Source organism: Brachyistius frenatus, unplaced genomic scaffold (genome assembly GCF_029030835.1).
Source record: "Brachyistius frenatus isolate BFR_SWC_R1_liver_20210118 unplaced genomic scaffold, ASM2903083v1 Contig_141, whole genome shotgun sequence".
In the NCBI taxonomy this organism is placed as follows: domain Eukaryota; kingdom Metazoa; phylum Chordata; class Actinopteri; family Embiotocidae; genus Brachyistius; species Brachyistius frenatus.
Genome location: NW_027210740.1, coordinates 106,219 through 175,540, shown reverse-complemented (window position 1 = coordinate 175,540; position 69,322 = coordinate 106,219). Strand labels below are relative to the sequence as shown.

Genomic DNA, 69,322 nt, shown 5'->3' with positions numbered 1-69,322 from the left:
GAAGTCTTGTTTTATCCAAAGGATTACTGTGGTTCACAGGGGAAGTCAAAATTAATATTTATAGCATTTAATAATGTTGTTGTTTTTTTCATTTACACACAAAACAATTCAGCAACTGCAGCATCCACAGTATAATTTAAAACGGAAGAATACCGTATTACCTCATTTAAAACATTTTAGTACCCCTAATTTAGATTTTTAGTATTATGTGACCAAATAATAAAGTGTAACTAATGTAACTGTATGTCAATCAAAACTCAGATAGCTGGACGCTCGTGTATAAACAGAAGACACAATAAAAACAGCTCACATTAAATATGTTTTAAGAGAAAAACATCTACATTATTAAACACTTATTAAACATATAACATATCATTAACTGTGGATTCAACTACTTTATAGAGCTCTAAAAACTTGAGAAGCTTTAACGACTGGAAAACATTTCTAGGCATTCTTCAGTAGCTCATTGTGTGAACTGGTTTTAATGAGCAGCACTGAAATTCCCAAACACCTGTTTATGTTGTTTACTGAACCACCACAACAACTTTTATCCCACAAAAGCAGCAGCCAATAAGGCGGCAGAGTGAGGAGACGATACGTTTCAGTCAGAAAGTCAAATATCCAGTGGTGGAATTAATATTCTCATTTCTTGAATATGTAAAAGTAGAAAAACTGTAGTTTCCCACATCACTCAACACGTCAATATTCACCTCCTTTTTTTTTTTTTTTTTTTTTTTTTTTTTTTACCGAAACAGGCTATTGACAGATCTAAAATGGGGGAGAAAAAAAAAAAAAGTGTCTCAACAAAAATGATAATAATAAATAAATAAAAACACTTATCTGTTCGTCTTCTGTTCTCTCTGCAGGACATGTCAACCATGGAGGGAGAGTTAGAAATCCTCCTCGGAGAGCTACACATTAAAATGAAAGGTACACACACACACACACACACACACACACACACACACACACACACAGTATCACACTGTAACGTGTCACGCCTAGACAGCAAAAAGCGTGGCTATTTCACGTTTTTCTGTAGTGGACCGGCGTGTCTGTTTCACGTTTTGCTTTGATACCGGGTTGCACACACACACACACACACACACACACACACACACACACACACACACACACACAGGTTATCAGTGACATATTATCTTCCAAATATTTAGCACGTGATTTTACTTGCAGGTCTGATCGGCTTCGCTCGACTCTGCCCCGGAGACCAGTACGAGGTGAGCTTCTCTATTCAGAGACGGAGCGTTTCGACATCTCATGATGAAAAACAAAACGAACTTATTTTGTGGCTGATGACGTCATGTCCTGATGATGTCATGTGACCAGGTGGTGGTGCGGTTGGGCCGCCAGCGATGGAGGATCAAAGGGAGGATCGAATCGGACGACACTCAGTCCTGGGATGAAGAGGAGATGGTCTTCCTCCCGCACATCCACCACAACTTCGAGATCAAGGTTGGAGGACATACCGACACACACACACACACACACACACACACACACACACACACACACACACACACGCTCTGACAAACGTGTACTTTTATGTATTTCCTAATACTCAATCTTTTATCCACAAGCAGTTCCAGTGAGTATTTTTCATTTTGTTTCACTTAAGACAAAAGATGCGACTGTCATTTGATTGATCGATGAGTCAATTGACAGAAAAGTAATTGGCAGCTATTTTGATAACAATTGTTGTATTTACGTGAAGGTTTTAAATTGTTCTTGTTGTTTTTCTGAAGGGAATTTGCACTTTTTGAGCCGCCAATTAAACATCAATTTCCCTTTACATCGTATTTGAGCATTTTTCAATGTGTTTGCGTACAAGATTACAGGTTTACGTATGTGTGTATCTGACCCGTTGAATCCCCCTTCTTTCAGGTGACAGAGGCGAAGGGTTTGGGTTGGCTGCTGGTTGGCTTGGTGACGTGTGCGAGCGCCGACTTCTTCGTGGCGAGGCCGCAGCTGATGCTGGTGGACATCACGGAGCTGGGAACCATCAAATTGCAGCTGGAGGTCACCTGGAAGTACGGACACACACGTCTCACGCACGTCTCACGCACGTCTCGCACACATACAAATGAGACCAAGAATAAAAAGTCCCGATATGAAACTAAGCGAATGATGTGGACGTGAAACAAAGATGGTGAAGTGGGAAATTCCTAAAAAACTGAAAAATAACTGGATGATGCAAACAGGGTTTTATGCCAAAACATGAAATAGACACGCTCTGCGTTGTCTAAGGCGTGAAAGTTACACGTTTTCCTGTAGTGGATGAAAATTAAACCTACTGCATGCGTAGTGTCATATGATTTCCAGTAAAATGAAACTTATAGCTAAAACACGTGGTTGTGGTTACTAAATAAAAACATGGTTGGGGTCAGAAAGCAAAAAAAACAAACAAGACAAAAACGTCGTCACCTCCTGGATTCGAACCTCATCGTCACGCGTGACTAACGCCACCGAGCCACTATACTCCTTCCTCCTAATGTCGGCGAAAAGTGTCTTTTGTTGCCTCTGTTGCAGGACCTCGGTCACATGACCCCGCGTCACACGACATTTACGTGCCTGTAAGTTTCACGCTTTCAAAATGCGTACCGTTCACGCCTCGCCGGCCCAAAGCGTGTCTATTTCACGTTTTGCTGTAGTGGACCGGCGCGTCTGTTTGCCGTGACACCGGGTTGGATGAGAAAATGGAGGGAATAAGAAGACATCTGTGGAAGGATTTAATTTATCGTGAAATATTGTCTGAACTTTTGTCCCGACCTCAGAAGTGCGGCACTTCTTCTTCTGCCTTGCTGCCGACATGCGCAGATATCACGTTACGTGACTCACACGAATGACAAAGTGCAGCCGGTCCACACGAGCGTCACGTACCGGACGAAGGTAGACAGCTGGACAACAAAACTTCTTCTTCTTCTTCTTCTTCTTCTTGAACCTGAGCCAGCTGTTACGGAGCTGCTGACTGACTGCAGAGTGCACGTCATACTCTCTCTCTCTCACACACACACACACACACACACACACACACACACACACACACACACACACACACACACACACACACACACACACACACACACACACACACACAAACACACACACACTCTGCACCGCAATGGATCACATTTCAGGCTTTAGAGAAGCCAGGTGGACGACGTTTCATGGATTCTCCCCGTAAAGAAAGAAGAACGACGCGTACAGTCAGGCTGACACTTCTTCTAAATGAGCCACGTTTCACCAGCCTTTTCTGCTACGTTATAAACTTTTGTGTCAAAATAAGATACAAGAACAAGATGGGAATTTGTTGCTTTCAAATCTCAGACTGATGGAAGAAGCTGACTGATGAAAAGAAAAAAGAAAAGAGGATGCAAAAAAAAAAAAAAAAAACTGCAAAGCTGCAACTGATACATTATCAGGCAGGATGTTGTTGACGAAGAGGATGCCGGCTCTGGAAATCTTCCTCACGAGCAGTCACGGCTCCCGAAAGACCAAACGTCGCTTTACAGACACGGATACGAATTTTAATTTGATCTGTGAACGTACAAAATCTAAGAATTCACAAGGAAAGACTGAAAAAAAAAAAAAAAAAAGTGACATTTTCAAAGTTTGAAAAAGTATAATTGAAAAATCTGTGTGTAATATGGATTCATGTGTGTGCGTCTCTTAAAACGTTTGCGTGTCGACACCTGCAGTCCGTTCGACAGCTCCGAGAAGATGAGGCCGCTGTCCGTCAGCAAGCAGTCGGTGTCCAGCAGGAAGAGTTCAGTTTACAGCTGGACGGCGCCGAGCACCCCCTCCTTCACCGAGAAGTATTTCATAGTGAGTACACACACGAAAATACACAAATACAAGCAAAAACACACATCAAAATAGAGTTATTTCAGGTCGCAAGCACACGCAAGTCGAGCAGTTAATTGAGAAACGAAAACCTATCAAAGCCTTTATTTTGAAAGGATCGTCTGTTTTATTTTTGTAGCACCAATAGTGGTGGAACCCTCTTGTTTTTGTTCAGATTATTATTATTATTATTATTATTATTATGTCCAAACACACGGTTGTGGAGCCTAAACCGTAGGTGGTGCAAAGGTGAAATTTCAATGGAAGATAATGAGGTCCCCTGAAAAATATTTTCTCAAAAGAGTTGACACACGTCAATCATCAGGGGGCGCTATACGTGTTTTGATCGGTTTTTTTTTGTTGTTTTGTAATCGCGCTTATTCTGTCCAGTCTAAAACATGATTTTCATGCTCGCTCCCTCAAATTTAGTTTTCAATGTCCAAGCGCTTTATTGACAGTCAGACATTGTTTTTTTGCTGCACGGTGTAAATCTTAACGACGCCACGTCGTGCGTGTTGGTCTTCTCGCTCCTCTTCAGTCGATGGTGCGCGAGCTGCAGGATCAGGAGGGCTCGCTGCCGTCTCTGGTGTCTAGAAGTCGTCACAACAGAGGAGGCGTGTCTCTGCTCAGCTACCTGTCCAACCCGTCGCACACCTCCGTCGCGTCGAGCCCCCAGAGCCAGTACACCCCGAGGTAAAAGAGACGAGCCGTGGGGGCTACGAAGAAAAATACTTGAATAGTAAAATGATCGGTCAGCAATGACAATTAGAATTTGAACAGGATTTTTTTTTTTAAACCGCCAGTCTCAATGTTTAAAGCTGTATTTCACAACCTGTTTTTGACTTTACGTGACAAATTATGGCCACAAGTTATGAGCAGTTCAAACATTTATAGACATTTTCTTTTTCTCACATTGTTTGATATCAAGGTGGTGAAACTATCCAGAATTTTACAAGAAAAAATAGAATATATATAATTTTTTTTATCATTTTCTTCATCACTTTAATCATCTTATGGCGCCTCTGATTTATCTTGAACTGTAAGGGAGGGGCGGTCCAAAGCTCCAGGGTTTGAAACTATTGTTTACAGGAAACAAATCATTTCACAACGAGCTTGTTTCCAATGTTATTGAGTTGAACAAGAGGATCGGCAGCAGTTTCATCACTGTGGATTCAAAAATTTGGGGACACGTAAACATGTCGGTCCTCAAACTGTAACTCCGGATATTCTGCCCTCCAGAGAGGAACTACTTCATCCATTTTTTTTTAGGAATAATAATAATAATTTAAAAAATAAATTAATAAATAAAAAAAGCATAAACAGGAGCAAGAGCTAAATCTTAAATGTTTTTAAGCAAAAGAGACAAATAAGCTCCAAATTCTCAAGTTTGGACGCTTCACGCACATCGTCTAACAATCTAAGATGGCGGCCTCGCTTTTTGCACATATGGAAGTTTGCATATGAAAATATTCACATTTTTAAATAGATATTCTTAAAAAAAAAAAAAAAAAACTTGTCTTTCTAACTTGCAAACTTTCCTTTCTGCATTTGCCGCTGTGTAAGGCAACACAGCCCGAGGATATTATTGTAAAGTAAGACTTTATAAAAAAAATGATATAAAAATCCACTCCTCCTCCTCCGCAGTCTCAAGCGGGCTCACAGCTACCCGTCCAGCCCGAGTCAGGGCACCAGTCTGGGAGGAAGTCAGACTCAGCTGTCCCTCGGAGAGGAAGGATCCCTGGAGATCTCCACGGAGGAGCAGGAGGCGAGGAAGAGGAGGGATGAGAAGGAGGAGGAGGAGGAGGAGGAGGAGTGGGGAGGCGTGTCGCAGGCTCCTTCCTCACCAGAAGAGAGTAAAACCGGTTCTCTTCAGGCTTTACAGAGGTGAGGATCTTTTATGCAAAGAAACTAAGTGTTTCTCTCACATATGAACTAACATCTACTTTTAAAAGTTTGTGACATTTCGAATTTTAGGTAAATCGGTGGGTTTATATGTTTATATGATATACTGGAGAGGGAATCTGCAGCAGGTGTGATGGTGGGCGGGGCAGTCATGTGATCCAGGTGCAGCAGGTGGGAGTGGTTTAGTTTGAAAATGACAGGAGGCCAAACTGAGGAATTAAAAAAAAAAAAAACAGGAGATGGATGAATGAGAACAGAAATGTCTGTATGTCACCATGGTAACTCCTGTTATGCTCGATAATAATACAAAAATAATAATAACACGGTAGATGATGTTTCTGACAGGTCCAACACGCCGGACATCCTCAGGAAGAACACAGCTGGAGAAGCGGAACCGGAACCGGACCGGGTTCAGGGCTCTGTCAACGTTCAGGTAAAATAAAAGCACTTCTACTTCCACACAAACGCTTTTCTTTTGTTTTCCATCGTCCGTGGAGGGCGTAGCTGTCTCCATGACGACGCAGACACAGGTTGGTTCCCCTCAAACGGACGTTTACACAAAGTTAACCTGAAAAAGTGCATTTGGAGATGGACGGTATTGTTCATCCCCGATGAGCCTCTTATGTTCTCATTTCTCCTGCCTTTGTCTTTTTACCTGTCTGCGTCATTCATCTTCCTTTCAGCTTCTCTTCTTCTTTTTTTCTTGAAGTTCACATCTTGTTAAAAACTCTCCATCCTGTCGCCTCACCGCCTCTCATCCTGGTTTTAAACTCCACACCTGTCGTAGGACGCCGCAGATCGTCGGTCGTATTCCGTCCCGGTGTCCCCCACGCCGCCGGCTCAGCCCCCACCGGCCGCGTCTCCGTGCGTCGCCGGGGCGGCGGCCCCGAGCGCGGTGAGGCCGGGGGCGAGCGGTGCCCAGCGCCGGGCCCTCGCCCTCCGACTGGGAGCCCTGATCGCCGAGCTGGAGAAAACGCTGCAGAACCAGAGCTGCTCTGACGACGAGCTGCGAGCCCTGGACCACCAGATACTGCACCTGGCGACCATACTGAAGGTGTGTGTGTGTGTGTGTGTGTGTGTGTGTGTGTGTGTGTGTGTGTGTGTGTGTGTGTGTGTGTGTGTGTGTGTGTGTGTGTAAGCCATGCTGCCAAGGATCTTCATCTTTTTTTCTTTCCTTTTTTCTTCCAGAACGACCTCTCCCTGCTGAAGAGCTCTTCGTCAGAGGAGACTCTCGAGGAGGTCCTCGGCAGCTTCGACTTCCTGTCAAGCGACTTCAACGCAGACGACGACGCTTCCTGTCTGGGCAGCGTGAGGCTAAAAGACAGCGGGTGAGTTCAGAGACAGACGACAAAACAAAACAAACAAAAAAACAAAACAAAAAATCAAAGAACGTCCCAATCAGCATCGACTGGCGGCGACACATCTCATCTCTACCTTTTTTTTTTTTCGTCCGTCAGCATCAGCTCTTTCCAGCAGAGCACGCCGAGGAGTCCCGGCCTCCTCTCGCAGGACAGCCGCTCGCTTTCCGGGGACGAGTTGCTCATCGCCCCTCTGACCTCTGGGAACTGGGGTCTGGACCAAGCTCTGGAGACTCACCTGGATATCTGCTGCATCCTGCTACAGGTACAGCACGTTCACAGGTTCGGTCCACGTTAAGGAGGTTCACGTCTTGTCCGCGGGCGGGTTTTTAAAACGCACGTTAAATGTTCCCTCAGATGATGAGAACGACCGACTTCGGCCCGTCGAGGAGGGAGATGCTGGACGAAATGTCTCTCCAAGCTGAGGTCCTGGACAGAGTCAGCTGCCTGATGCTGGAGAAGAACGACAACATCTCTGCTCGAGACAGTTCGTAGAAAAATCCGTTCCATCTACAATCTATAAATGCATTGTTTTTGTCACATCTTTTATGTAGAGCATGTTCAGGGTTTCTCTGTATAAATAGAGGTAAACGCTTCTCCTCTTCAACCTCCAGTCCTCCCGAAGGCCCAGCGAACGAGGGACGTGCTGCTGTTCTGGGAGGAGTGCGTGAACGGCGGCGGCGGCGGCGGCTCTCCTTTCTGTTGCCGTGCCGACAGCTTCTCCAGGACGCTGAGGAAACGGTACACGCACAAGGTGAAGGCCAAGCAGCCCGGACAATCAGAGAAAGGTACATCGGTCTTAAAATGGAGAATATGTCCTTTTTTTTTTTTTTTTTTTTGCTCAACAGTGACCCCCTGTGGCCACAAGTGGTCATCACAACTTAACTGCACATTTCATATTTCAAAAAGACTCTGGAGCTGACTCCAGAGAGTCGTGAAAACTTGTGGTTAGGTTTAAGAAAAGGTCGTGGTTTGGGTTCAAATAACTAATTTCTAAACACATAACGTCACACAAGTTACTTTACGTACATTACTGAAGTTCAATAAGTAAAATTGTTTTACGTTACTTACTTGAAAGAATCCCACGTTGCCTCCTTCTTCCATCTTGGGCCTACGTTCGTGTACTTTTTTCCGCCTTGGCGAGACAAAAAGTGACACTGACACCCTCTAGTGGACTGATCGGTGTATTACACACTTTGTTTTGATACGCTGGCTGAGAATTTCTTTTTTTTTTTTTCCTCCCTTTAAATTCATCCTGCCTATCTTCTGTGTGATCGGTTGTTCTTTAAAAGTACATTTCCTCAACATGTACAGTCAAGGTTCTGCTTTAGTTCATAATTCCTTATATTTACCAAAACATCAATGAGCCAAGGATGGAAAAAAAAAATCAAATACAAACAGAAATTCAAAAGTACTGAAGGCGGTGTTTTAGGTTTTTAGAATCTGGACTAAAAACACTGCGCTGACTAAGCAGTTTTTATTTACAGGGTTGAGCTGAAACCCGTGTCCTCCCTGCTCTGTAGTGTTTTCTCAGCTCCTGCAGCAGGTCCGGGCGGCCTGCCGGGTGGTGCCCGGCTCACGGCCGGTCGGCAGCCCGGAGAGAGTCACCCTCTTCCAGCTGTCGGTGTACCTGAAGCGCTGGAGCCTCCATGAGCTCGGAGACCACATCTCCCGCCTCTCCAAAGAAGGTACTTTTATCTTTTTTTTTTTTTTTAATTTGATATATATTTCTTCAAATTTTACGTTGACTAACATTTACGTTTTCTAAATGGACCATCGGGTGTGTTGTTCATCGTTGTTCGCCGGTGTGTCGCAGAGTACATCCTGTCGGCCCTGAGGAGCCCCAAGCGGAGGCGGGCCTTAAATAAGCTGCGGGGGCGGAGCGTCGCAGAGCTCCTCCCACTCGGATGCACCCTGCAAACTCTGGCCGCCCTGCAGATCGACTCCAACCACAAAGTCTGCAAAGCCGCCGCCAACTGCCTCTGCAGAGCCGCCGGCTGCAAGGCCTTCAGGGGCAAGGTAGATCCGAGTTTTTATTTTTATCTGGGACATGTCCACCAGCTTCAGCTGTACTTTTTGAAGAATCCTAATTAGCATTTACTTTTTTTTTTTTTTTTGTATTTCTAGTTTCCCCCACAGTATATTGGATACACATCATCATGCCAGTAACGTCTTCCCTCTGTCGGCTTAACCTCGTCGAAATAAGTGTCTCTTGTATTTTTTGTATTTTTTTTTATTTTCGTCCCCCAGGCGGTGGTTTACTACACGGAGCGTTTGAAAAGCACCGATGTTCAAATCCAACAGAGCTCCTGTCTGGCTCTTAAACGCCTCAGGGTGAGCGGCACGCACATACACACACACACACACACACACACACACACACACACACACACACACACACACACACACACACACACACACACACACACAACAAAACTGTCAGAAAACTCTTTCTGCTGCGTTATCAGCTGTGGAACATTGCGACATCGTCTGTGTTTCCTAGGCGACCGAGAGCGTCGACCACATCGCAGATTTGTGGAGATCGGCGGACGAAGATCTGCGGAGCGCCGCCAGAGAAACCGTCCTCTACTTCGGTACCAAACACGACTCCGCATTCAGAAGTTCTTCTTCTTCTTTTTTTTTTTTTTTAATGTTTTTCTATTTCTTATATACACTTTTCTTCTTGATCGTCCATCTGCAGGTAAAAAGGGATATCAGGCCTTCCAGAGGATGGACCAGATGGACACGGAGATGCAGGAAGAGGCTTACCAGAACCAAGAGACTGAGATTACCATTCTATAGGAAACAGTTCTGGATCGGAGACATCGAAGTGGCTCACTTGTGTCTTGAGTTGGATAAAGTTTATGAACTAAACCAGGATTTGGGCGTCTTACAATTCTGGGAAACCTTTTGATTTTATTCTCTTTTTTTTTTTTTTTTTTTTAAACAACCTCTGTGGTACGTTATGAACTCCGGATGCCGAAGGAACGAGCGCAGAAGAAGATCTAATGATGACGACTTCAGTTTTCCGCTCGCTGACGTTTGAAGATTTTTTTTTTATTATTTGTTTTCGTTCCCAGACTTTGATTTGCTTTAATCCTGTTAAGTGAGAACTTGAATTAAATTTTTGTCTGATATGTAAAGTTTTGTTAAAAGAAGACATTCTGCGACAGTTTTAAACTCAAACTAAAAAATGTTTTTTGAATAAATACGACCTAAAACGTCACCAGATTTATACACAAATCCTGGAAATGAATAAAGAAGACCTAATTAAACAAATGAAATTTAAAAAAAATATATACTTACTCATTTGTTTATTGAGGAAAAATGATCTGATATATATTTGTGAGTGGCAAAAGTGTGAACATCTTGGATTAGCAGGTGATTTAAAGGTGAAATTAAGAGTCGGGTGTTTTCAATCAGTGGGATGATAATCAGGTGTGAGCGGGCGGCCTGTATCTTTTTTATTTTATTTTTTTAAAACAGGGACGTATTAAAGTCTGAGCTTGTTTGTGGAAGTGTTTAATGGCCCGAACAGAGAAGATTTTCTGAGCACCTCAGAAAAGCAGTCGTTGACTCCATGAGGCTTATAATAGTCTGCAATGTCACAAAGGAATAAACAAATGAACAAGCGTCATATTTTTGTTATAATTATGTTTTCTTTATCTACTTTTAAGGACTTGTGTGAAGAAATCGGATATTGTTTTAGTTGATATTTATGCAGAAATATAGAAAAAAAAAACTCAAATTATTCCACAGATTTCAGTCTACGTGGTTGTTAAATGGGGAAATGACAGAAGAATAGATATTAATTATGTTACACGTGTGGTTAGCAATTTTTTTTTTGAGCCTGAAAGATGAGCTGGGGAGGAACGTGGGGTGGATGTCACTGAAAAGCTGAATGTGTGTCCGTCCACCTATAAATACATACAAACATACCTCTCTTTGAAGCCTAATATCACATTAATTATGGAATTAACTTTCAATAAGACCACCTGATCACTGATCAGAAGGCATGAATTTAGCAAATGACACCATAATGACTTGTGTAATAAATGAATTGACTTAATATTTCATGAGAGAAACTGATGGGTTTTTTTTTAATGGAAGTTTTTTTTTAAAAACATTTTTAACCTGCCCCTGGTGGCCCCCGGTGGTATTGCACTTTCAAGGCTTTTCTGCAAAGCGTTGGCTTTTTCATCATGAATTTGTACAGACAATAAATGGATTGTATTGAAGATTCTCCCCACAAGTGTCGAGAGTACTTTGCCCTCCACAAGAGCAGGTGGCGCTCATGAGTCTAAATTAAACATGCCAGCGTTTTATAAAATGATTTGAATGAAAAAGCTTTTACAACATAATAAACAATTTACTGAGGTTTGTTTAGCAGTTTTTGGAAAGTTATAGCAGTTATGGTCCAAAGATCATACAAAGGTCATTCAAAATCCTAATTTGATGAATACTCAGCAGAACATCAAGTGAAGTCAGATAAAGTCATTAAACTGAATATTAGGGATTTTTACAAAAAAGGTTAAAATCATGTAACCTGTAATAAAAAAAATTAAAAAACAAGAGTATATTACCAACTATTCTCTTATCTTTTGACAATTTATTTCAAGTTTTTTTTAAGATTTGCTGAAGGAGAAAAAAGCCTCGACTTTTTAATCATCCCAGAAACAGAAGTGAGTGCTGCCCTCTGCTGGCTGCTGAGGCACACTGCAGCTTGAGAAAGGGGCGATGCCTTCCCTCCCCACAGAAGAGATTTGGCCTCGGTTAAAATGACCTGAAAACTCTGACTGGGATGTTTAAGGAATGTTTGTGAGTTCAAAGGGAAAAGTCGTGGGAAGAAAAAAAGATGTTCGATGTTTTCTTTTCAGTTTCTTCTCTGCATCGTGTTTAGGAAAGTTTTCGGTTTAAGAAAGGTACAAAATAAAAAATAAAAAAGTGTAATCCTCAAATCTAATCATTTACTTGCTAGAATTAAATCAGAGTATAAATTTTCAGCATAACAAAGGAAACCATGATTCAACCACAATTAAAAGTCCCGGTGGTAGGGGTGCGGAGATAAGCAGCGCTGCAAACACACAGTTTGGTCTTTTTTCCTCTTAAGATTATCAGATGCGGTCGATTAGCTTCCTGAAGCAAAACCGAGAAAATATTCAGCATATAAACAAGAACCAGAGTTGTGTCGCAACCGTGATTTAACGTTGGGGTTTTTTGTTTCAGCTCCCTCCTGCAGGACCAGATGGTTCAGGAGACCTCTTTAAAAAGAAGAGTTAAGAAGGTAAATTAGCTTTTTTATATATACATATTTTCAACATGTTAATTTTCCATTAAAAAATCTGAATTGTTTTAAGTTGATAAATCTCTTCAAGTCTGAACATTGGCGGGACGTCACACCAATAACAACAGCAAGAGGGGGGGGGGGCGGTGGAGAAACACTGGTAATGATTTCAAAATAAAATCAAAGATATAAAAGATTTGACAAATTCTACTTTTTGAATTATAAATGCAAATCTATGAACTTTTTAATCCACTCTCGTATTTCCAAACAAACCTCCCCTCCCCCCCAAAAATAAAATAAAATATAAAATTCAAGATCGAAAAAATACAAAATTAAAATGTGTTTTTAATGCGGAATATAACACCGAATTCCACAGTTTAACACGTTGAGAGGAAAAAAAAAACTTTATTTAAATTAAAACCAAAGCAATCGTAGCAGTGAGCATGTTCAGCACTGCGACAGGAGGCTACTCGCGCACGCACACACACACACACACACACACACACACACACACACACTCCTATAGAGTATAAACATTAGCCTGTCTGACAGCTAAACATAACACTTAACAGCAGTGAAGCCCGAGGAAACGTCGTATTGTCAAGTGAAAAACCTCAATAGCATTTCCTCAGCCGGCTTACTGCCGCTGGAAATGTCGAACACCTTCGCTTCGGTTTCCTCGTGTGTCACCGTAGTTTTTTTTTTAAATTTATACTTATCAGCATGTCATGAAGACACACGCACACACACATTTTTTTTTTTTAAATACACACCTGTCGCACATGACACACACACACACACAAAAAAAAAGTATTTCATTCACCCCGCACATCCAGACTTCTCTACCCTTTGGAGACTTTCAGCATTTTGTTTTTAATTCATTAGAATTTGTGTGAACTTTTGAAAGAAAAAAAAACTACCAGCAACCCATGCAAAAGAAAAACAAACTAAACAAAACAAAAAGTTGGGATCACGGCGGTGGGAGGAGGAGGAGGGAGGGGGGGGAGGGGGGTTCACACCGAGGCGAGAGGAGGAGCAGACGAGGGAAGGAGGCGGCTGCAGAGCATTGTGGGTATTCACAGCGTAGTTACTGATTGTCCAGAGTCCGTGTGCTCTCCAGGGAGCCGATGGGAGTTTTGGTCGTGTGTTACCTTTCGTCAACATGCCGACTTGTAAATCACAACACTAACATGTGGAGCAGTTTTCAGCGGGAGTTTATGTGAATTTTTGGCAGTTTGAGGAGCAAAATATTATCTTTCTTTTAAAAAAAGATTAAAAAAAAACAAGACGACCCCGAAATACTTTTTTTGGGGGAAAGTGTGAAGTCTCAGAAGTAAACAGGTCAGAGGGCGAAAAAGTGAAAACCCAGAATACTGAAACAGTGGAGGGGGGTGGGGGGTGTGTTTAGGTTTGATGTCACTCACACATATAGTGTATGTATACTGCGTATAGTCTTGATTTTCATTCGAGCGCCAGAATAAAAAGCTGCTGAAAGTGAAATTCTTCTTTTCCTCAGCAGAGTTCACGTCCTTTCTGCCCCCTTTGCATTTTTTTTTTTTTTTTTTTTTTTTAAGTTGGGATGCTTCTCCTTCGCTGCCCGTTACATAAAAGTGCACAAAATTTCTCCTCTTGACAGCACTTCAACTCCTTCCTCCCCCCCTTCCCGAAAAAAATTCTTCTTTACAGCACGGCAAAACAACAGCGTCCATAACTCTCCAAAAAAGTGGGTCGTCTCCTGTGAAGCGCCGGCTCGGTGTTTCCTCCCCCTCCAGCACCGCCCTCGTCGTCACTCTCCCGCCCCTGAAGTGTAGTCCGTCCACCTCTCACAGCATGGCAGTATCATCCTACAATGACCCCCCCCCTCCCTCACCCCTTTTCTCTTACACACACACACACACACACCCTTCTTCCCTCTCTGATATTTCCTCCCCCTCCTCTCTTAGGTCCCCACAATCGCCGGGTCGTGGGCAGCGTTCGGCAGCGCGGCATCCTGGCAGTGGTAGAGGAAGCAGTTGCCCCAGCAACTGTAGCAGATGAGGAAGAGGGCAGCCAGGAAGACCAAGGCACAGATGGTGCAGGGCTTCCTCTCCAGCAGGAAGCTGAGCAGGTAGAAGCCCATGAACATGGAGTGGTTGAACCACAGCGCCGGGTTCAGCGGCTTCGGGATGAGCAGCACGGGCAGCAGCCACTGTAGGCAATACATCGTCTCTATTTATTTTGTTTTTTGTTTCGGGATGACGTAAAGTAGGATCAGGGTGGTGGTGGTGGTGGTGGGGGGGTGGATGAGGGGCGGGGCAACCGCCTTCAGCAGATGCGGGAGAGTCGTCCTATCCGACAGAGCTGCGATGATTCAGGAAGAGGTCGACGCAGCCAGATGTTGCAGTTGTCAGGTCATCCCTGGAGGACGGGAGGGAGGGAGGGGGGGAGACAGGAGGATTTCAAAGTCTGGTCAAAACTATTATTTTTTTTCATCGCTTAATCTGCAGATTATAGTCTTAAAAAAATAAAAATAAAAACACAGTTCCTGCAGCTCGGTGATGTCACACCGGTCCAAAACACACGACAAAGAAAAGCATCAGACTTTCATACCCGAGAAACAATAACTACAACTTTTCTTTTTAAATAAAGTTATTAAAGTAGTTGCATAGCTTTCCGTTAATCAACTAACTAATTAATCGTTCCAACTTTAGAAACAACCACCTTTATTTCAACTGCAAAAAAAAATCATTAAATTGTAAATCACTGTTGGATAAAATAAAACAATCAATGAACTGAGAATATATTTCACCAAAATACCAACTTGAGTTCTGGAATCGTTTTGTTTTGACCTTTTTAAAAACAGAAAAATCCTCCAATTAAGCAATAGTAAAAAAAATTATTCTTATTCGCCCCCTTTGGGAGTTTTCTGTTGGGACGAGAAGAAAACACGTTAATCAGCTAAAGAAACAAAAGAAAGCACACTTGAACTTTTAGGACGTTTCTCTACACAAGTCCGTGAGCGGTGCCTTTCCATCAGTAAAACAATAAATCTCGTCTTGCGTCAGCTCGGCCTTTCATGCCAAATCTTTTAATAACATTATACTTGGAGCCACTCCTTTTATAGGCAAACCCTTCTGCGTGTTTGGCAGAAGCGTCGTGTTTGTGCATGCAGCTACTCTCGATCACCAAGTCGTTATTCTTTTAATTTTAAAAAGGAGAAATCCGCCCGACGAGCAAGTCGATCAAAGAAAACGTGAGATTTCAAGAACTTTGTGACATAAAATTTGAGGGATGGGATCTATGACATTATCCCACAAGATGGCGCAAATTTAAAAAGTGGCCAAGCCCTGTTTTTTTTGTTTTTTTAAATGACTTCCCGAAGTCAAGCCGACTTTAATTTACATGGCAAGTTTATGTGCAAAGTTGCAATACAAAGTACTTCACAAAAAAAACTTCTTTTTTTTTTTTTTAATAACATAAAAGAGAAGAAAATAATTTAATTAAAAAGAAAAGTGCCATGGCAGAGAAGGCAATATATAAAATATTATAAAATATATATAAAACAGATTACAATAATGCCAAGTTAAAAAGGTAAGTCTTAAGATTTCTTTTAAAAGATTTATTCTAAAAATAAACAGGCAATGAAAGTAAACATTTAGCCAAATGACACTTCGTTTTGTAGCCTAAAAACTCACCAATCAAACAGATAGTGCTTCTTTTTTTTTTTTAAGTATCTAACCACATAAACAAGACTTAATTAATCTGCAATAAAAGGAAATATTTGTATTTGTTTTGATCTCCAAAAGTGTGGCGATGTTAAATTGGTCGATTTTTAAATGGGGTCTGGTGTGGTCCTCCATACATTGGACAAAAAAAAAAGGGGGGGGGGCTAAACTAGTAGTTAACCAAGTTAATCTTACCAACCTGGTGTCAAAGTGTGCAACCCGAGTTTTAAAAGTGGATTTTCAACAGGAGAACTGTCTGCGGCCGGCTGGAGGAAACAAAAAGCAAAAGAAGTTACTGTCAGTGTAACTACGAGCTCAGCCACCTTTTTGCCCAAAACGTACGGAGGACCGACCAGACTCCATTTAAAAATCGAGCAATTTAACATCACCAGACTTTTGGAGAGCCTAACCAATACCCCCCGCCACATCAAACCGCCTAATATGGAGTCGGAGAGCTGCTCGGTTATTTCGGGCATACTTCAAACTCAACGAACAGCATTTAATATGAAGCAATTTTTATTTATTTAAAATCTTAAGAACACATCTGCAGAACGTAATCGCAGTGGGCGGTAAAACAGCGGTTAAAGCTAAGTATCAAATCATCGCATATCGTCCATTTAAACGGTAAACTTCTCAGTCAAGATGCACTTTTGTAAGTCGTACAGTAAATAAAATAAAAAATAAAAAGCTCTAACAAAGAATCCAGAACGGGAACAACAGCACGTACCCCGGAGGCTAACTAGCCACGTTAGCTTGACCAAAAAAAAAAAAAAAACAATAACAACAAAAAAAAAGATTTCGTCAACGTAACGTAAAACAACAACAAAAAGTCTGGCATGTGTGTTTTAGTGCGTCTGGGGAAATAAATGGGGAACAAACCTGACGTGTTTCGGGCTCATTCTCGGTAAACACGACCGACCAGCACCGAACCGACCAGCGACTGACTGCGTACGTAGCTGCCAGTTAGCAAGCAAGCTAACGAGCGTTAGCTTTAAAAAAAAAAAAAAAAAAAAAAAACCCCTTGCTGCAAAGCTGAGGCCGAAGACGTTTTAGACGTCTTGTAATGTGCCTGAATACAATTAAACTTCAGGACTTTTTTTTTTTTTTTTTTTAATCCACGAATGTGTTAAAAGGACTTTTTCTTTTTTTTTTTCTTTCTTTTTATCCCAGTCATTTTCCTGTTTTTACTTTTCTCTAGAATATTCAATTTGGAACAGGGTCTTTTAAAAATCAGATTATTAATCCCTGATTTCAACAGCAAACCTGAAACTATGACATAATATCATGTTGGTTTAAAAAAAAAAAAAAAAGTTCTTGTGTACTGTCTGTGTATTCAGCCTAAACTAAATAAACAGAAATGGCCAATAGTGTTGGTATCAGTGTTGAAACAATGCTCCATACTTCCTGAAAATTGTTTGCATTAAAAGTTCATTAGAGCGAAGCGATAGTTAAAATACAGTTGCAGCTGTGCTCAATCATATTATAAATCTTTAAAGCCTATTTAAATAGAAAAAAAATGACATATTGTGGACAAAAGGAGAGTTGTCTTGAGAATGGTGAAAGAGAACCAAGATATATATCGATATATATATATATCGATATATATATAGGTATATATATATATAGATAGATACAAGCCTTTTAGATCAAGGTACAACAGTGCCTGATGGAGCCACGTGTCATTTCCTGGATAAAAAGGGGCTTCCCAAGAACACCCAACTTTTGAGACATAAAAAACAAAGTTTGATTAAAAACAAAACAAAAGAAAACATTGCGACCAGCCACAATGCTTCGGAGGGATTTTTCTTTGGGACAGAAGAAACTAAATTAGAGCCGTTTGGTGAGCCACATCAGCTCAGTGTTCACAGGAGAGAAAGACAGAAAAGACTTTCCCGTTTGTTACACCTCAGCCTACAAGGAATATAATAACATATATATATATAAGAACATCTGTATATATAACATATAACTCTCAGAAACCATCGAGTCTGTCAAATTTATTTTTATTTCTCAGAAATGTAATTTCCCTCAACCCAAAAATAATAGAACTAATTCTTCAAATTCAATGAAAGGATTTTAAAAGAAAAATAGCTTCTGCCACCTTTACAGGAACCTAAAAGACGTTTTGGGACAAAGCTGCTATTTCTACACACAATATAACAACACACTGTGAGAAGAGCCTCAGGGAAAAAAAACTGACTTTCAAGTTCGGCTGGACGCTCGTTCACAGTCACGAGGCAATTAAGACGACTCACCTGCAGCTCGTTTCGAAGCCGCGGCGTCGTTATCCAGAGAGGGAGAGAGATGCACACATGAACACAAATCTCTACAACGAGGGTTATAACGAGCGTCAGGTGTTGCTGAGTCAGCAGGAAGGATACGGGACACGTTGGAGAACAGCGGGTGGAAATAAATCAGAACCTTTCATCATGGACAAGATGGCCTTTTGTCTGAAAGCAAGAGTTAGTCTCATTGGCTTTTTTTTTAGTCACAATAAATATGCAATAAGAAATTTTTTTTTAAAAAAGCACCACAATGAACAATGAATTAAGCTTGAACTTATTTCCCAGTGCCACAGACCTCGATTAGTGTTCAAAAATAATGTATTTTTAAAAAAAAAATTTGATTAGATATTATAGCAATTTTTCTGAACCGGCAACAGCTGTTACAAATTAGCGTCAAAAACACACAAAGATCCATCTGTTCATTTTTTATTTTCGACACCAGTTACGGCTCTCGGGGAGAAGAAACGACAAAGGAAATAAATTTTCTTCAAACTTTATTTCCTCACACTTGACTTATTAACACTGACAACCCAAAACAAAATTTAAAAAGTCATGCAAAATGTGATCAAATTGCATGTGAACTGATATAGAAAAAAAGATCTGTAAAATAACTTAACAAAAAAACTAAACGAATGAAAAAAATCAAATGAAACAAAAATGTTAAAAATCTTGTCGGGAAACAAACTGGGTTTTTTTGTGGGTTTTTTTGTACAAACAGACTAATTTGAGGTTGTTGTTTTTTTTGTTGCTACAGCTTAACGCCCATTGACTTGCACTATAGCGCTGCTGACAAATACAAACATCCATGAGCTTGTCGTCAGATCCTGAAAAAAACAAAAAAAACATCAGGGAAATAAAATTGAAACGATCAGAATCTGCAAGCAACACAAAAAGCAGCAAAACTGGTTTCCGTCAAAGTCCGTCGATCTTCAAAAAAAATCGGCTGCGTGGTTTTTGTTTATATCGGCGCTGAAAGCTACATGCTCGTCTTTCCTGTCTCCTGCCCGGACGTTGTGCTCTCAGAAAATCCTGAAATAGTTTTTCTGTAAATCCCGCTCAACGGACGAAAAAAAAAACCGATCAGTGTAGCTTAAAAGTGAAGCCGTGTGCAGCATCGTTACATCGAGAAAAGTCGAGAGTAAAAAAGAGCCGAGACGACAGGCGACATCTGGATGAAATAGAGATGGGACGGAGACGGACAACTGCAGCTTTAAAATCTATGTGAGAAAAAAAAAAAAAATCTCTTTCAAAAGAAAAATAAACACACAAAAAAATACAATGTTGAGAACAGCTGCATGTAAATCGTCTGTTTCCGCTCCAGCGGCAAATCACAGAAAGATTTCTCTGATTAATTTTGATGTGTGATATTACTGGATGTGACGTGACGGTCCGGATTTTAATTAAAAGGAGACAAAGACTCGTAAAAGAACTCTACAAGTCCCACTTTGGACGACTTGTGACTTCATTTGGACTTGAATGTTTGTCGGTTGTTTGTGAGTCTTTTTGAAGTCGGACATTGACAACAGTGACGTGGACACGATGACTCGCACGTGATCATAGTAACTCGTATGTGATCGTAGTAACTCAGATGTGATCATAGTAACTCAGATGTGATCGTAGTAACTCGTATGTGATCATAGTAACTCGGATGTGATCATAGTAACTCAGATGTGATCGTAGTAACTCAGATGTGATTGCAGTAACTCAGATGTGATCATAGTAACTCGTATGTGATCATAGTAACTCAGATGTGATCATAGTAACTCGGATGTGATCATAGTAACTCGGATGTGATCATAGTAACTCAGATGTGATCGTAGTAACTCGTATGTGATCATAGTAACTCAGATGTGATCGTAGTAACTCAGATGTGATCATAGTAACTCAGATGTGATCGTAGTAACTCAGATGTGATCGTAGTAACTCAGATGTGATCATAGTAACTCGGATGTGATCGTAGTAACTCAGATGTGATCATAGTAACTCAGATGTGATCATAGTAACTCGGATGTGATCGCAGTAACTTGTATGTGATCGTAGTAACTCAGATGTGATCATAGTAACTCAGATGTGATCATAGTAACTCGGATGTGATTGCAGTAACTTGTATGTGATCGTAGTAACTCAGATGTGATCATAGTAACTCGGATGTGATCATAGTAACTCGTATGTGATCATAGTAACTCAGATGTGATCATAGTAACTCGGATGTGATCATAGTAACTCGGATGTGATCAGAGTAACTCGGACTCGAGCTCAGCTTTGGAAATGACCAAAAATGACTCGCAAACGTTTCCTTTGTGACTTGCGTTGACTCGAATGTGACCAGAATGACTCGAACGTGACCGTCGCTCCTCCAACGTCGTCGCAGTGACTCGGACTTGGTTATCGTGACTTTGACGTGACTTTAAAGAACGGGACTTCGGACTCCAAACTGTGTTGACTCAGACACGATGAAGGGGACTCGAACATGACTGTCGTGACTCGGACTTGATCGTTGTGACTTCAACGTGGCTGTAATGACTCGAGTGTCGCTGCAGTGATTCGGACGCGACCGGAGTGACTCGAACACAGTCCTGGTGATGTAATTGTAGGGACTCGATTCAGTCGTGAGCGTAGCGACTTGGACATCGCGATAGCGACTTGGACATCGCGATAGCGACTCGAACGTGACCGTCGCTCCTCCAACATCATCGTGGTGACTCGGACTCGGTCAGAACGACTTGGACGTGATTTCAACAAACGGGTCTTCGGGATTCGATCGTCGTGACTCGGGCCATTTCATTTGTGACTCAGAACTTTGCTGACTCAGACATAAACACGGTGACTCGAACACGATCCCGGTTGACTCGGATTCAATCACAGCGACTCCAACAGAATCGCCACGACTGTACAGACCGCCGTCACCGTGGTAACTTGACCACGACTGCAGCGACTTGCACATCACCGCAGAGACTCCGACTCGATCGTAATGACTCGGACGCGATTGTAATGAATGAGTCGTGACTACAGCTTTTTCCACACTTAACACTAAAAAGACGGAGGAATCGGGGCTCGACTTGGGACTCGGTGGTTTCGGTGACTCGATGTCGACGGCGTCACTGAGTTTATATTTTCATGCTTTTTTTTCCACCTCTAAATATCGCCCACGTGTCATCGCCTCAACATTTAGCCAGCAGGCGTACAGCAGCCATTGCAGCACTATTTTGGAAAAAAATAAATAAAAAATAACAAAAATAAAAAAGAGCATACTCGGCTAACGGCACACAAAGTACAGCGATCACATGACGTGTTTGTAGAGTGAACAGTAAACATCCTCAGCGGGGGGGTTACAACCATTCCTATAAGCAAAATAGAGATATTTCAGTCACTATATGAGAGACATTTAACACGATGCAGCATTTTTTTTTTTCCCAACGATGATAGTCACTACTGTATTTTTCCAAAGAGGAATCGATCAAAGTGCCAAAAAACTCTTACTTTGAAAAGTTGCTACGGGCGATACTTCCTGTTTCAGTGAAGGAGGAGGAGGAGGAGGAGCCGAGAGGAGTCGCCGGAGTCAGACGTCGGCATGGAAACCCGTCGACCTCGTCTAAGGCTGTAATACTTATGAGGATATACTTTAATGGACTTTATTGCAGCTTATCGGCGATACTTTAAAAAGTAATCCATCCGAAGTCCTTACATTCAGAGTATTACTTAAGGGATTGTAGTATTAGTAGAAAAATGTACTGCACTTTAAAAAAAAAGGTGTTTTAATAATTTATATTATTATTTTTAAGGATGCTTTGATGTGAAAGTAGCATTATAGATTTGTATATGAAGCAAATGTTGACTACCTAATATATTCATCTACAATAAAGTTTAATGATCATCATGTTGTCTGTGTAAAATACAGATTTTTACATTAAATAGTGACAATAACTGTCAGATAAATGCAGCAAAGTCCAATATTTCCCTCTGAAGCAGATGTATTAATGAAGCAGAAAATGGTCAAATGTACTTCAGCCACATTCATCTGCTGATAATCAACTGTTGCTCTTATTTGAGGTTTCTGCTATGAAGTCAGGGCGATTTTATTAAAGGATTTGTGACACAGAATGGCGATTAAAGTACATTCAACGGTTTTAAGGTGATAAATGCTGCTTTAAGCTCCGCACTCGTTTTATGTTTGGATTCATCTCACGTAGCAACGGCACGAGGAGCTGAAAGCGTAAGGCACACTAAACAGAGGGGTTTTGATGTAATGGTGAAATTATCTAACATCAAGAAGGGTGTTTTAAATTTTTACAGGAAATTCTAAACTCAGGTCCGATTTTGCTGAACTGTGTTAAATCTTTGAGGGCGACTGGCGAGTTTATCGTCTGTGTATGAGTTCGGATTTGACACGTGAATACAGTTTCTTGTGGGAACCCTTGTGTCTGATCTCCGAGACGTCAGTGACTGCTCCTCCTCCTCCTCCTCCTCCTCCTCGTCTCCGTCCTATCTTAATGACCGAACAACACCTCAACCTCTCAGGCTTCAAACCTTTAACTCCCATCAAATTTCTCTCTTCCTCCTTTCTTTGTTCTCTTCACTCCACTAAAGAAATTTCATATTCTTTCTCTTCTTTTTCCTCTTCTGCCATCACAGTCATAATCATCTTCTTTCCTCTGTGCTCCCTCCTATCATCGATCTATTAAAAAGCCTCCTTCACTTCCTCTTCATCAATCAGAGATGTGTGTCCTGCCTCTTCCTCCTCCTCCTCCTCCTCGGTCGCTGCTTGATTGACGAATACCTGAAAAAAAAACACAAAAAAGAGTCTTCGTGCTGTCGCCAGGCAGAATACACAAGACAGCACATTGTTTGCCACTAAATCTTCCCATCACTACGTCGATCAATTTATTTTCTTCGCCTCTTGACATCCACTGAATCGGTCATCCAATCACCTGCCAGCGACTGCCGCCGTCGCCGTCACCTCCTCCTCCTCCTCCTCCTTCTCCTCCCGCCGACAGCCCGTTGGTACTCGGCTTCTTCTCGCGCATCTCCGGGTGGCCGTCGTTGGTCACGTCCAGCGTCGGGTTGTCGTGGCAACCGTTCTCCACAAAGTGAAGCTCATCGCCGCGAAACTGCGAGATTTAAAAAAAAAAAAAAAAAAAAAAAAAAAAAAAAAGGTCGCCAGAGATTTACAAGAGCGGCTGCGTTCATTTAATTCATCGTATTAAAAAAAAAACACAAAAAAACAACAACAAGACTCCTCAGGGTGCGTTCAGGTGCTCAGCGGTCAGTCAGCGGAAAAATAAACGAGAAATAAAAAGCTGCAAATAAACGTCATAAAACGTTGCTATTATGTAAAAAAAAGAAGTTTGAGAACCACTGATTTAAGCATTCAGGTACATCGTAACATGGACATGAATGTGTGTGTGTGTGTGTGTGTGTGTGTGTGTGTGTGTGTGTGTGTGTGTGTGTGTGTGTGTGTGTGTGTGTGTGTGCGTGTGCGTGCGCATGTGCGTGTGTGTGTGTTGAGCTACCGTCGTCTTGGTTGCGGGCAGTCGTCTCTGCCAGCAGATGTAAATGAATCCAGATGTGATGATGACCATGCAGATGGAGCCGATGATCACCAGAACCACGAACAGTTTGCCGTAGTCGCTGCGGGTCTGACTGGGACGAGACGGACAGCTGCTGGCGGCGCTGTAGTTCTGGATGCCCACCTGATGAGACACACACACACACAAATTTATACTTTAACAGTCCAGACGGTTATTGTTGTTATTGTTATCATATTTCTATTGTTTTTTTTTTTACTGGGAAATTTTCTGTCATTGGCAGCTGTATTAACATTTTCTAACTGCTTCGGTGTCCTCTGCTACGATGTTTTCACGTCCTGCTTTCTGACAGCTCAGCAACTTCAAAAAAAAATATATATATATATTTTTCGGTAACTTCTCGGTGAAGTAAACTTTCCCACAAAACCAGGCAGCCTCATTTAACCAAACCTCAGACCACAGGAATAGTTTTTCACGGGTGCAGCTGCATCCAGGACCCCCGCTGAGTCTGTTTTCTCTCCCACTCATAGACTGTTCACGTTAATGTCAGCTATAATCTATAATCTTATATTACACAGCAGGAACTCATCACATCTGACGCTGAGAATTACGTTTTACACACATTACATATCCTGTTGATGCTTCGTACATTTGCACGAACACATATTTTTGTAATCTATTGTGACATTTTATTTGTACACTACCCATCTGTTGTGTGAGCTGTATTTTTTTTTGTTTTCGCTAAGTCCAATATTTTGTTTGTACTTCTTTAAAATCTTAAATGGTTCCTTGTATGTGAACATTTTAAGTGCAAATCTCAGAAAAGAAAAAAAAATAAGAGAGGTACAGAAAAAAAAAAACGTTCATCCGGAGGCTTCACTGTCGTTTGGGGAGAACAACAGTAAAAATCGGACGTCATATGAATAGAAAAACATTTTTAAATTGCTTTAAAGACATGAATGGGGTTAGGAGGAGGTACCTTATTGAGACAGTTCGTGATCTCTCTCAGCATGTCCAGCACATCCGTGGTAGATATCACTCCTGAAAGACACAACGCATGTTTTACACACTCCGACGCGTGCTCTCAAAAACACCATGTACGGCTGTTGTCCCTTGTTTTCCATTGTTTGTGATTGTTGAAGGTTGTCTGACGTCGCACCTCGCAGAGGGCTGCATGAAAGCACCGCTGATGACGTCGCACCATTTATTTTGTCCTTTAATCCGGAGAATGAAGGACATTTTAACACTACGCTGCTTTTATGACAACAGTTTCAATGTTTCAGGGTGCGGCTGTGAGTCAAGGTTAAAGGGAGGGAGTTTAGTTTAGTTTGTTTAAGTCCTATTTGGGGCCCCTGACCTTTTATTGTTTCAGGATTATTTTTTTCAGTTTCTGAACATCGTTGCCTTAACGGCCCAGCCGCTGCAGGCCGGACACGAAGTGGATGAAAAATGAAGACATGCTTGTCCGAGTCTCCTTCAGTCAACTCCTCCATTAGCAATAATGGGGAATAATGAGTGGTGCAACGCGGGCCCCGGGTTTCACCTCGCAGGCTTATTATTATTACCTTATAGTTGAAGGCTGTTGGGGTCCAAATAAAGAAAATAAACATGTTAGCACTTCCTTTGGTAATAACCATGCTGCACCTCATAGAAATAGTTTAATCTTTTTTTAATTTTGATTATTCAAATTGATTTATTGAAAAATAACATGGGGTTAAAAGTTATAAAAAAAAATATAAAAAAAATAAAATCATAAAAATGACGTAGCTTTACGGAACAGACCGTGTGTGACTGTTATCTGTGAGAGGGGCCGGTTTTACTTTTAAAACATCGGAGTGAGGACATTTTGGCCAAATCTCAGTGTCTCACTCCTACAAAGGGCTTTTTGAGGGCCAAGACTTAGTTTTAGGGTTAAAGTTAGAATTAAGTCAAGGTTTAGATTAAGGTAAGGGTTGTGATTGGGAACATAGTTGTGGTGGTTAAGATCAGTGAATGTCCTCATAAAGATAGCTCAACAAACGTGTGTGTGTGTGTGTGTGTGTGTGTGTGTGTGTGTGTGTGTGTGTGTGTGTGTGTGTGTGTGTGTGTGTGTGTGTGTGTGTGTGTGTGTGTGTGTGTGTGTGTACCGTTCTCAGATTCCACGTTCATCAGCAGCTGGTGTTGCTGGTGTGTCGGCTTGCTGAGGGTTATTACCCATGATCCCTCGGGGCTATTCATTCTTCGAGCAAACACTCGCTCTATGATCCTCAACAAGCGTACGCCCTGGTCGACACGAAACTCCTCCTGTCGCGCGCACACACACACACACACACACGCACACACACACACACACACACACACACACACACACACACACACACACACACACACACACACACACACACACACACACACACACACACACACACACACATTTATCTCGGCGTTACCACTTGATCTACCGTCCAAAGTCAAAAGGCAAAGATGCAGAAGAACGGGTGTTGAAAAAGTTTACTCGTATTCAACGAATGTAAACGAGAGAGGAGAGGACGCAGCATCCGACTCCATCCACGTTGCCATAACAACCTGCGGCGGCAGCGAGGGGGTTTCGCATTGCTGCCATGGCGACAGACGCCACGGCGAGGGTCCTTCCGCCCTCGCCACTTCTCACACAAAAAACAGACGGCGTCGTTGGAGGCCGTCTGTTTTCGTGTGTCTTTTGGCCGTCTGCGAAGCTCAATAGGAGCCCTTCACCTTCATGTTCGCTGCGACAGCGTGGGAGGAAACTCGGGCTCTTCCTCGAGAGAACGGCGGGTCGCAACCACGGGCCTCTTCAGTTTTTCTGTCTGGATCGGTTCAAACACGGCTGATGCGACAGCTGTGAACCAAATTCTGGTGCAGACTAAACAGATCTGTGGCTTCCCGGGTCTGAAAAATTAGGCCGATGCCGACGTGCCTTCAGCCGCAATACCACCGAGTGCCACTAGAGGTCGGCTCCAAAAAAAAGCCTCCGGCTCCGTAGACTCCCATCCAACTTCTCTCATAAAGTTCTCAGTAAATACATTTTTTCCACGGGGTATCTCGGTGTTGTTAGCTAAAGTCACTCCTTCTTATTAGTTTTCTGGAGGTCCATCTGAAAATAATCCTTCATTCATTAGAAAAGAAGCCCGAAAAAGATGTGTTTTTTTTTGGTTGGGTGGCTATCGGCGGGCGGGACGTAGTATCGCCGGGTTTCCAATCAGATCGAGTCAAACCACCGCTTGTCTCTGACCACAAACTAATCCTTTTAAAAATGCTAAATGCGGCGATCTCTTGTACTCACGCAGTTCAAGTTTTCCGTCATGTTCAGGACGACGTAGCCTCGTCCATCCAGCTTGCTCCAGTCTTTACAAACTACCTGAAAGATTCACAGTTGGAAAATAACACAACGTGAATGCTTAATTTTTTTTTATTTAATTTTTTTTTTTTTTTTAATTCCTCTTGCGTGTATGTTTGTAAAAAAAATACCTGCTCCGACTGAAGCGGCGTGTTTTTGTCCAGCCAGTCGGACGGATCGATGAGGTCGACGGTGGGCGAAGGGTCGGTGGTGAGCGGGACGACGTGTCCGACCCGCGTTCCCTCTCTCTCCGTCTTTCTTACGTTTTCTTCCTCTGCCTCGTCGCTTCTGTCTTTCGGACTAAATCCTTGAGCGAATACCCCCCCAAAAAAATTTAATGTTTGAGGTGCTTAGTCAGCGTTGCTACAACTGTGAGGGTTTCTGTCCCGGCACTGCGAATGTTTCAGCTTTACGATCATAAGAATAAAAGACGGCAAATTCCTGTGTAACGTTTATACTGTTCGCATCACCTTTTAACTCACGTTCGTCCTCCTCCAGCTGCTCCTCTTCCTCCACGCTGGGCTGCAGAGGCTCTCTGCTGGGAGCCGAGCCAACCTCTGGTGCAGTGGGATTCTGGGTAAACATGTCGATGTGCGCCAGGCCCGTTTCCTCCTCGTCCTCCTCCCTCTCCGTCTCCTCGTCCTCGGTCTCATCTGCGTCGACGAACCAGAGGTAAAACACGAGCAGCTGATGCTCTTCCTCTTTGCAGGAATGCATTATTATAACACGGTAATAAATCCAAAATGTTTTAGATTTTAATTTATTTCACGGCTGTTTTCCTGTGTCTAATAAATTCTCCCACACAAGTTGCACAGCCTTTTTATGATCTTTTAATCACTTGTGAAAAAAAAAAAAACTTCTTCAATTCAGGCAGAAAAATCATTCAAGTGCCGAATAAAAAAAAAAAAATTAAAAAAAAAATACAAACTTAAATAACACTAAAATAGGTATTAATGCTGAATCTTAGCATTAAAAGACATTCTGGCCATCTACAGGTAACAAAATCTGCCTTTCAGCATCTCTAAAACTCAATAATTAACACATATTTTCATATGTCATTACGTTAAGACAAAGATTAGTAACCGTGTTTGTGAGTCTGACATAAATATGGTCATAAATAGGACATAAACGCCCGCAAAAACTGAAACTCAAATGAGATATAAAGTGTAACGTGGTGAGCTTTAGAGATGCTGGTACTGTAGGTAGACTCAGTCTTTATGCTAAGCTAAGATAACCAACTACTGGCTGTCGCTTCATATTTATCACGCAGACAACAAAAGTGCTACCGAGATTCTCAAAATCAAATAGGCCGATTTCTTTATTATTTTTAAACGTCAAAAAAAAAAAAAAAAAAAAAAAGGGGATAGTAAATAAAAGCATCTCACACAGGAACAGGAAACCAGATCAAACACGCTGTAAGTAACGAGAAGTTTTTTGGTACCTTTCGTGTAAGTTCCCAGCAGCCCGAAGTCGGTGCCGGTGTCGGTCTCCGGGGTGGCAGTTCCTCCGACGTCGCCGCCGGCGACAGCAGCAGCGGTAGTGGAGGGAGCGACAGCAGCAGCTGTAGTCGTACTGATGGAGGAGTGAAGGACTCCGTAGCCGCTGGACTGGATGTCTTCCTCCCCCTCTGCCTCCCACAGCTCTCTTCCTAAAGGACTCACCTGTGTGGTAGATACCTTTTTTTTTTTTTTTTTTAGATCACTTTATTCGTCGCCACAACGTCCGTCTACGTCAAACCTCACAACGTTTCGTTTTTGATGACATTTAAATGTAGTTATGTGTGCGTTATTATGGAGGTCGTCGTTAAAGGTGGCGTACGACGACACTATATCCAGATGGCTGTAGCCATCCAGGGCATTAGAAGTAGTAGTGATAGTCAATGCAAGAAGGCAGAAAGCAAACACTGGCTGGTTGTCCATGTTATGAGAGAAATGATTCATGTGTATACCGCCATTAATTCATGGATAGAAAGTTTAAGAAAAACTAATGAGCCAAACTTGCATTTATATATATATATATATATATATATATATACTTTTTGCTGAGTCAGTCATCTCCATTTGCCAACAATATGGGCCAACAAGACGCCACTAATCGCATAAAGCAGTTGAAGACTAATTAAATTATGCAGCGCAGGGTTAGCAGGTGAGCCCTGGATTACATCTGATTCACTGCGATCCAATTAAAAAGTCCCAACGGCAGCTGAATGATTTCTCCTTCTTAATGATGGCGCCTTAAAAACTTAAAGCGCAGCAGGGAGCCACCTGGGAGCCACTTCACGAAAACCAGACGTAACACCAACGAGGGGTTTGTGGTTGCTCCAAATGGCCATTGTTCCCACGACAGAGTTTTGTTGCTGTAACTTGAATATGTCAGTGATTTAACGTGGCTTTAAGAAGTAAAAGGTAAAAATTCTGTTGACAAACTGGGGATTGGTTCGTTGTGATTTCAGCGATTGTTCGATAAAAGCCCGTTGGTGATATCTGCAAAATCGTGTGTTGTTTTTTTTGGGGGGGGGACTATGTTCACTCGTTTTTGTGAGAGTTAATCTACACAATGACACGTGTACACATAATGATAGATCTAGGAATATATTAGTCGTAATATTCAGGATGTATGGCTTTAGGTTTCTCCGTCCTCACCTCCAGGACGGGGGACGCGCGGTGCTCCTGTAGCCCAGGACGGTGCACCTCAGCTGGGGAGGTGATGCTTGGCTGCTTGGAGGTGGAGGGGTGGAAAGACGCGGTGTAGCCTGTGTGACACAAAGGAGACATGTCAGAAACACACGTTTGCGTGTGTGTGTGTGTGTGTGTGTGTGTGTGTGTGTGTGTGTGTGTGTGTGTGTGTGTGTGTGTGTGTGTGTGCGTGTGTGTGTGTCTCTGCTGCCAGCGTTGCCATGAGGTTTTGACAGCTTTCATTCATCGAAGACTCTCAGGAGATAAACAGCAGTTGTTCAATGATGATGAACAAGATAAACGTAGCAGGTTGTTTAAAGTTAAAGCCGGTTGGTGTTTTTATCGCATTATAGGAAGGAAACGCCCATTTAGCTTGAGATATTTGAACAGGAACTTTTCGGAAACAAAAGAGACGCAGCCGCACAAGAAGACCGACAGACGCCATCTTAAGTGATAATCCTGGAAGTCGTATGTGGTACATTGTAAAGCTGCTATAATGTTAATTGTGTTCAGCAGCTAGTTTGACTTGATGATTATGATGATCCATCAGTCTAAGATTGAAGCATTGGACCGAGCGGCATCAACATCTCTTATAAATCTGCATTTATTTTTTTTACTGCTCTCCAGGATCTTCAAATATACTCTGATGATGTCACAGATATCTGTACGACCTGAACTGAACGTCGGCCTTTTGGCAAAAATCAACGTTTAAAAACCAACATTTCCGGACGGTGTGGGCTCCTTCAGCAAATCTGCTAACGCGGCAGATGTTTGTTTGGACTCCCACTAACCAATCAGAGCGTCCAGATCCGGCGTCGTGTGGTTGGCCTCCGAGGCATCTCGGACATCTCCATCGTCTGTCCCTCCTCCGTTGCCGTCTTCGTCTTCCCTGGCCTCCCACTCGTCCTCTCCCCCTCTCCTCTCCCGGTCCTCTCCCATGTCCTCTACCCTGTCTCTGTCCTCCGCGTCCGTCCCGTAAAAGCCGGACGCCTCGCGGGAGGCGTCGCCGGGTCCCGGCCCAAAGACGTGCTCCGTCTCCGGGTCAGTGGAGTCCGAGTTTCCCCTGTAGTCGTCTGCATCCTGGGGGACGGCCAGATGAACCATACGCTGAGAGAGGGGGGAGGAACGGGAGGGGGGGGGGGGGGTGCTTGGTCAGATGTACAGCAGTATAAATTCTGATGTTACAAAAAAAACTGATTAGGTCCTCACCTCCATCTCGTCTTCCACATCCAGGCTTTCGTGGGTCCCGGCTGCATCCCGGCCGGCGGGCCGCGGCGCGTTCAGCTGGGAGGAGTTCGCCGACTCCATCTTGGCCTGCGAGCGGGATGTTTCGTGTATCTCCGGCCAACCCATGTCGTGAACCAAGTGGGGCTGAGCTCGCACCAACTCGTGGACCGCGGAGCGTTTGGTTCGGACCAACTCCTGGATGAGGCGCGCCTCATCCAGGGGTACGACCCGCTGGGACGAACCCAGGCGGAAGGCCTCGCAGCCGGCCAGGGAAGCTACGGGAAAAAAATAGAGAGAGGACGGACACTTCAAAGATCTCAGCGCATCGATCCGCCTCCGGTGGAATCAAACGGTCAAGTCAGAAGAAGTTTTAAGATTTATGCAGAAAATAAAGAAAAAGAGCAAGAAATTCAAGTAGAATCTAAAACATGACATTTATGGAAGGATTGACGTGATGTGTCAAAAACAATAACATCACATAATTATTAACGTCATGCTGCAAACACCTTTTTTTTTGGAGAATGAGAAATACAGGAACAGATTCAACCTTTTCAAACATAACTTCTTGCCTTAACATCTTTTAATGGAAAATATTTTAAAAAGCTGTACATCTGAAAACGAGCTAATATTCTTAGGTACAAGCTTAATCTTATTCATTTAGACAATTGTGTGGTGTATTAATTTTGACAAAACATATTGTTTCACCAATCAATTTGCCTGTTGTGATAATGACAATAAAATCTCAGCAGCAGCATGAACACAAAAGCAAAGGGTCACAATTCCCCTTTTATTTATCAACATTTAACAAATAGTTTAGGACTTTATATAATGTTTTTAAATGTAAACAGATTATGAATGATGTTATAATAATGCACATTTGTAACATTATAAATGATGTCTTTACAGGAGAAGTGATAACTGACAAATGTTGGGTCTTATTACATTTTAGTGTGTTCTAAAGCTTATTTGAAATGTTTACAAGGTGATTATTAATGTTATACAAGGTGGATTAAAGCTACGTATCGCTTTTAAAACGGCTTCCACATAAACGGATCGATTGGAAGGAGAGAATCTGGATGCCGTCACAAAATAAACCTCAAGTGTCTGGTAATACACAAGTCAAATGAAAACAAAACAAAAACAACCAAAACAACAGCGAGTGGTTTCGACAGAATTGAGTGAATCGACAGATCGAATCAGTTAAAACGAATTCCCCAAACGGATTTACAGCAGCTTTTTGTTTTGTTAGCCGGCCGGCACGCTTTAAAGCAGCCCGGGGAAGGACGGGAGAAGAAAAGTATTCCGGTGTCTGTTTTATACATTAAAGTGATTCAATTTACAGACATCAGAGAGCTCTCGTCTCCGCGGCGAGCTCTTTCAGTTTCATTAAAAACTTCCATCATCGTATCATCAGTCTCCCGTTCAGTCTCAATGATAATTCATTCATTTCTTGTTTTATTTATCACTCATGTGTTCATTGATGGCTTTCATGCACAAATGTCGATGATAACATCGGATTTGATTGTATTTATAAGTGAATACAAAATTTGATTTCAGCTGTTTGAATGATTGTTAGAATGACGATTCTTGCATTAGTTTGAATAAAATGCATCGTTATGTAACATCATCTGTGTGTTTCTGTTGCAGTTTTGTTTCTAGTCAGTATAATGTTGATATAAATCTGTTTATTACAGTTTATGAACCGTTTGTGGTGCCTCACCGGTAGCGCTACGATCACCTGCTCCTCCTTGTAGTTCATCAAACCCCGCATTTATCCTTTTTTTTTTTTTTTGTCAACTCATTCACTTGCTAATTTATCAATTCATACATTCATCCACCCATCGCTCATACATAATCCTTCACGGAGAGCTTCGAGCCCTCGCCACAGACCCCACCCACCCCCACCCCCACCCATGTATCCCATGGTGCTCTCTGTCTGGGACCACAGATGGCTGTATGACCTAAGAGGCTGAGTGAGCAGATTACAACATGATGTCCAACATGTCTCAAACACGTCTGTAGCATGTTAAGCTCTTCGGCCCCTGACAACCCAACACACAACACACAACCCCGACAACCCCACCCCACCCCCACCCCCTCCCCCACCCCCACCTCCGGCCTGAGGTGACGCAGATGTACCGGTTAAATCCTGCTGACTCGGTGCATTTTCAAACGCGTAGTTCACGGTCTCAGTCCGCTTGTTTGAGGGTTCGATCATTGCTGATATTTCACAAATTTGAACCTGAAGGTGGCGCCGGTGGAAAGGTCAAAGGTTAAACGAGGTCTTCAGGGTTCAACCTCCTGCGACTGAATGTTTGTAACAAATCTATGACGTAAGATGTTAAGATATTTCACAGAGTAAACTAGACTGCGCCGGGAGAAGCCAGGGGATCGTTTGAATTAGGAGGATTCATCCCCTGGGAACCATGAATGTTATCAAAGAACTCAATCAAGTCTGCTTCAGAAAGCACTCACGACGCAGCCGGATGACACAGCAGTGTTAGACGCTCTCATCTGAACCGGATGGATTTTTCATTTAGAGAGCAAACAGACCCGAAGCACACAGAGGGAGAGTTGTTGACAGTAAAAAAAAAAAAAAATAGAATATATCATTTAAGATGAAGCCAAAAACATCAAGTCCCTTAATGAGCTTTTTGATGAAGTCTGAGCACTGTGAAAAAAAAAAAAAAAAATAAAAATCAGGACTCAAGACTTCTCGTTCACCTTTGAATAAAGTTTCTCGTTGAAAAAAAACCAGCCGTCTGAAATGTCCTACTCGCTGTGAATTACCGATCCAAAGAGAAGCTCCGAGGACGACGACGAGGGAGGATGGAGGTGGAGGATGGAAGCGCCAACAGGAGGAGACGACAGATAAGGGATCCTTCACCCAGCAGAGAAAAGCTTTAATTTGTGTTGTTTTAATTCCTTCCCAAATCCCCAAGTCAACACTGCGCTGCAGACAAAAAACAAAAAAAAAACGTCCTCACAGCCCTCGTTTTATCCCTGGAGATGATGAATGTTTGAATTTATTTTTTGGGAAAGCAAAGAGTCGAGCTCAGGCTTGAAAAAAAAAAAAAAACAACCTGCCAATCACGAAGATGAAACTGCTACTCGTCGAATTCTCGTCGATTTCTTGAATATTTGGGCTAAAAAGCAGGTAAAAAAAACAACCAAAACAAACACGTGTTGGGACTTGCAGCGTCCTTTAAAAGCCTAAAAGAGGGTTTGAAATTTGCTACGTCGGTGCTGAGGTAGCTTTCGGCTTCACTCCTGACGCGGCGTTATTGCTCCGTACACCCGAGAGGAAAAGCATCGTACGTTGCAGCTTAACGCGGTCGAAATGCTCAGCCCGCTGAATAAAACACTGGTTTGAGCCCAAAAAAATTAAACGCAGCCTGCATTCGTCGGTGCTTTTTCTCAATGACATTTAATCGATTTATTCAACACAAATAAAGCTTTCACGGGAGTCTATGGAGGCTTTTTGGAGCCGACCTCTAGTGGCACCCGGTGGTATTGCAGTTTATGGCACTTCCACATTGGCCTCTTTTTGTTCAGGACGCGGAAGCTACGAACACTTTTATATTCAGTCTGTGGTTGTAATCTTTATATATTCTGAGGTATCTGGCGGGTCTTCCTCAACTGAGCACAAACCCACCTGTAGCTAAATAAGTCGTCAGCTCTTCCTGCCTCAGTCGTCTTATTTTAGTCAAACCTCCATGGGGAGCATTTAAAAACATCCTGCTTGCAGGTTAAGTCACAGTCAGCTGAGTAAGACGCATCGATATATATCAATTTTAAGCGAAATGCCATTATGAGTGTCTCAGACACGAGCTGTCCAAAAAAAAACCCCATCTCTCTCCTACCACACACCCTCCAGTTTCACAACCACACAGCGACCTTGAAGTCGTCGTCTATAAAAGCAACTTTGCTGCGTAATTACTTGAGAAAAAAAAAATCGACCCGCGTCTCTCCAAAGGTGAAGGAACTGAACAGCTGAGTTAGCGTTAGGAGCTTATCACGGGAGAAGCTCTGCGATGCTTCACACCGATAGTTCCTCTGGGACAAGACAGGACCAACAGTTTTGACGGAGCTCCTCTGGACACAGCGAGCATTTATTATTTTTAGAAAACAGACTTGATCTCAATCTTAAGCGTCAATAAATCACTTAATTTGTATTGATAAATGTCGCGTAAAACATTTTTCTGCATTTATATTTAAAAAAAATATAATATTCTTTAATATTCCTTGCACTTGAACTACCGCGCCTTTAAAATGCATATTGCTTATTTTAGACTTTAAGTGTATTTGTGTTTAATTTTATGCATTTTATCCGTTTCTTATGCATCTCATTTCTTTTCTATATTTTGAAATGTTCCTTTACATCTGTTTTTACGTGAAAACACTGCTCGTAAAATTAAATTCTCACTCAAAATTAGATCTGTGGCAGCCTGGGAAGTTGAAACAAAGTTTTAGACAGAAAATACAATTCAATAATTAAATGAATAAATGCAATTCCAAAAACAAATATATCAATTATTTTGGTGCGTCTTCACAGTCGGGAGAATTTGATGGTACTTTGGCTGTTTCTAAAGATATTTATTGCTTTTGTTGTTCTTCTTTTCTTTGTTCCTACAGCAGCATTTTGTTTTCTGGTGTGTCGTGTTCACGTAGACGAATAAATCCGATACCTCGTGGTGTCCATTATGTTCCAGGGAGGGGTCGACCGAAAGCCCCCCCAACCTCAGCTTTAACACCCCTCAGATCGGCTTATGATACGGGTGGACCCTCCCCCACCCCCAAATCCCCTTCAGAGAGAGGTGGCTCACCCAATTATCTCCTCCTTACATCCACCTCCGTATTCTCCAGCATGTTTTATCATGATGGGTAAAAAAAATATATATATATATATATGTTTATATTTCTAAGAGCCGTAATGTTGAGTTTATACTTTAAAAATAAAAAGCAGCATTGAACTTATACTTTTATGTCCGTGTAGTTTCACAAACACAAAGATGAGCCTCCATATTTTAACCAGTAAAATTGCTGGAATGGGTATTTAGAGAAAAATGAAGCCATCAAAAACAAATTTGAATTTCATAGGAGGGGAAGATTTTGTGCTGATTCAATAAACAATCATCAAAATATGCATTCAAATAAAATTACCACGTAAATTAAGCAAAAGTTCTGACGTATCATCAACTATTAGTATTATTTAGGTTGAAGTAATGAAGCTAAAAGTCACCGTTTTTAGTCACTTTACAAGCAATCAATTCCTAATCTGACAATGAGCTGAATATGTTTGGCTTCCTGCATTTTTCTTTTCACATCACGAATCAGCAGCAGAGCAATAAAAAGATTAAAAATACTATAAGCTGCAGCCCTAATTCTGATAATCAACTAAATGTTTTCTTCCTCTAATACGAGGATCTGCTGCTTCTTCTGTTTTATATCATTGTGTGCTGAATATTTTTGGGGAGATTGGAACAAAACGAGCAATTTGAACACGTTATTTTCACAAAATTGAAAGAGTCTAAACTAATCGATCATTGACAAATTGATGTAATAATCAATCAAAGAATCTTTTCTTTTTTATATATATATATATATATATTCTACAGAGATGCTATCCAACATGATGTAACATCTGCTGGTGTGATTATTCCAATTAAAACATATCTTGTTGATGATGCTGCTGCTGCTGCTGATGCTTCCTGTCAGGTCTCGTGCCCAGCAGCTGGTCTTGCCTGCTGTGTGTGTGTGTGTGTGTGTGTGTGTGTGTGTGTGTGTGTGTGTGTGTGTGTGTGTGTGTGTGTGTGTGTGTGTGTGTGTGTGTGTGTGTGTGTGTGTGTGTGTGTGTGTGTGTGTGTTAGTCAGACACTGCAGTGTGTGTGTCTGCTGATTTAAGTGCACTGTGCGCCTCCTACACGTCGCCAGCCTGCGTCCACTTCGAAGAATTTCCCCTGAGCGGTTTCAATGAAGACTCCGCACCCTGATTTATAACATTATTATCAACCATCATTAATATTAATAATGCCATTAATGATGCTGCAGCACTGATATAAAAAAAAAAAATTAAATTAAAAAAAACCACCATGTTAAGAGTCCTATCGAGGACTTAACTCTCCCTGTGTGGTGTCTCTCAAAAGTCTCCAAAGATTTATTTTTTTCTGCACCATATTTCCCAGAAGGGCTTGCGTTTTGTTTTTTTTGGTGGTGAAATGTTATTTCCTATTTTATTTTTATTTTTTTAATATATATATATATATATATATATAGTCCCAGTACAGATGTTTGAGGAAAAAAAAAACATATGTGGGACTATATATATAATAAAAAAAAAAAGAAGAGCCTCACCGGTCAGTGTGATGAGGAGCAGCAGGCCCGGCATGACTGCTGCAGTGCTCTCCCTCCTCGCTTTGCTCTGGACGCGCCGGATCGCACAAGATTTCAAGCTGCAGATGCTCTCTGGGATGTGAACGGAGGCCTGACGGGGGGAAACGCAGCTCTCATGTCCGCCTCATGTCCCCCGCGTCTTGGAGCAGTCTGCGATGTCTTGCGTGTGTGTGCGTGTGCGTGCGTGTGTGTGTGTGTGTGTGTGTGTGTGTGTGTGTGTGTGTGTGTGCGGGGGTAAGAGCTGCGGTCCAGTCCAGGATCTGATTCCGCTGCACCACCGATGACTGGAAATATGTAAACTGGGCTGGCAGCGCGCTTGCTCGCTTGCTTTGGCTGTTCCCGCCTCTGGCCGCTAGATGTCGCAGCAGCCGAGTCAAAAGCGGGGCTCACCGGTGCTGCGTTCAGGTGCAGCTCTGGAAAATAGTGCCGCTGTGGATGCCCAGGTTTTAATAATTAAAAAAAAATGTAATAGAAACGCAAAGGGGAGTGATGATACACATTTTTTTTTTGGGGGGGGGGGTTAAATATTACACATATTGAATAATACAATACATTTAATTAAGAGAAAATGTTCCAGAGAATAAAACCATTTAAATTCACCATTTTAAATTCAACTTTATAGTTAGCTCTACCACGTACAAAATATATATACAACTAAAAGAAAGATTGGGACCAAGAGTAACCCGAGTCTCTACACATCAATGTTATTTATTTCATAATATATTAGTTGTTCGTGTTGGTTTTTTTATGTAAAATTTGAATTTGATAGAAACAAAAAAACAACTTTCCTCAGAAAATCAGACCAGGCAGTACATTAAAACTACTTTTTAAATATATTTAAATTTGATTTGAGAGGCTTATAATAGAAAGAATGAAGCTCAATATTTAATTGATTGGTCTCATATTTACCCGTTTGTTTGGTTTGTTTTTGGGACTTTTGTCCGTCGTTTTAAATTGTTATATCAAATAATTTAACAAATTAATGAAAACTCCAACCTCATGCTGTTCAAAGCTTTACCTGAAAACCAGCCTCTTCTGCTGTGAACCTGGACAAACTCCTGCGAGGAGACATTTTGCTGACTCATCTAATTTAAGCCACCTTGCATCGTCAGCAGGTTTTCACCTCAGAGCTGCGACGCAGCAGAGTTCAATAAGATCCGTGGTCGATTATAAATGAATCACACGGAGGACAGACGTTTAACAAATACACTTTTTTTTTTTTTTAATATCAAAACAGAACAACAATCCAACACTAAGAGAACAGCGACGACATCCAACATTGATTAAAGTACTTTTTATAGTTATTTAAACATCAAGCTACGTCGAAAGAAATGCTTGAAATTCTAAATAAATCTGTAAAACTTGACTGAAGAATCAAAAGAGGAAGTTAAGCGGTCTCTTCAACAACATGTACATTTATTTACAACCAGCTCCACCTGATGGCGGAAACGTGAAGCGACGGCAGAGTTTTATCGTCTACATCCTTTGTTAATTTATTCAACTTTTTTTTTTTTTTTTTTAAATCCTCCGATCAGTGTTGTCCCTCTTTTTAATCCGCTGCAACTTCAAGTTCGAAATTTCGAGCTCTGACAAAATTCGTGTGTGGAGCAGCTGTTGAGGACAAAAAAAACGAAAAAAAGTCCATCCAACAACACGATGAAAAACCCGCTCGCACTCCTGAAGTCCAGAGTCCAATCTTTCAGGGAGGAGGAAGAGGAGGAGGAGGAGGAGGAGGAGGAGGAGGAGTGGGGTTGCCAGGTTGGCGGGGAGGATCTTCCTAAAACTGCTGCAGGATCAGCTTCTTCTTGCCGTCGTGGCTGAACCTGTTGGAGCGGAAGTGGTCGCTGTCGTAGAAGGCCGTCAGGTTGGTGATGTTGATCTGTCTCGCCTGGAGGAGGAAGAGGAGGAAGAGGAGGAGCATACTTGACTTGTAACACTTTTAAGGAAACCTAAACTAGCAGATTTTTTATTTTTGTTGTTGTTTTTTTATCCCTGTTAAATGCAGCCACGCGCGTTGGTCCGTACCTTGTCGTGCAGGTCCTTCTCGGGGATCTCGATGGTGTCGTTCTGGACTCCGTAGCGGTTCCTCTGGTAGGCGACCTGCTCGGCCACCAGCTGTTTGAGGATGAAGAGCAGCAGCTCGTTGTTGTCCCGGCGGAAGGCCAGGTAGCGGGCGAACGTCTGAGCGGATAAACACGACGAGGATTTCATTAAACATCGAATCGGGGAGAATCCGGTGTTTCCTCGTTTAGAAAAAGGCTTTCGAGGCACTTTTCAGTTGCAAAAACAAGATTCTTTACACCGTTAATGTCTGTCAACAGGTTTTTAAACACAGTCTGCAGATGGTTTTAGCCTAAATTTATTTGCAATTTGGAAGATTGGCATCAGTAAAGTCTGCAGAATTAGCCGTCAGCAGTTCCTGTTTCCAGTGTGTTCACAGATGTTAACGCAACTATCACCGGATTCACGCAACACCGAAGAAAACCTTAAAATCGGACGATTCTCAGGCAACTTCTGGATTTTTAAAAACACGTCTTTTTCCTGTCGTTTCTAAGCAGATTTCATCGGCGTTTATTAACGACCACGAGAGGAAATAATAATAACGAGTCACGCCGAATATAAAAACTGACTCCGAGAAGGCGTCGGGATGTTTTTTTTTTTTTTTTTATTACCTTCCTCATGCTCCTCATGACGCTGAACTTCTGCGTGTCGATGAAGCTCTCCAGCATCACCCTGATGGCCATGTTGACGTCGTCCTCCAGCACGTAGTCCCTCAAGTGTATCTTGGCGTGGGCTTCGGCCATGCGGATCATCGACTCGATGTGACGCACCGTGATGGGGATGCTGCCGGTGGCCTGTGGAGAGAGACCGGAGGGATTTTCAAAAGGTCACATTCGTTCTAATAAACAAAATCAGGGCCATTTTACCGATTATTTTCTTAAGGTGTTTTTGTAGATTATTTTTTGAGCACAATGGTTCTTTACAAATATTTATAATCCTGTTTAAGTGGCTCTAAAATGTGCCGAAGTTCAGGAGGACTCACCATTGACTCTTTGCGCAGGTCGCTGTAGATGCGAGCCACCTTGTCCTGGTCCATCTGGTTCAGTTTGGGGTGAATCTGCAGGTTACACAAACCAAATATTTAGCCACATTTCTGCTTTTAAAAAGGTGAACCGAAGAAGACAAACTTCACATTTCTTTGCTGTAAAGTGAATTGTTGCCTCAAAAATGAAGCATTCAGCCTTAAAAAACACAAAAGGAGCAAAAATGACATTTATACAACAAATGAAACACATTTAAGCACCTTTTAAAAGTTATGCTGTTATCTAAAAAAAAAAATGATGTCAAATTTTGGTTGTTAACACATACAATCTCATATTTAATATCTATTTATAGTCTCAAACAGCAGGTCTGAAATGTATGATTTTTATACCGATTGCATAATTATGTATTATAAATAGAAATGTTGGCCTCTGCCGGTGTGTTTCGTACCCGCTCCTTGGCGTAGATGATGTACTTCCTCAGCAGGTCCTGAGGAATCGGAGGCACGTCGGACGAGTTGGGCAGCACCACATCCTCCAAGGCCACGCCCCGTTCCTTGTTGCTAGGGTGATGCTTGATGTGGGAACCGACGACGAAGCGTGCCAGCATCTCATCCTGATTGGATCACAAATGGTCATAAGCAGCTGATTAATTGAATTGAATAGAATAATTTAAGTGCAAACACATTGGGGGATTTTCAAAATAAAACAGTCAAATTGTAAATTATGCTGTTATACACCAAAATAAAGTGCAGAAAACTTTATTCTACACTGACTGTGGTGAAATACCAGAAGTTTAAATTAAGATGCACTGAAATTGCTTCAGGTACCAACACGGCTTTCAAAATAAAACGCATGCTCACAGCACTGACAGTGAACCTCATTAATGTGCAGATTTAGGCAGCAAGATAACCTCTTCTATTTGGGATAATTGTGGCGTTTGTATTAAATGTCAAATACTTTTTGCTCTTGAGTAATTCATGTTTAAAAAAAAAAAAGGAAAAAAAGAAGCTATTTCCACCTAAAAATGATAATTAGGTCATTAACTAGCGAGATTTTGTCATCGATGCTTAACTTGTTGGCTTAAAAGTGTCAGAGGTGAAAATGCAACTTCTGTTTTCCTCATTAATATGAAAACCACTGAAAATCAGATCCATCCGCTCCATATGGAGCACGCGTGATGTTATTGTTGAAGTTTATGTGCACGTTCCTCTTTCACCACCATTACATCTCATTAACTTCATGCTTTTGTTTTCTCTCCCATAGTTTATTTCTTATTGTCCGTTGCCTTCGGTTCCTCTTCGTCTTTCCTGTTCAAGGTGAGGTTTTTTTTTTCAACTGTTGAAGATTTTTCTCCCTTAAAAGGAAGGTTTTTTTTTTTTTTTTTTGGTCCTCCTAACCTACGTGGGAATTGTTGGGTTCCTCTATAATGATGCTGTAAAGACTTTGAATTGAATTGAGATTGAATCGTACCTGCACGGGGTCGACGGCGTCACGGACGACACACAGCACGTCGAAACGCGACACGATGGGCTCCGTCAGGTCCACGTTCTCGGAGAAGGTCAGGGAGGGGTCGTACCTGCCGCCTGCCGGGAAACCAGGGACATGATGATGATGATGATGATGATGATGATGCAAACACGCACTCTTTTATTATATATATATATATATATATATATATAAACACAGGGAAAAAACATGCTTTTCAGGGATTCCCACTCCAAGTTAAATGTTAAATTCTGACTAAAAAAAAAAAGTGAAATTTTATGACCTATAAAATAACAAATCATAAAAATCACTTACAAAATACGTGAAACAACATGAAAAAAAAAAAGACTATTTTGATAAATGGCAACTAAAACCAGGACTTTTTTTTTTTTTGGAGATGTATGAGATGTACACCGAATTTCGTGCAACACTAGTTGCCACGGCTGCGGTCTAGGGGGCGCTAGCGGGCCATTTGGCCACGCCCACTCGCGAATCCACTGCAACACGTCAAGTTTCACCGCATTTCATGAGTTCTTGAGTATGTTTAAAAAAAAAAACACTGCGGGCCAAATCTTTTCTAATTACTTTCTCTGAGTTATTAGAAGGCGGGTCAGAATTATGAATCCATTTTTTTTTTTTTTTTTAACACTGCGTTTCCGTACCGATGGGGTTGGAGGCGGCCATGACGGTGCACCGGGCCTGCAGCGAGGTGACGATGCCGGCCTTGGAGATGGAGATGCTCTGCTGCTCCATGGCCTCGTGGATGCTCGTCCTGTCGGCGTCGTTCATCTGCGAGGGCACACGGTGGCGTCTTAAGTTTGAGCCCATAAATCGCTTTAACTTTCCCGGTCGTGGATCGAAGATCTTACCTTGTCGAACTCGTCGATCAGGCAGACGCCGCGGTCGGCCAGCACCAGCGCTCCGGCCTCCAGCGTCCACTCGCGGCTCACCGGGTGCCTCTGGACGTAGGCGGTGAGGCCGACGGCCGAGGCGCCCTGACCGGTGGTGAACACGGCGCGGCTCGCCACCTTCTCCACGTACCTGCAGAGAAAACAAAAACAACATCAGGATTTGTATTCTTACTCCAATTTCTAAAAAGGAGTAAATTGACATTTTGAGGCTTTCATTTTGTCTAAATTTATCAAATTAAATCCGCTGCTATTTTTATTTTTTGAAGGTGTCGACTCGTACTTGAGGAACTGGGACTTGGCGGTTCCCGGATCTCCACACAGCAGCACGTTGATGTCCCCGCGCACCTTATGTTTCCCACCTAAAGGAGAGCGAGTGGACGAGTTTAGCGGAGGAACAAACTGAAACGACGCGTTACTTCTTTCAGGGTCCCGGGTGAGACTTGTTGTTTTGTGTTTTTTTTACCTGGATTCTTGGGCTCTCCTCCGAACAGCGCCAGAGCCAGAGCTCTCTTGATGTCCTCGTGACCGTAGATGGACGGCGCCATGCTGGCGAAGATCTGCAGAGAAACAAAAACAACAACAAAATGGAGTCAAGAAGTGATCCCAGCTCCGGTGATGAGGACCGTCGCAGGAAATAAAACATAAATAATCATCATTTCATCGTGATTTTATTTCAATAATCCAGTTAGCTGCTAAAACTGTTTAAACTAGTCCTCGTACTTTTAAAGAAAAAGTCATTCAGCATGTTTTTTTTTAAAACATGTTTTCTCAAACAGCTGATTGAAAAGCTTGGAAACATTTTATGAAAGCAAATAATCTGAATTTTACAAGCGAGTAGCTAAATTGAAAAAAAAAATCAAATCAAAGAGGGAGAATTTTCATCGGTAGATTGGATTTTTTTTTTCTTCTTTGTTTTATCTGATATTAATTTCTAAGCTGATTTGGTGTAACTAAAACACAAATGGGTTTTTTTCAAATATTGGACCCTTCAATTTTCTTAATATCAAGATGGGAACTCAGACCACTAACACCAAGATAGTTTTCAAAATAAAAGCTTTTATGAAGCTTTTTTTTTTTAGCTCTCAAATGTGAACCAGAGTTGTGTACAAAAGTGTGTGTGTGTGTGTGTGTGTGTGTGTGTGTGTGTGTGTGTGTGTGCGCGCGACCCCTCACCCTCTCTCCGATGCGCTCGTCCTTCGACAGGGCGACGATGGCCTTGACGTCTTCGTCGGTCAGCTCGGCCACGGCGACGCCCATGTCCCTGCGGGTGATGTGATTGGCCAGGATCACCGTGGCGAACACGGGGAAGCCGTTGGCCATGTTCAGGGAGCCGTCGTAGTTGTTGTGGTAGATGCCCGTCAGCTCCTGAGAGAAAGACAAATTCAGGTTGAACTCAAACTTTTGTATTCCAGTAATGTGGTGAAATATTTCATTCAGACACAATAAACACGTTCAGCTTCGAAAACATCTCAAGTATACATATCTTCATTTATTTCCTTATTTTGTTGTAGTTTATTGTTTTTTTATTTTCTTGTATTTCTTATAAAAAAAAATTCTCTTAATATTATTTTTTTTATAATTTTCTTCATCTTCCAAAGAGGAAGTCTTTGTATAAGTTTGACTTTCATGTTTATCTCAGTATGTCAGAAAACGTGTTTTTATTTACACTTCTTGGTGAACAAATATTTTTTTTTTTGAATAATGTGACCACATTTTAAGAAGGAATTCTTTGATGATTTTCATTTTGAGAAGACGTATCCGCTCAGATTATTTTATTAATGCTTGACGACGGAAGGTGTTAACGTTAACTATCTTTATATCTGACTCACGATCTCGTCTCCGGGCTTGCAGCTGTCAACCAGGTCGGCCAGCAGGATGGCGTCTTTGGAGCGCGGCAGGCGGCCGGCGGCCACTTTACCGGGACTCTCCTGGATGGTGATCCTCTGGTAGTTCTGGTACACCGTCTGCAGGAAGGACAACGACCGGTTAAATTAACTCAGAGATGCAACTGAAGTAACCAAGTTTTAAATCAGCAATTATTAATCCAAGTGAAAACATGTTGGGGGCAGATTTTAACTGCAGCGACGCTAAAAGACACTAAAAAGAAGGAGTGAAGCTCCCGGCGCACATTCAGCATATTCACTCTCCACAATACTTTTGTGTTTTGGTTTTTTTGGAGGGAGTTGCTTTTAATTACGAGGATGCATCGATCCCGTTATCTTGAAACACGATTTCCCACTGTTTGTGTTTGCGAGCTGTCGAGGAGGAACTACTTGTTCGTTTTCGGCCTCCGCTCACCTCCTCCATGTTGATCTCGAAGGGCCCCTGCGACTGACACTCGGGACAGGAGCCCGGCTTCACCTCCTGGTTCTGGGACTGGAAGAAGGGTCCCAGCACGAAGTTGCACTTGTTGCAGTTGTACTTGACCATGCCGAGCTGAGGCAGGACACCGGTGCAGCTGCTCACCACGCCGCTGGTGCGGATCAGCTGGTTCAGGTGGAGCTGCCTGGAAGAGGACCGAAGAAGAAGAAGAAGAAGAAGAAGAGTTTGTAAAAAAAAAATTTAAAAAAAAAAAAGTTTCCAAACAGAATAAGTTTTAACCACAAATTGTATATAAAAGTGTTCGTAGCTTCCTGGTCTGAAAAATGAGGCTGATGCAGAAGTGCCTTAAAGCTGTAATACCACCGAGTGTCACTAGAGGTCGTCTCCAAAAAAAAGCCTCTATAGACTCCCATTCAACTTCTTATGAATTAAGAAGACAACAAATTTTTTCCACCAGTTATCTCGGTGTTCTTAGTTAAAGTCGCTCCTTCTTTTTAGTTTTCTGGCGGTCCATCTGAAAATAATCCCTCATTAATTAGAAAAATAAGCTTCAAAAAGCCATATTTTTTTAGGCGTGTCTGTTTGATTGACAACAACAACAACAACAACAACAACTCCGAACTCGAGGCTTCGACGGGTGACCACGTCGCCGCTGGGTTTTTTTTTGGTTGTTTTTTTTACCTGAGCGATCGGATCTCCTCGACCAGCGGCAGGTTGCAGATGCGGAGGTGGATCTCGTGGGCGATGCGGTCGTATTTGGGATACATGGCGAGCACCACCTCTTTGGCTGCTTCGTCGAAAACCTGACGAAGAACGAGCACGTTGGTCAAAACACACAGAGGTAAAAAAAAAAATTAAAAAAAATAACACAAAAACAAAAACAACGCAAACTAAAAAGCAGACTCACCTTCAACATCTCGGTCGGCGCCTCCGGCAGGAAGTAGGCCAGGACGTGTTCTCTGGCCGCCAGGTCCTCGTAGTTCACCACCAGACTCTCCTTGTTCTCTGGAGGCACAGATCAGGGAAGCGGGAAAGTCAGTGCGGTGTGCACGACGGGGTTAAAGGTCACGCGTGCATCCTCACGGTATCCGTGGCTACCTTTGCACATGTCGCTGATCTTCTCCTTGAACACGTTGTGGCCGTTCTCGTCCACGTGGGTCCGCAGGAAGTTCTTGAAGCGGTTGTAGATCTCGAGCCGGGGCGCCGCCATGGAAACCCACTCCCTCACGGTGTGGCCCTGTGGAGGAAGGAAGAGGGGAGAGGGGGGGGGGGTCGTTACGACGACGGTTTCTAGTACAGGCGGAAACCTCCGAGCGATCCCTTGCGAGTTCACTGCCAACCTTCATGTCCTCCAGGTTCTCGATGCTCTCGATCATCTCCTCCTCCTCTCCGTCCGCGATGCCCTCCGCCGCCCGTTCGGCCAGCCGGCGTCGCCGAGCCGCCGGCCGCTCGTCGTCCTCGTCTTCGCTGTCTGGATGACAGAAAGTCCCCTTTAACGTTCACGCCTCGCCGAGTCAGCTCGTCTGAGCCGAGATTTATCAACACTTTCGGTTTTCATAGCATTACAACTTGATACTGAAAAATAAGTTCTGTATGAATGTTCTACATGTTCTATTTCTATTCACTCAGCAGCGGCCAAAAAAGGTTTGCGGTGCGTTTTCCTGTTCTGCTCCTCCCTCCATGTGTTTCGGGTGCGGCCCGTTGCCAGGTAACAGCGAGAGGACCGGCTTCCTCCCCGCTCTCTGATTGGCTGCCAATGATTTTTCTTCAGTAATGATTCTCTGACTATTTCAAGCAAAACTACCATTCGAAATTCGTTCTGAACTATTCCGATTTTTTTTCCGAATACCCTGAAAGCAGCGTGTTTTTACTTCTTCCCGAGTTATTTAACGAAGGCTGGCAGGCAGCTTTTAGGCGCATTACCGCCACCTTCTGACGGGAGTAAAGCATTACAAGCAGGCGCCGGTAAAAACAGGAGGAAAGAAAGAACATACTATTTTTGGAGATTAAAACAACTATTTGAATATTCAAAATTCGGGAGCCGTCCCCAACCTGAAGGTGGCGCCGCTCAACGTTACCCAACTACAGTTTAATGGAAGATGTCTGAAAGATGGATTTTAGGACTTTTTTTTTTTGTCAATTTTAAAAAGAACAATTGAGGCTTTAAGACTTTCACTTTCTGTTTAAAAAAAACCATTTGTAAAATGATTCAAATCCTGCTAAATAAAACATAATTAATCACCCCTCCTTCAAATATTTTTGTATTTCCAGGCCTCACCGTAGAGCAGTCCTCTCCTCAGCCGCCCGCCGGCTCCCTGCTCCCTGTCCCTCCTCCTCATCGCCTCCTCGGCGGCGGCTCGCGCTCCGGGCGACAGCTCCGACAGATCCTCGTCATCCAGGTCCAAACCTTCGGCCTCGTACTGATCCAGCGCCGGGATGGCACGGTAATCCCTGAACGCGAGGAGAGACGGAGAGTTGTTGTTGTTGTTGTTGTTGTTGTTGTTTTTCGAGCCACTTAAAAGTCCGGTGTTTGAAATGCATCCCTCACCTCTCCATCCCGTCTCCGATCAGCTCCTCCCCATCTCCGTCTTCCTCTTCCTCTCCGGGCAGGTGTCCGTCCCCCAGCAGCCCCTCCGACTCGTCCTCGAAGGGAGGCAGGTCTCGCCCGGGGCTGGAGGTCATGTCTCCTCTCCTGGAGGCTCTGCTGGGGCTGGTGGCCATGTGGAACGACTCGGAGGAATCCTGAACGACAAAAAAAAAAAAAAAAAAAACACGAGTTCAAAACAGAAAAAAATATATATCACGAATCAAACCGGGACATGACATCATCTCCACGTCTTCTAAGACAAATATTCAGTTTTTAAAATCCCTTACTAAGCTTACAGCACGGTTCTCTTTTTCTTTAATCAACCTTTTGTTTATAATTTTTTTTTTGCTTTTGTTTGTTGTATTAGTTTGTGACTCAGCAGCTGCCACAACAACAACAACAACAACAACAAAAACCCCAGATATTAAATTCAAATTTACATTAGTACTTCGTTTGAGATCTTTACAAATCATGATCATCTGTGGTAATTATTACCCGATATTCTCCATCATGTCATGAATAAAAGGATGAAATAAAACAACACAGGGTGAAGGTGTCGTCCCTATCATCTCTAGAGATTGCCTAAAAAAAAAGAAGAAGAAGAAGAAGAAGCTCAACAGCCACATGGCAGCTCTGCCCTTTACAGCCGGAGCACAAACAAAACCCACACAACACATTAGTCCCTCGAGAAACGGTGTAAAAGTGTCTCATTACGACTTTAAAAGCACTTTAACTCAGCTGTCTGATTAAAATATAACTCTGAATTAACTTTCTAAGTTAACCGTCTGTCATTGTTGTGATGCCCGACAAGTAGAAACGTCTTTACTTGGTCTACGTCGTTATTTTAAAACTACAAAACGTTCAAAACTGCTTTATTAAACCTCTTCCTCCTTCAGCAGATGCTTTAAACCCGACAATGAGGTTTGTTTCCGTCCGTTTTTAATCGTTTTTACTCACCGCCATTGCTGCGTTTCTGTCTCTTTCTGCCTCTTCTGCAGACACTAATCTTCTTCCTGCCGGGAGTCGCTTTTCGCGCGAAACGAACACGTGACACACAAAGCCCGCGAAAAATCATGAATATTCAGAACAGCCAGCCTTCTCATTGGTGGAGTTGCTTTTAAGAGGCGTGGTCTTAAATTACGATACGCTCGGTTGAATACACCACGGAGTGAGAAGGGGCTTGTTATGACGTGGATGAGCGTTAGCGGTGCGAGCCGTAGTATAAAACAAACTCACCCTTTTGTATGCGCGTTGAGAAGGGGCGGGGTTTATGACGTATTCTTACGTTTCTTTCCCGGGAATATTTGAGCTGCGTTCAAGTCCACTTCACAGCCTCCCTCATATCCTCGCTACTGAAAACAGGGCAACACGTTCAGAAATATTGAATTTGTCCTGGTGTCCTTTGTTTTAATGTAGTGAAATAATTTTTTTTATATCTAGCCAAACAATAATATATCAATAAAGTTACACAGAAAAAGCAATAGAAACAAGGAAGCCTATTTTTTAGCGTAAAAGTTGTATCTGCAGGGCTTTAATAATAACACGATACATATGCATTTCCATTCACAAAAAATGGAGACCTGCAAGAAAATATGTTTTAATTCCTGTTTTGGTGCAATTTCCAAGATAAACGACATGTTACCTCAAAACCGTGTGCAAAGCTGAGTATAGTTTTCTATCTATAGGCGACTGTTAAAATATCCACGCAATTAGATTTCCGATAAACCGTCATCAGTAATAAATGTGGACGTAATAATAGAAAAGCTCGATTGGAGATACTTCTGTTTGCAGACATCTATGATAGGAGTTCATCGTGGGGTGGGTGGGGGGGGGGGGTTATTAAATAGGATCCAGAAGAGGGCGCCAGAAACCAGCGTTTCTAACAGGGAAAGTCTCACTTGATGAGAATGACCCTGAAGGCATCTTTTGGGCCTAAAGTGGCCTCCCTGACACGTATTAAATCCCCTCCATGTACCAAATGCAAGACAGAAACAGCACAGTGTATTTTGTTTTTATTTATTTTTTTGGTTTCATTCAAAATGTAGGACTTGGAGATCAAATGTAGTCTCGAGGAGGGACGATTTAGACGAGCTTTCTCCGGAAGGAAGTGGAACTTTGGAAGTCTTTCATCAGGTCAACGTATTCCTCGCTGTAATCCAACATTTGACATTTGAGTTTGATCCATCCGAATAAACCCACGACCTCCTTCCTCGGACTTAAAAACGATTTTTTTTTTTTTTTTTTAATTTTTTTAACTTCGTGAAATGACCTTCTTTGACCCCCGGCACAGTCGCGTGTACTTTTCTTGCCGAGCGTGACGCTGACACGCTGTCCCCCTAGTGGACTGACGGGTGTATTACACGCTTTGGGCGTAGTATAAAGTGATCTTGAAGTGTTATAAAAGCTGTGAGAGCCTGAAAGTCCCGGTCTGTGTTGGGCACCATTAGGCCTCCTCTCGCCTCACAAGGCTTCTTTTTTTTTTTTTTTTTTTTGTTTACATTCTTCTGAGAAACTCACTGAAACGCTGCAGAATGAGGAGGAGGAGGAGGAGGAGGAAGAGGAGGAGGAGGAAGAGTTCTCCGATGCTCCTATTGGCCCCAGGAGTTTTGTCAGTCTCACTCTGATTGGCTGGCGGAGTGCGAGCAGGGAATCCCTCAGTGCTCTCGAAAGTCTTTGTCTCAGATTATTTAAAAACAACAACAACAACAACAACAACAACACACAAACAGTTCAGATTGAGCTGTCAGTGAGGAGCAGCACAGCTGCTGGTACGCGCGTGCGTAAATCACCCCCAGATTATACTGCCGGTCTGCTGACACGTGGTTTTCAGCTGTAACCATTTACCTGCAGTAGGAGGTGAACTCAGTGTGAAGAGTGTCGAGGGGGGAGGGAGGGAGGGAGGGAGGGGGAGGGGGGGGGAGAAACGGATCTGCTTGCTTTTCGGGGGCAAAATCGGGAGGTGAAGAAAAACCTGCTCCGCTTATGTTGCAGAAGGAGAGCTGGCAACCAGGCGGGGGGAAGCGTTGGGGAGCGGAGGGGAGGAGGAAGGGAGGAGGAAGGAAGGGGGGAGTCATCAGCTGAAGGAGAGAGAGGTGAGTTTGGAAGTCGCTGCGAGTAAGTGAAGAGTGAAAGAGTGAAGAGAGAAAGACTGGAGGGAAAGTCTAGACTGGTAAATTGCGGTGGAGAGTGGGTGGAGAGAGAGACGGGGGGGGGGGGGAGAGAGAGGAGAGAGGGGGAGAGGGGGAGGAAGTGTGGTCGACAGGAGAGGAATTTAAAGTCTCATTGTTCTGGAAGACCAGAGGCGGAGAGGCGAGCAGCAGCAGCAGCAGCAGCATCGGAGGAGTTGGAGCCGCCCGACATGGACCTGAGTTCAGCCATGGAGAAGGTAACAAACATCTGCCTCTCAAGATTCCTGTTCAGAGACTCTTCCAGATGTGGAGGTCAAGGGTCAGAGGGTCACTTCTTCTTTTTTTCTTCTTTTTTTTTTAGTCTGATGTAAAGGACACTTTACTGAGGTGATTTTATTTGCCGTTTTATTCATGTGCATCTATATTTAGATTCTTTAAATGTTTAAATTCTTTACTTAATTTTGCCATATTTAGTCAAGTGATGTCCGACTAGAAGCAGTTAAATTAGTGTGTTGTTTTAAGAGTCGTTAAAGGTGGATTTAAAAAAAAAAAAAAAAAATCACAATTTCTGATGCAGTTTCTAAACTTGGTTGTATTACAAGAAGTGAATTCAATAATGTCTTCCAGCTTTCAGATTTACTTTACTTTTTCACTTTTCAACATTTTCCCGCTTGGCCCAATTGGGACGACATCATTGGGATGACATCATTCACAAAGTGTTAATACATATTAAAACCTCATGATTAAAATCAAAAGCAAAGTAAAATTATATTTCACCTTATTTGTGTTGAGGTTTCCTATCACGGGTTTTTATTATTTTATTTTTATTGCGTTGCAGTACCGCAAGTGGCCACCAGGAAGCAATTAGCAGCAAGGACTTCTCCATTAGTAACACCCGCCCACTAACACCTGATTGGTTGGTTGTTTTCCCAACCGAGGCAATAATAAGTTCAACGCCAGACTTATCTTAATTGCTCAAAATTCAGAGGTTTATAACCAGGTTAATTTCCAGAAATTAACTTTTAATTCAGTTTGAAACTTGTTCCCTAAAGAGGGCAATTTGACGCAGTTCGCTTCTCTGATTAATGGTTTGGAAGTCTGCAAGGGATTTTAATTGCGCACCCATGCACAAGGGATTTACAGGAAATGAGGCGTGCATGTACTGGCTGCGATGCAAGAGACAACGCCGGGTTATGAGTTCTGCGTCGGATGTCGTTTGATATTTCTGTCTTATCAGTTTTTCTCGAATTTAGAAGAACTTTGTACATAATGGTAAAAAAAAAATCAAATTTGACTTCTTACAAAAGTCACTATAACCCGAAGCTGCTTTATGACATTCACAAAACGTCCCTCGCGTTTTAGCTGCCATATTTATTCCCACGTCACGGCTGAAGAGTTGATGACACTTTTTAGATATGGTCAAATAAATGTATGAACTTTGTCGGAGAAGTCGAATTCATTACCTGGAACTGATGAGACTTTACTCATTAGAGTTCATTTGTCGAAGGAAAATTGTCCAAGAAGAAAAAAATGATGTATTGCTGCAGTTAAAGTGAAAAAAAAAAACAGTTGAATTTTTATTAAACACGTAGATTCTCTCGAAGATAGACCCCCCCCCCCCCCGCCTGTGAATAAAACAGGAGGTGATGAGTTAAATTTTTGATCATCTTTCAGTTGCAAACTGTTGGTTCAGATTGTTTTTAATCTGCAAACATTCTGCAGTTAAAGATATGTTAAAATCCGTTTGGACAAATCACTCTGGCTCGTTTGCATGCAGTCGATTTCTAATTTGGTCAGTGAAGGTAATCCACGACCGCGAGGGTCTGATCCTCCCTGCCGGGTCTGTCCTGCCAGCACTTTGTCCCCCCCAACCCCACCCCACCTGCATTTCAGTCTTTGGTTGTCTGTCCAGAGGTCACATCAGTCTGATGGCTGATAACCTGAAAGATCAGTTGTCACCTGTCGGGGGGGGGGGGGAGTTTGATCCCTGTCTTTAGGGCCCTGGCGATGGAAAAAATGGCATCACCAGGATGGAAATAACTCCCAACATGGACACACACACACACACACACACACACACACACACACACACACACACACACACACACACACACACACACACACACACACACACACACACAGTGGGTGAGGCACCACTGAAAAATCCCCCCCCCCCCAAAAAAAAAAAAATCTAAAACCCAGACTACGCATCTACTTGAGTTGAGCAGCTATAAGCTTGAAATAAGAGGAACGCAAAATCAGGCAGAAATGGGCCCGAAACAACAGCAGCCGCAGGTTAATTGCTTTGACGCCAAAATGTCAGAAAATGAAAAAGGGACGGGAGGTCACGGTGACTTTGAACTTTGACCTTCGACCACCAAACTCGAATCGGTTCATCCTTGATCGTGCCGCAATTTGAAGAGATTCCATGCAGGCGTTCCTGATTTATCATGTGACTGTGTCAAATTGGGGGTCGCAGTGACCTTGACCTTTGACCTTTCCCTCCCCCCAAACTCTATTTAGTTCATACTTGGTATTATTTTCCCCAATTGACCCATTAACTCATCATTCCAGCTTTTAAGTTGAAAATACAGTTTTAAAAAACCTCACCAACGTTGAGAGTTTTAATCATAAGGACACTTTTTTTTTTTTTTTTTTTTTTTTTAATATAGATTCTGTAGCAAACGACTAAAATTCACTACAATCTTCAGTCTCTTATCCGGCTTTCTCTTCCTGGCAATCCCGTTTGTTTTACACTTTTAAATGGTGAATAGTGACACTACCGGAAATGGCGGCTCATTTGTGGTGTTTTGTGTGATTTCTTTCTTCTTTTTTTTTTTTTTTTTTTGTGTGTGTGTAAATAACAGGAAATATGCAGGATGCCATGTGTCTTCTTGGCTCACGGCGGGTCAAGTCGCCCCTCTGCGACCTCCCGCCTCTTATCTCACCATATTTCCTGCAGTTATCTTTTCACATAGCCGGCGTGTTTAGAATTACTCAGCAGAGTCTGATCCACATACAACATACTCGCCTTATCTGATTTTCTAAATATAGAGCCGACACAGTTTTTCCTAAGAAAAAGAGAGTTTTCTTCCCTGCATCATTTGCGAAAAAGCTCTTATTTTGAAACTGTTCAGTATTTGTGGTTGTTTCCTTACTGCAAAAAAAACAAAAACAAAAAAACAGTAGAGGACAAAAATTGGCTGCAGATTAGGGGACCTGACATAGAGCATCAAAATATCAGGGTTACTCTGGGTTTTTAATTTGAAAAAATAGTCAAATACATGTAATCATATGTAGCAATGCAACTGTTCAATATTTTTTATATTCAGTTTTACAGCAGTGTTAATACTTCCTGAGAAACCAACCAGTACTCGAAAGAAGAAATAGTTAGTTGATTAATTTCTTTGTGACGTAACATTGGCAAATATCTGGTAATTTATTGGTCTTTTTTTTTTTTTTTTTTAAGTATAAATGCTCCAAATTTATAAGTAGCAGCTTCAAAATGTGATATTTTAATTGTTTTTTTTAATGATACTTCTTTGGTTTTTCAGACATTGTACACACCAAACAATCAGTTGTCCGTCGTGCATTTATTTACATCAGTTGCTTTTAGCACAACAAAACTGAGCGAGACACGGAAACACAAAATTCCTCATGAAACACATAATTGTTTACAGATGAAGTTTTATCTTGTAAATTATTCCAGGCCAATAAATAGATAAAAATGCAATTTTATCAAATTATGGGCATTTTTTCGAGTGACATTGAAGGTCTTCCATCTGATTTGGTCTGAAAGCTGTTAGAAACCAGAAGAAAAGCATTTTTACAACAACAAAAATGACTGTAAAAGCTTTTTAAGATCTGCCCTGATGTTAAAGGCAGAAAAAGGCCCCCAGAAAAACTTTTGCAACCATAAAAACTGATTTTTACTTGTTCATGAATACCCAAAACAAAAACAAAAAAAAAAGAACATTTGAGTCACGTCTGCTCTCACTGTGACTCACAACACCACTAAACAAACTGCTAACGGATTGGATTTCACTGGAAGTGGACTCTGTCATATCTACAGCCAGAGTTCAAGTGAAATGCTCCTTTACAGCTGGTTCGGGTTTAAACTGAACCTCAGAAAGGTGTTTTGTTTTTTCTCTCTCCTGTCGGTGTCCGCTCGGCTCTGTAATAAACACGCACTCCTGTCAGTCAGCGTATTCCTGAGGGACGCAATGAAGTTCTTCTTCAGCTGTTTCTACTGCGGCTGTCATCGTCGTTTTGACCTTTTCAACGCAGCCGTCTCTCGTCACACCTCCGAACACACTCATCTGTCTTCTGTCATTGTAATGAGGCTCGCCTCTCCTCCGATAATGTCCGATGTGGCAGGCCGAGAATTTAACCCCCCTTGGTGACATCATCACATCGCAACACGAGCTGGAGTGTGTTTGTTTACAGAAGAATTAGTGGAGTTCGGTTGTACTTCTGGGTTTTGTTTTTCCTTATTTGGACTTAAAGGAATAGTTGGACATTTTGGAAAATGTACATACATTTCTTTCTTGTTTAGGTTTATGTGAGAAGTTTGATACTTACTCTCATGTCTAAGAGCGGCATTGATCTTCTCATGTATTTTATTTAGCTGGAAAAAAATGAATGTGTGTGTGTTTCCTAAAAATGTCAGACTTTTTTTTCTTCTAACGTTGCAGCATCCAATGATATTTTAGACTCGAGTGTTATTTCAGCTTCAAATCAGCTATTTATTTTTTTTTTTTTCCTGCTTCAAGATTGGCTTCCTCTGGACTGGTCGATAAAGAAATGGGTTTTCCTAGTTTAATGCAGAATAACTTGAGCTCGGACCTCAACACTTTAACGTTGAGACCTCATCGTCAACATCGGCGTTGTACTCCACTGAACGGGAGCAAATCTCTGCAGCCAGGCTCAACATGTGGTGGAAAACCTGATATAAGAAAACAGGAGGCTGTTTAGTTTTGTGCGGTTTTATAAGAACACGTGCCTCTCTACGTCCGGTGCGTTACGTCCTTGAACGCGTCCCAGAGGAGGCTTGTTAATACCTGTTGACAGACGGACAGGTGGAGTCCGGTTTCCCCGCCAGAGGCTTTTAAAAAGAGCCTGTCGTTTCTCACACGTTGGTATTTCTATAGTTGTCAGGACACTTGTTGACATAAAGCATTAGCCAACCAAAAGTCACAGCTTAACAGCACAGATGCAGTCGCCAAAATGGGTTGGCTCCATAATGGAACAAATCTGTGCAGTCCAGGAGAGATACATTATAAAAAAAACGAAACTGAACCAGGTCTTTGTCCCGCTCAAAATTCAGTTCACCACAGGTGTTGCATCGTCGGTCCAAATGCGGTAAAAATGTGCTTATTCTAGGCCCAAACTGGCCCAAAACCTGGCGACCATAACTGGGACACACATGTGAGTGTGCCGACACCTCATCCTCAACTGACTCCATTTTGCTTGGCTACCTGAAAAAAACAACAACATTACCCTGAAACCTGATTCAGTCACCTGAACCCTAAAAACCAAGTCTGAGCCCACAAACGGACCTTTCGAGGTGTTGTTAGAGAGTCACGGTTAGACAAAATGTCCTCACGTTCCCAGAATGTCCTCATTATTAAGGTCCAAAGCTCAAATTGGTTCTTACAAACATAGGTTTACAAGTACACACACAAACACACACTGTCTTATATGCAAAGAAATCGCCAAATTAAACATAACTTTTAACAAAGTCATTTTCACAATAATATTTAGACCCGCCTCCCCCTCCCGGAGCTTTCTACCAAATCTCATTGTATTCATCTGTGATTTGAGTTTGTCCAGCTGTGATCACATTACAGCTGCAGAAAAAAAAAGCTAATAAGTGGACTTTGAGTTAAGACTTTTTCAACAAAAAAAAGTCTAATAACTTAAGTCCCAAAGATAAATAAATGTAATGCAGAGTAAACAGAACAAAGTACAGAGGAGGATCAGTTTTTTTGTTTGGACAATGATGATGATGTCACTGGGCGGGCCGATGAGATCATCCATCCTGTGTGTGTGTGTGTGTGTGTGTGTGTGTGTGTGTGTGTGTGTGTGTGTGTGTGTGTGTGTGTGTGTGTGTGTGTGTGTGTGTGTGTGTGTGTGTGTGTGTGTGTGTGTGTGTGTGTGTGTGTGTGTGTGTGTGTTCATTCCCTTCTGTTCCTCCCACACCCGCAAAGAAATGTTCACAATAACAACTTTTCTTTTAGATCCAACTCTTCCTCACGTCTTCGTCGTCACTTCGGGCTTTTTCTGCCTCACATGTTCTCCCTTCACTCATATGATGATATGAGTATCTCAAGTTCTTTGTTTTTCTTCCATAAAAGTACCGTTTCTATTTTCAGCAAACGGCTGTTCAGTTGTGACTCCTCTCTTTGAGGTTCAGGTGAAATTGTTTTGGTGAACTCGAAGTTCGACAATTAGCTCTTTTTTTTTCTGGTACTTCCAGCCACATGTCACAGTCCTCATTAGGGGAGGAAGTTGGATGGAAGTTATGGACATTTTCAGGCTTTCACTTTATCCTTTATTCTTCTTTTTTACTGCTCTAAAAGATCATATTTTAAGCCTCATGGTGTGTTTAAACTGCCTCTATAGTCTGGTCAAGCCTGAAAGTGGCTTCATTAATATGTGTGTATCTTTAGAAGATATTTCATAGTTCATGGTGGCACAGGAAACTTGTAGGGCTAGTTAGTGAACTGGTTAGCCGCTAACTTACCACCCAGCCATGGCTATACGGGCAAATCAAACATAAATGCTTCTCTAAACTTCTAGTTTTCGCCCTTCTGTCCTCATTTCAGTCACTAAAATGGTTAATGAAGAGGTGAAAAGGCAAGTCAGTTAATATATTATTCAACAGAAGTGCGTCCATCATTATGTGTTATGATGCTGAATTATGGTATCTCGTGTCTCCTCTCAGATGTCCGTGAAGCCGAGTGCAGAAGGAGGAGGAGGCGCAGCGATGAGCCTCGCATGTAAGGAGAGCTGCTCTGGATTTCAGCCACATTCTTGGAGGTACATTTCATTTTTTTTTTTTTTTTTCTCCTTCTGTCTCAAAAAACAAACAATAAGAAGTCCAATGAAAGGAGTAATAATCTGTGAGCAAGGCCCACCTGCAGACGGGAAGCCAGCGAGGGATCAAGTCCATGTTAATAAATTGAGCAACTTCACCTGGTGGGAATTAAAAGTTTATTTGATTTATATGGATATACGTACAATTCGAGCATTTCCTTGCGGGGAGTGCGTTTTGCAAAGTCAACTTTGTTCAACAGTGTCGACCTCTGAAAAGGAGATTCATGGACCACGAGCTGCAGTGTCAGCTAAGACAAATTCCATATTTTGCTTTTCTTCTAAAAATAAATAAGATAGAGGTATAAAAGCCTCATGGTGTGTTTGCAAAGGAAGGATGAGGTGTTTCAGGCTTCGAGGGATCAATTTCTGATAGAAAATATGAGGTGATTGACACCTGGAGGTTTTCAAGGTCAGTATTTTACACGCTCGATTTAGATGAGAAGAAAAAAAAAAGCAGTTACTCTTCCCTCGTCCCTCTCGGCCTCTCCTGTTTCCAGTAAATCCTGCTCAGCGTGCGGCCGCGGCGCGGTCGATCACGCCGCCGCCAGCGACCTGGAAGACGACCAGCGGATGGGACGCCTGCTCGCCGACTCGCCCTGCGCCCACCTGACGGCGAAGGTCAAAGGAGGTGGGGGCCTCCGCACGTACAAGAGAAACCGCATGATCGTGACAAATCCGGTGGTGTCGCGCAAAGACCCGACCTTCAACACCACGACGTACGACTGGGCGCCGGCCGGCCTCAACCAGAAGCTGGTGAGGATCACCGACGAGGACTCGCCCGCTTTTATTCAGTTGAGCTTTCAGTTCGTGCAGCCCTCTCTCTGCGTCGAGCAGTCGAAACTGTGCGGTTTCCATTAAAAAAAAACAGGCTCAAGTATGTTTCAGGCTTCACAACCTGCAATTACAATGATGACAGACATTACTGTGGCTGAACACGCAGAAACAGATCCAGATGGGCTGTTTTCACAGATGTTCCTCCAAAAGAAAAAAAAAAAACCTTCGACGTCTTGTTCGCTGAGGTTTTTCTAGCGCCGCTCCGGACTGTTAGTCTCCGTCTCACTGTGGTGCCGTAACCTGATAACACACACACACACACACACACACGCGCGCACACACGCGCACACACACGCGCACACGTGTCACCTGACAACACCTGCGCAGCGCGAGGACGATTTAAAAATATGCGTCTGACCAGCTCGGGTTTCGGCGGTTGGAAACTGGAGTCAAAAATGTATCGTGGATTTTCAGACAAATGATAAACACAGACACAGAGAGAAAGAAGACACCCGTCATCAATCAGAGTTTTACCCTGGAGACGCTCCAATTATAAATGTCAACTGGCTGCTCGCACATCACTGACAACTAAAGAAATAAATACCTCAACACTGAAGTCAGTTGTAACTGGTGAATCTCAGAGGTATGTTTGTGGATATGAACTCATTTGATAGGATTTCTTATAACAGCTTTCAGAGTTGCAGTGGATTACAGTATTGAATAGACTTGTAAAGTGATAGGATGAAGACTGTCATAATGCTAATGATGAAGATTTCTTTCTGGTTTTCCATTTTCTTTTTGTGTACGTTGCATTTAATTGAGTGTCAGCTGGAACATAATACAAAATCATAAATCACAGGAATTGCAAATATCCTATTCGGTTCAAAACAAAACAGCTTTTAGCAGGAAACTGTACGAGTCAATTTGAAGAGTGCAGTGTTGGTGATATTTCTCTGTGATACATACCTCCTCCTCCTGACCCCCTCAGGCCATGCAGTACATGGAGCTCCTCCCGGAGAGCCACCGTCCGGTCTCGGGAACCCATGGCGCGTTGGAGCGACGCCGGCAGCTCCTCAGCCAGCTCCCCGCCTACGATCAGGACCCCATGAAGTGTCAGAGCCTGGCCGGTGACGAGGAGGTAAAAAAAAACCACGAGAGCGTGCCAACATTGGGTTATTGTACGTTTGCTGACCGGTATCATTTTAAACCACTTGAATCTGAAGAGTTCTCCTGTTTTTTTTGTTTTGTTTTGTTTCTTGCAGATTTCCTCCATGCTGCTGTTTGTGAAGCGGTACAAGCAGGAGGTGCTGGGCGTCGGCGAGGTGGCCTTACCCGGCGAGGGTGGAGCTCTGAGGGAAGCGGCCGTTCAGAGGACAGCGAAGGAGGCCAAGGATCAGAGCGCCGCCTCCGCTACCGGTTCAACGAACGGAACCGACGGCAGCGGAAGGACCGAATACGTAAGTAAGATAAAGGGAACGACCCTGTAAAGTTGAAATCGCGGTTATCTTGGCAAAAATGTGACTGCACTCATTGTGGCACTCTCTTGCTTCCTTATCTTATGGCGTGTCCCTGAAATTACAAAACACAAATAACAGTGTTGCATAATCACAAATCAAACAGATGGGAAACATCCAGTCCTGTTATTCTGCTCCAGTTCTGCAGGTTATTATTATATATCAAGTTAGAAATCCACTGGCTCCAACAGTGAAAAGTTTTTCTTCAATGCAGGATTTTACCCACAAAAAAGGCCTTAAACTCCAAGTAAAAAGTTAAAGAGCATTTTTTTTTTTGTTTGTTTTTGTGACAGCTCTGGAAATCACATGTCCTGTGTTCTCTTTGCAGAAAAAAAAAATGGTGATTTTGGTTTTTATGATGCAAACACTAGTTTTGTGTTCATTTCTTACAATCAAAATAGTTCTATGCCTACGTAGAAAACTTTTTTTTTTTTTAACATGCAGAACAAATGTTGTCACAGTGAACATTATCTTTCCTGCTAACGTCTCCTTATGAAGGACTGCTGACTTTACTCATCAACACCTCCAACAAAATACTTATCAGCCCATGACATGTTGCAACAGAGCAAGTTTTTTTGTTTTGTTTACCGTCTACTTCCCTCTGGCATACGGGTCACTATGACAGCCTGCCAAATGCTGTCAATGAAACATGGAAAAGAACATTTCGAAATTTTTCCCAAAAGACCTTCGTTTCCTTCTTCCTGGTCACAACAAAAAGCATTTACACGTGTCGTTTCTTTTTGGTTTTTTTAACTATAAAATTGATGCCTTAAATGTGATTTTATGTGAAATGTGTCACTATAGTTTCTTCTGGATCTGGAAACACCAAATCTGTTTCAGTAGTTTTTGCACATGACCCATCGCTTTCTGTCTCTTAGCGCTGTACTGGTTGCCAAGGTGAGGTCGTCAAGGAGAGTCCGGCCGTCTACGCCGAGCGCGCAGGTTACCGTGACGCCCTGTGGCATCCCACGTGCTTCGTGTGTTCAGAGTGTGGCCGGGGTTTGGTGGACCTGGTCTACTTCTGGTCCGATAGGAAGCTGTTCTGCGGACGGCACTACTGTCAGACGGCGCGGCCGCGCTGCTCCGGCTGTGACGAGGTGAGGCGTCACGACACAATACTGAATAATAACGTCAAACCATCAAATACCATTAATAACAATACCATATTATATATAATAAAAAAAAACGGCACTAACTTAAAGCGTGTCGTTTCACACAACGGCCAATTGCCAACAAAATATATTTTGGCATCACATTAATTGTTGTAACTCATCACGTCAAATTTTAATTGGCACAAACTTTGGTTTATGACAAATAGTCGTTAACGCCAATGACACCCTTACAAGCTCAACTAACAAGGTAAGCGTCAGTGTGCTAGCGGTCAGTTGTTACCATGGTGATGTTGTAAAACACTCGACACTGGCAGCTACAATTGAAACAAGTTGTGCATTATTCAAAACTAAGATATATATATCTCATAAATATGAGTCTAAAAAGTATTTCCAACTTATAGGCTACAACTATGTAAAATTCGAAGTTTAAAAGTGTTTTTGTCATTTTGTGATTTAATTCCCGTTCACCACGTGTTCCTCAAACGTCATTTAAAGGCATTTAAAACTTTTCTTTCACTCCTCTTTGTTCTTTTACTTTTCCATTTATTCAATGCATACGTAAATAATACGATGTTTTTAATTTACTTTCCCCCAAAAAATTCCATTCAGTGTTCCATATTCTCATGCATACAAATACATTCTTATTTTTGCTTTTATTAATTTAATATTATTAAGCCATTGACCGTGGACCAGGGGTGTTTACATGAGAAATGAATACACATTAAATAACATTTCTAAAATAAGATGAAAATAGGCACAAAGACAGCAACCGCATAAAGGTAGAGACGGTTCCACCTACTTTAATGCTAATCCATAAATTGCTTCAACATCTGAGCCCTTCAAATATTATCTTTTGAAAAACATGTTTCATTTATTGATTATTACTTCTCTGACCACCCCCCCCCGGTCCTGTTCCTCCTTTCTTAGCTGATCTTCTGCCAGTCCTTTCTAACGGCGAAAGACGGACGGACATGGCATCATAATCACTATTTCTGCTGGAAGTGTGGACAAAGCCTGGATGTGCCCTGTCAGCACTGACACACATAAGAAACATGCAGTATTGGACATAATGTGGTGGTTAAGGTCAAGACGTTTTAGCGCTGACTTAAAAAAAAAAAAAAACAGTAGAGAGTGAAGCAGCCCTGAATAAAAATGTCAGACTAGACGATAACATATTAGTGCAGTAAATCATATTAATATTGACTGTGGTTGTTTGGATTATTTTTTATAAAACAAGAGTCACAGCTAAATAATACAGATCGAGTTCAGCTGAATGTCTTTAAAATCTACGTTTGGTTGACGTGTTAGTATTTAAAGTATTGAGTCCGACAAAGACAAAATGTCCAGCAAGATTTATTAGTGTTTTAAATACTTTGGATGTTAAAGTACTCAAAGACTCATTCAGTTGAGCCTACTGTTGCTTCAAGATCTTTAAGAACTGTTTAGTTGACATAAAAGTGTTTAAAGTACTTAAAACAACATTTTGTTGATTTATCAGCACTTAAAAGTGTTGACAGTGACGAGAGCCTGATGTTCTGGTTTCAGCCAGCAGCTTCGTACGGAAGCCCAGACCTGACATTTTAGGAAACAGACAATCGTTTGATTTTATTTAAATAAAATTGAGTGAATAATTCAGTAACTGATTAAAAAAAGACTATTATGACTTTAAAATTAAGTCAACTGAAAACAAAATAGGAAACCTTATGTTTATCCTAATATGTCAGGTTTGGATCTTTGCATATTGGTGTTAACATTTATTCAGGCAAAATAATTTTATTGGTTGAGTTAAACCTCAGAGAACTGGACAGGCAGAATGCCGATAAAGGCGTATCAGTAATTATTTAATAGCTGGATTTTCATTGTTTTTATGAAGTTTGATTTTACTAACAGCTGATATTGTATGTACTTTTCAACTTGTTATTTTCTTTCCTGTTCTGTTCAATGTGTTTCTTTTCAGTGAAATTAAATACAGTAAGCGTTTAACCTTTATGGACATGAATCTCTGCTGCCGCTTAATTCTCATTTTATTTCTGATAAAGTTTTGTGTTTTGTCTTCTCGAAGATAAAAACGTGTATTTTGTGATATTATTTGACAAAGTACACAACGCTGCAGTTAGTGAGTAAATGCTAAAGTCAATAAAAGTTAGCCAGATATCAAATGTGCGCTAGACAGAAGATAATTAACTGTACTATTGTCCACAAAATTAAATTCACAAGTACAATCAGCTGTCTTAACGTCCACTAACACTTTCTTGTGTTTTTTAATCCTTCAACTTCTTTATGAGTTGAATGGGGGAAAAAAAAGAAGAAAGAAACAAAACGTGAATCTTTCTCTGGGTAAGAATATCAACAAAGATTTCAAAAGTATCTGCAATGTAAAGACAACAATCTTGGATATAATATGCAGCAATAAACGGTGGGAGCTTCATGCTGTGTTTAAAAGTGTCACAATGAGGAATTTCACGATAAATAAAATAAATACATAAATCTGTGTTCTCTGGTCAGTAAAGAATAAACAGTTCAAGCCGTTCTTCGTTACTTTCTGTTTCAATGAACGGATCAATTATCAGTGTTTTTACGGGAATGTCCCTCGAGTTACTTCTGTCACTACGTGCACCAAGAACAACACGATCAAGACAGGACCTGTGGTTTTCACGGACCGTTTTCACGCCATAACAAATCATCCCCGTGACAAATCTCCTCCACTCCAATACATTTACCTCCGTCAGTCCATTTACTCACAGCGTGATGAGTGTGCGTGTTGCCAGAAGCACCGGATGGACCTGAGGTGGCTTGAATTAAAGCTCACCAACAGTGTTTGGGCTCTTTTGTTTTATTTTTTTTTTATTCACCATTCTTAGCGAGTACTCTCAAGCTGTGTCTCAAATCGTGTACTTCTTTTCATCCACTGACACAAAGTACACACACCTTAGTACATTTAATTGTGTAGTACGTCAATTTTGACGCGGTAGCGTTGTCCTAAATCGCTCAAATGCCGTTCCGAACTTATCGGACAAATTAATTACATTAGATTTATTCACCCGCCAACATATCTTCCAGCTTCGATTATTTTACCCAGAAATTAACGTGTTTTCGCATCCTCTGTTTCGCGCACACAATAAACATAGTAATGGCTTCAGTCCAACAGATGTATAGTGGCTTTCTCGTCCACCGCAGTCGTAAAATACTTCAGGTTGGTGGCCGTTGTCTTTCCGTGACGAAGTCATGAGGGCGACAGTTGAAGGTAAAAAGTGTCAAACATTTATTACTCAATTTGTGGACCGTTTTGAGCACACCAATGTTAGTACCTAAATACACCATTTGCAATATAATATTTGGCCTCACATCAGCGTTACCGGATCAAAGAAGAAGGTCAAGTGACAAAGGTCAGGTGATGAAGGTCATGTGACCAGGTCATTTGACAAAAAGTGCTAGAGGGAGGCAAGCTGGGGATTCTCAGACGGATCAAGCCCAAGACTTCCTCCCAGGAGACCAGGGTTTTAGACCAGGTAAAAGCGTTGCAAACTTTTTTGTTTTTCCAAATTTACCCAGGTGTTTTTGTTTTCCTACGTCTAACCACATGTTTTCATTTTCCCAAATTGAACTACGTGTTTTTTTGTTTTCTTTATCCTAACCACGTGGGGTTTTTATGCCTTGGCGAGGCCGAAAGCTCCTGACTAGAAATATCGCTTTTTTTTTGTCCTGGTTTCTTTTTCAAACTGACAAATTCCATTACATAATGTACAACAATATGCCCCCACTCAGAGGCTTTTCTGAGTTTTTCCATGAAGTTGAAAAGATAGATGTGGGAGAATGTTTCTGTTGGTTTTGCAATAGGCTTAGCAGTTCATGCAAACTGAACATTTAGTTTAATAAATAACAGCTATGCCAGTGGTCCTGCCAAAGATTGCCATTCTTGATTTTTGAGGGACTATAATAATATCTTTCCTGTTAACAATCTCAACTGACATGTTGAACCTGTTTGTCAGATTATAAAGATAATAGCTCGTGGGTAAATGTGGGTAATACATCAGCTATAAAAGTAGCACACACACATCAGGACGTGTCAGACGTGAACCCCCGTTGCTGAGCGGGATCAATCATTTCTCTCTGCCTGAACCGATAAGGTAAGTTCTTGCTATGTTTCATTTTGTGCTGATTTTATTACACTTCTGCTGGAAAAGAAGAATTGCAGATGAATACGGTTTATGAGGTTTCTTTCATTCACAAACGCGGGGCTGTCCGTGGACTTTTAATCTGTTTAGTGGAAAACGAGTGGTGTCGATCAAAGGGTGACTGGAGCAGCTTTATGCTCATACGAAACAAAATCTGTAAAATTCAAATGTGTAGCAAATCTTATCCCATCAAATCTCTCATAAATCAAATGTTTTAAACATTTTGTTTGGAATATTGCTGAATAAATAGATTTAACTAACTTCAATAAGACAAGAATGTCCACGTATGTTATCATACTTGAAACCTTACTTTCTACTGGCTGCAGCGAGACCGTCATGTGTTAACACTGAGCCGACGGTAGGTTTCCCGAGGCTTCAACATTTCAATGTGTTCCTTTCTCAGATGAGGCTCTACCTGCCTGTTGTTATCACTGCTCTGGTGCTGGCTGCAGACCACACCTGTGCAGATGAATCACCTGCCGACAAAGCGGACAAGCCTCCGCCAGCGTATCTTCTCCGGGTTTCCAAGGAAACAACCACAGAACATCAACTCAGTAAGCATTTTACCCCTCCTCCACCCTTCTACCAGCTTGTCGTCCTGTTAACTCGTGAAAAATATCATTAGTTTAGTGTGTTTCGAATGTCTCTCACTCATTCGTCTTTCTCCGAGTCTCTCTGAACCGTGTTAAGTGCGTCAGTACACACAGCAGATGGCTAACTTTGTGATTTTCTGATCTCTACCTAGTTGACCGACCTGAAGAGCCCGGCCCTTCAGCTCGGCGTGAGAAAACCCCGGCATTCGTTATCAGAAATGATACTGGAACTCGTTCTTACGGCAAGCCATACACCTTCAATGATAACCCCAACCTTTCCTGGAAACGGTATGACGGGAATCTCCACAGTAACGCAGTGGGCATCTGGAACGACTACACGCAGCGGTTTGATTACGTGTGCACTTTTAATGGCTGTGAATTAGGTTTCTACACCAGCTTATATGGTGAAAAGTGTATCTTCCCACGCTACCCTGATTTGTGGTCTGTTGAGTACAACTTTCGCATCCTCGTGAACAAAGATGACTTTGTATTTCTTGAGTGGAAATCAGGATCCTATGGGTCTGTACCACCAAACTCCATCAGGGCATGTACTGGGAATAATAGAAATTATGCTGGGAAAAACGAATATGGTTTAGGATCGCTTCATCCTGAAGATTCATTCTATTTGCCTTGGGTACAAAGTTTTGAGGAAGGCACAGTCCATGGGTACAGTACTTGGTACAGAAGATCCTACCAGACTTTGACAATAAATACAGACAGCTATAACCAAAAGCTCAAAGATATGGAGTATTTCATCGATAGGGCAAACATCGTAGCCACTCCCCCGTTCGAAGTCGATCAAACCACAGTCATAAACAAAGATAGCAGTAACGCAACCATGACAGCATCATTATCTTCGACCAAAACAAAGACAGACAGTTGGGGTTTCTCCATGTCCACCACGCTTTCGATCAGCACCACCCTTACTGTCGGCATCCCTGAAATAATTGATTATAGCATTACAATTGGCGTGGAGCAGACATTTCAGGCGTCAAAGGAAACATCCATCTCTACTTCCATCACCACAAACCTCCAGATTGAAGTCCCCGTGCCCCCGAACACAAAGTGCACGATTAAGATGCAAGGCAGGAGGTTCACAACCGACATACCCTTTAAGGCTCGCCTTGGCCGTACCTACAGCAACGGTGACACGAAGTGGACCACCATCTACGGTACTTACAAAGGAGTTCAGGTGACCGATTATCAGGCTGTCATAGAGCCCTGTGAACCCCTACCTAACTCCTCGGCTGGCGAGTATGAGGCCCATGTTTCTGACGAGTCGTCCACATCTGAACGAACCCTTGCCTGATGAATGCAATGCTGTCTTCCTGTACTCCAACAGGAGAACAAAATAAAGCACAGAGCCCTGAGAAGGATGTCAAAGTAAAGTTTCTTAAGGTGGTGATGTTTTTATCAGGACATGCTTTCTTGTTCTGCTGTTGTATGACTGAAGGTCATTTATTCTCTAAAATCACATTTACATTGATTCATTAAGCAGACACTTTTACCCACAGGGACTTACAGTACAGATATAATTGTTTTATTGGTTTATGAGCTCCCAAAGAATTGAATATGCAGTCTTGGCTGGTTAGCAGCTTGCTGCACCAGTCTTTGTACCAAAATGGTGTCAGAAAGAGCTCTCAATCCCTTATTAGTTAATAATTCCAAATGATGTTCATGCGATGCATTTGAGTGGATCGGACTGATGACATGTGCTATGTTTGGCTCCATTGTTTTTGTTGAGATGACAAAATCTGTTGGCTAATTCAATTTCTCGATGTTAGTTCAATATTGGCGCGGACGATGCTGCTTTAATAGAATTTACATGATGCTGGTGAATCTTGTGTAAATTGAAAAGACGTTGGATGGCTTGGCCAAACCCCAAGCACCACATTAGATAACTATATGAAACCACGAAAAAAAATAAGCTTTTGTTGTAGTTGCTTCTTATATTGTTGCTTCTTGCTCATTAACCAGTGTTTTCTTGTCATCAAAGTCTGTTTTTCTTTCTCTTCTTTATATCAATAAAATGACAACTGTATTACAGTTCTTTGTACTCAGTCATTCCTTAAAAAATAAAAACTTACTTGAATGTAGCAGCCAACACAAACCCATTCTGCAGAATTGACATATGATTCTTCTAGATTGTAACTTTCTCCATTCAGTCCACAAGAGGGTACCATGTCAGTGTCACGTTTGGCCTCGCCTCAGCATGAACAGGATCGAAGAAGAAGGTGACAAAGGTCAGGTGATGAAGGTCATGTGACAGAGGTCATTTGACAAAAGGTACTAGAGGGAGGCAAGCCGGGGATTCTCAGATGGATCAAGCCCAAGACTTCCTCCCAGGAGACCAGGGTTTTAGACCAGGTAAAAGCAATGCTAATTTTTTGGTTTTTCCAAATTTATCCAGGTGTTTTTGTTTTCCTACGTCTAACCATGTTTTCATTTTCCCAAATGTAACTATTTGTTTTTGATTTCTTAATCCTAACCACCTGGTTTTTCATGCCTTGGTGAGGCAAAACGTGACACTGACACAGTATGCTGGACAGACAGCTGTATTACTGATTCGGCGTGATACCGGGTTCGACTGTGACACAGGTGAGGATGGCGGTGGAAAAAGGTTAGATTAGAGCAAAATCCAGTTCATTTGAGGCCCCTATTTCCAGAGGATATGGGAATTAGCTCCTTGGCGTGAAGATGACTTGGAGCGTGGCTACTCAACTGTTTAATTGTCCCGTTGATATCACGGCATCGTGAATGCCAGGGTTGAGATGTTCAGTTAGCCCTGGCGTGTTAAGCCATCATCTCACATGCATCGTCGTTCGTCAGCCGAAAGCTCCTGACTGGGAATATCGCTTTTTATTTCCAGGGTTTCTTTTTCAAACTGACGAATTCCATTTCATAATTTACACCAATACGACCCCACTCAGAGGTTGTTCAAACACAAATTTCAAAAGATGGACGTGGGAGAAGCTTCTGTTGGTTTTGCAATAGGCTTGGCACTTCACAC

The 69,322-nt window shown here is 42.2% G+C and overlaps 6 protein-coding genes across 10 annotated transcripts in view; 3 read left to right on the top strand and 3 right to left on the bottom strand.

Moving 5' to 3' along the window:
* ripor3 (RIPOR family member 3) overlaps positions 1–10,059 on the top strand; it is a 45,208-nt gene extending 35,149 nt beyond the window's left edge. For both annotated transcript variants that reach the window (XM_069715334.1, XM_069715335.1), the window contains exons 8-25: positions 867–930; positions 1,195–1,238; positions 1,348–1,473; positions 1,903–2,048; positions 3,717–3,843; positions 4,400–4,554; positions 5,506–5,745; positions 6,109–6,196; positions 6,551–6,817; positions 6,952–7,091; positions 7,221–7,386; positions 7,479–7,608; positions 7,736–7,909; positions 8,645–8,809; positions 8,938–9,140; positions 9,372–9,455; positions 9,625–9,715; positions 9,823–10,059. In XM_069715334.1, the coding sequence (XP_069571435.1) occupies positions 867–930; positions 1,195–1,238; positions 1,348–1,473; positions 1,903–2,048; positions 3,717–3,843; positions 4,400–4,554; positions 5,506–5,745; positions 6,109–6,196; positions 6,551–6,817; positions 6,952–7,091; positions 7,221–7,386; positions 7,479–7,608; positions 7,736–7,909; positions 8,645–8,809; positions 8,938–9,140; positions 9,372–9,455; positions 9,625–9,715; positions 9,823–9,923 (2,511 nt within the window). In that variant the 3' untranslated portion in view covers positions 9,924–10,059. The remainder of the gene's footprint in view (positions 1–866; positions 931–1,194; positions 1,239–1,347; positions 1,474–1,902; positions 2,049–3,716; positions 3,844–4,399; positions 4,555–5,505; positions 5,746–6,108; positions 6,197–6,550; positions 6,818–6,951; positions 7,092–7,220; positions 7,387–7,478; positions 7,609–7,735; positions 7,910–8,644; positions 8,810–8,937; positions 9,141–9,371; positions 9,456–9,624; positions 9,716–9,822) is intronic.
* Positions 10,060–12,733: 2,674 nt separating this feature from the next.
* On the bottom strand, positions 12,734–17,096 carry blcap (bladder cancer associated protein). 2 transcript variants are annotated; one of them, XM_069715298.1, is made up of 3 exons: positions 16,989–17,087; positions 16,309–16,375; positions 12,734–14,802 (listed from the first exon to the last, which is right to left on the bottom strand). In XM_069715298.1, exon 3 carries the CDS (start codon positions 14,606–14,608, stop codon positions 14,345–14,347), a length of 264 nt encoding a protein of 87 aa, XP_069571399.1. In that variant the 5' UTR covers positions 14,609–14,802; positions 16,309–16,375; positions 16,989–17,087; the 3' UTR covers positions 12,734–14,344. The 2 variants fall into 2 exon arrangements, with proteins under 2 accessions (XP_069571399.1, XP_069571397.1); XM_069715296.1 differs by lacking the exon at positions 16,309–16,375 and having other exon boundaries at positions 16,989–17,096.
* A 1,775-nt stretch (positions 17,097–18,871) lies between these two features.
* podxl2 (podocalyxin-like 2) lies at positions 18,872–37,897 on the bottom strand. 3 transcript variants are annotated; one of them, XM_069715338.1, is made up of 13 exons: positions 37,531–37,897; positions 31,159–31,451; positions 30,741–31,056; positions 29,917–30,026; positions 28,716–28,950; positions 27,745–27,927; positions 27,406–27,581; positions 27,221–27,295; positions 26,046–26,202; positions 24,899–24,960; positions 23,905–24,084; positions 23,323–23,502; positions 18,872–23,171 (listed from the first exon to the last, which is right to left on the bottom strand). In XM_069715338.1, the coding sequence occupies exons 1-13, from the start codon at positions 37,562–37,564 to the stop codon at positions 23,073–23,075; spliced, it is 2,100 nt and encodes a 699-aa protein (XP_069571439.1). In that variant the 5' UTR covers positions 37,565–37,897; the 3' UTR covers positions 18,872–23,072. The 3 variants fall into 3 exon arrangements, with proteins under 3 accessions (XP_069571439.1, XP_069571440.1, XP_069571441.1); XM_069715339.1 differs by having other exon boundaries at positions 27,757–27,927; XM_069715340.1 differs by having other exon boundaries at positions 28,716–28,935; positions 37,531–37,896.
* An 877-nt stretch (positions 37,898–38,774) lies between these two features.
* mcm2 (minichromosome maintenance complex component 2) lies at positions 38,775–48,922 on the bottom strand. The gene is made up of 20 exons (XM_069715337.1): positions 48,876–48,922; positions 47,880–48,073; positions 47,610–47,782; positions 46,672–46,802; positions 46,430–46,568; positions 46,239–46,336; positions 46,013–46,134; positions 45,308–45,515; positions 44,839–44,973; positions 44,183–44,374; positions 43,473–43,566; positions 43,290–43,368; positions 42,968–43,139; positions 42,761–42,887; positions 42,084–42,196; positions 41,062–41,226; positions 40,613–40,687; positions 40,242–40,424; positions 39,595–39,750; positions 38,775–39,457 (listed from the first exon to the last, which is right to left on the bottom strand). Exons 1-20 carry the CDS (start codon positions 48,879–48,881, stop codon positions 39,347–39,349), a joined length of 2,673 nt encoding a protein of 890 aa, XP_069571438.1. The 5' UTR covers positions 48,882–48,922; the 3' UTR covers positions 38,775–39,346.
* A 2,251-nt stretch (positions 48,923–51,173) lies between these two features.
* On the top strand, positions 51,174–64,002 carry lmcd1 (LIM and cysteine-rich domains 1). The gene is made up of 7 exons (XM_069715342.1): positions 51,174–51,303; positions 57,993–58,087; positions 58,642–58,897; positions 59,907–60,056; positions 60,181–60,375; positions 61,311–61,529; positions 62,472–64,002. Exons 1-7 carry the CDS (start codon positions 51,277–51,279, stop codon positions 62,580–62,582), a joined length of 1,053 nt encoding a protein of 350 aa, XP_069571443.1. The 5' UTR covers positions 51,174–51,276; the 3' UTR covers positions 62,583–64,002.
* A 1,506-nt stretch (positions 64,003–65,508) lies between these two features.
* Positions 65,509–67,685, top strand: LOC138630765 (natterin-3-like). The gene is made up of 3 exons (XM_069715312.1): positions 65,509–65,671; positions 66,123–66,273; positions 66,465–67,685. The coding sequence occupies exons 2-3, from the start codon at positions 66,123–66,125 to the stop codon at positions 67,619–67,621; spliced, it is 1,308 nt and encodes a 435-aa protein (XP_069571413.1). The 5' UTR covers positions 65,509–65,671; the 3' UTR covers positions 67,622–67,685.
* The last annotated feature ends 1,637 nt before the right edge of the window (positions 67,686–69,322 follow it).

What these genes read in the sequence shown, in the direction of transcription:
- LOC138630765 (XM_069715312.1), top strand. Translation starts at nt 66,123, where the DNA reads ATGAGGCTCTACCTGCCTGTTGTTATCACTGCTCTGGTGCTGGCTGCA. An exon ending in AACCACAGAACATCAACTCA is followed by an intron (nt 66,274 to 66,464) that starts GTAAGCATTTTA and finishes ATCTCTACCTAG; the next exon opens with TTGACCGACCTGAAGAGCCC.
- podxl2 (XM_069715338.1), bottom strand. Translation starts at nt 37,564, where the DNA reads ATGCCGGGCCTGCTGCTCCTCATCACACTGACCG. An exon ending in ATGTGGAAGACGAGATGGAG is followed by an intron (nt 31,057 to 31,158) that starts GTGAGGACCTAA and finishes CCCCTCTCTCAG; the next exon opens with CGTATGGTTCATCTGGCCGT. An exon ending in TGCCCGCAACCAAGACGACG is followed by an intron (nt 23,503 to 23,904) that starts GTAGCTCAACAC and finishes TAAATCTCGCAG; the next exon opens with TTTCGCGGCGATGAGCTTCA.
- blcap (XM_069715296.1), bottom strand. Translation starts at nt 14,608, where the DNA reads ATGTATTGCCTACAGTGGCTGCTGCCCGTGCTGCTCATCCCGAAGCCG.
- mcm2 (XM_069715337.1), bottom strand. An exon ending in TCGAGATCAACATGGAGGAG is followed by an intron (nt 44,974 to 45,307) that starts GTGAGCGGAGGC and finishes TCCTTCCTGCAG; the next exon opens with ACGGTGTACCAGAACTACCA. An exon ending in TCATCTACGCCAAGGAGCGG is followed by an intron (nt 40,688 to 41,061) that starts GTACGAAACACA and finishes TGTAACCTGCAG; the next exon opens with ATTCACCCCAAACTGAACCA.
- lmcd1 (XM_069715342.1), top strand. Translation starts at nt 51,277, where the DNA reads ATGGACCTGAGTTCAGCCATGGAGAAG. An exon ending in GCCTGGCCGGTGACGAGGAG is followed by an intron (nt 60,057 to 60,180) that starts GTAAAAAAAAAC and finishes TGTTTCTTGCAG; the next exon opens with ATTTCCTCCATGCTGCTGTT. An exon ending in GCAGCGGAAGGACCGAATAC is followed by an intron (nt 60,376 to 61,310) that starts GTAAGTAAGATA and finishes TCTGTCTCTTAG; the next exon opens with CGCTGTACTGGTTGCCAAGG.